Raw genomic sequence first — 72,089 nt, 5'->3', positions numbered from 1 at the left:
TTTTGGTTAAATGTGAATAAACTCTGTCTCAAGTCACCAATGACATTTTCTGTATTAAACCTGACTAAACAAAACATTTTAATAATGTTCTAGTCACTACAAGTGGATACTGGTCTGCAAGACTGGTTGTTTTGGTGAAAAACAAAAAAACATTAGTGAATACACTAACATTTCCTCATCACATTAATAGAAAAGGTAATCTGCTCGTAATTACGTTTCCTTCAAAACATATTTGCTGCTGTGTTCTGGTTATATATAAAAACGGTTTCTAGGAGACAGGGTTGTTTTCAGGGGAAGTATAATCTAATTGATGAGCCACAAGCTGTCAAAGTCTCCTGCTGTTCAAAGCCACCACTGAAATGACAGCACATTACCTTAAAACTCACACAGCATAAACCAAAGCAGTTGAGTAAGAGCTTCCAGCCTGATAAACTGGTAGCATGTCAGTTCATAGCCAGTGGTGTGTGTGAAAGCCAGTCGAAAGGGAGGAGATGTTGTTCCACCTGACACAGCTTCTCCTCCTCCCTGACAAATCACTAATTTGGGGAGCGGTTGTTCCTTTGTTTCCCAGAGGAACAGAGCCACCAGGTGGCTGCTGAACCTGTCTGCTGATGTCTCGTCACACAAAACACAACACAGACGCGCACATTAGAGCATCTGCAAAAACACACACACACAAAGAGACCTATCAGTGCGCTTAACACTTCTGCCATCACGGATACGTTGTTGGACATGCAAGCACGGACAAAAACACACGCACGCACGGCACACATGAGGCGCAAAAAGCAAAAAAAGGAGACGACACTTGTTCTAAAAAGACACTGATTTATATTCCAAAGTGCTCGTGTCAGATCCCGCCATGTAAAAAGGGTTCTATTACTAATAAATGAACATACGATAAAAAAGAAAAGATTTCCTTCAAATCTGACTGTGTTACGTGAATCTTTTATGCAAATGGAATTTCAAATGAGGTGGAGCTATCTTCAGAGACCTTGACTGTTTTTCCACAGCCCTCTATTAAAATTTATGCCACCGCTGATTTATAAATTTTATTAATAGCTCGCTGCCGAGGAAAGAGAAGCATAAGTGATGAAACAGCTTCACTTCTATCTTTCTTCTCCACGGTCCCTCTTTCCAGCTGCCGGTCCAGCAGGTCCCTTGTCACTCTCTGTCTCACTCTTTCATGCTTCCTCCCTCCCTCTGCTCCTCACTCTCACTCTCTCTTACACCTCTGTGGTGTCTCAGTGATTTTATAATTGGGCTCTGCTCATTGTTATTCAAAACCCTGTAGAACCAATTAGTGGCAGACCTCTCGACCTTCGGTTGCTATGTAATGGTGGTAACTAAAGACTCTAAGTGAGGCAGCTGAGAGCAAAGGTCTGAATTTTCTTTAGTTCCTGATTAATAATTCTGTCAACCCTATCACATGCAGACATTAAACAGAATTGCTAGTTTAAGGCCTCCTTCTTTTTTTAGAGCTTACTTTTCCCTTTTTTTGCTGCCTTTTATTAATCTTTAAAGATGGCCTGGATGCTCCCTCCCTGCTCTCTTGTCAGATAAATGTCGAGATAAAAGGATAATGAGACTTTGCAGGGAACCTGGTGCAGCCAGGGAGGGGGTGGCGAAGTGACCCCTGCCAACAAGTGGACAGTCAGAAACTGAGCTGATTTCCAGCGAGAGAGCCGAGGATACGAGGTTTTTATTATTGCTGGTATTTCTAAGACGCCTCGCTTTCCACCAGATGTTGACTTTAACCTATAACAACATACAGTTGTTGGCAGCAACAGATCTTCATGCTTTTATTATACAGCTGCATGACCATGAAAATGGGACTAGACTCAGAGTTGCAGATAGACCAGGGATTCAGATGCAATGCAAAAATCATACATGAAGCTGTGAGATTTTGTGTTATTACAACAGATTTTAAAAGATAATATAAAAGCAGTAATTTGTACCCTCAAGTTAATCATTTCTGCAAGACACACAAAATTGGCTCAAATTATGCTTATAAATTATTCTAGTAATAGGAACTGAATTTGGCCACACTGGGCTTCTAAGTGTGGACCTGCCACTTAGTACAAAATTAAAGGAAGACATACTGCAGGTTAGGATTGTTAAAGCTGCACTAATCAATATTTGCAAATTAAAATAGATTAAATGACTATATACAGTGTGAAAGATGTCTTGGCCCACAGATAATTATCATATGACTCTGCTGTTCCTCTCAGCTCTTTCACAGTGTCCACTCTTATAAACAAGTTACATTTAGTTTTTGAGACCTTTCTAAAACCACTTTAAATTAAATTTAATATCAAACTTATAGGCATTAGCAACAAAATATAGTTAAAGTATTAAAGTAAAAGTACAGAACTGAACTGTTTTATGTCTGACCTGCGATGCGTCAACCTGTATTTCGGAAACTTCATATCTTTAGATTGACTTAAGATCTCCAGAGCTGACAGAAAGTTTTCAAGTTTAACTTCCTGAATCAGTCCAGAACTTGAACTTTTACAATTACTAAACAGATAAGAAAGTGTTTCAGAGTCAGGTTTCGATGGCAGAGTTCCCTGATTCTTATCTCTGTAAGGAACTTCCTCAATTCCGACCCACTAAGCTGGTATTAAATGTTTGATATTGTACAGAAAAAGAAAGCAGGGGTATGATGGAGGAGGAAATGAGAAAGACAGTGAGGAGAACATAAAAATTCAACTTCACCTGAACATGTTCGGGAAGTTGTCCTGCAACATCCACAGGAAAATGTCCCTATCAGCCCAACCTAAACTAAGACAACCTGCCACAGTCTATCCATGTCTGACTGGGCCCTGGTCATGCTCCCAACAAACAGAAGATGAACTTTCTGCGACCTTGTCAACACCGAGTCACAATCAGGAAGAGAAGAGAAGTCTTTGTTTACCTACAACAGTAAATACTGACAAATGTCATCAGACAGTCCACAGTCATGACGGATAACTCAGATATAACATTAGGCTTAGTCAGATGTCACCCAGTAACAGTTAGGCAGCACCTGACAGCACACGGCATCGTAAGGAAACATCTAGCATGCAGAAAGAAAGCCTCAGGAAAACGCTATAAATACATCAGCAGAGAGACCAATAAACACACAGATGTAATGCTGACATATTGATGGACATGGAGACAGATAGAGGCCGACAGACCGAGAGGTATTACACAGAAGGAAGGTGTGCACAGGCCCTTTCTCTTTCTGTTTTTCCAAATTTAAAAGATTCTTGAGATCAACCAAAAACAGAGTAATGACACAAAATGAAAAACATTTACAAGCATGGGCAGAGTACAGAACACCCTCTGACAATGAGGGAGGCATGTCCCATGCAACAACAGCCATGTCAATACCACACAATCATTCATCCTGTGGAAGAAACTTTATTGAAAATCTTTTCAAAGAAGTTTGTAAAAATGCAAGGTTGTTGTTTTTTTGTTTTGTTTTATCTCCTGCCTGGGTCAAGGTTTGCAAACCTGTGCACACCCCACACCTGAAAAATTTATTAACAGAACAAACTTGTTAATGTAAGACTTGCAACCTGAAGTGACCCATAATCAGATGTGCTCCGAGCTGCACAGTACAGGAAACGGCTGCAGGAGCGCACTCAGACCTCTCCAAAATCACACATACTTAATGCACAGCTGACAGAGCATAAAAACCTTCATTAACTATTCAAATCCTCTGACAGAGCACCAAGATTTAATGACAACTGATCTTGTGTGCTACACCAGAGAGCCGTTCTACAAGATTAAAAGTTAATACTGTGACATCATTTGCAGAACTGTTTCTAAATTTAATGGCTGTTTTAAGAACTTTTCCCATTGGATAAATGAGGACTGATGTTTTACATTTGGGCTCATTTATGTGTATTCAACTTTAAAGACAGAGTACATTTTTGGAGCACAGAACCACAGAGATTGAGCCTATTTACTGTTTGAAAGACTATAACTGGCATCGGTATCCATGCCAGGAGCTGCGGCATTGGTATAGGCCTTCATTAGCAGCGTCTTCAGCCGCATTTTCAGTGTTGCTACTCCATTTTTTTTCCACCCATTTCTACAAATAAACTTCACATTATCAACAAAATTGAAAATAATCAGCTTAATGTTTCAGAAAACTCAAAATAGTGTTGCTGACATTTTCTGGGGGTCCCGGGTTAATTAGGGAGTTCAAGGTGAATGCACAAATTCTGCCAGAAATAAGTGAATGCATGTTTGGAGAAATGCATATGCAGTCAGGAGCACAGGGTACCAGAAAGTAAGTGGCCTTCATCAGTGTGAGATACCTGTCGAACGCCTGCGAGTCCTAATTGACATCTCATATCAAATTCTGATAGACAGCCAAATATGTTGTTGACCAGATTGGTCCTAGAATCTGAATTTTACCGCCGCGTGTACGGTAGACTGCAGGAGTAATTGGACCTCAAGCCAGATGGAAAATAAATGCTTTTATCGCCACCGGCATAATGTGCAATGACTGACATCGAAAAGCAAGGACTGCCATTTCAATAATCTCACTTTAATAAGAATTCATGAGGGCGGTTTGCCTGATTTTCCCCTCTATGGTTGTGTGTGTGTGTGTGTGTGTTTTTCAGAGAGGAAGAGAGTGTGTGGGTGCACATTTGTATATGTGTATGATTGAGATACAACATGTGAAAAAACTGATGGAGGAGTGGGTGCAGGAAAGACAGAGAGCAAAACAACATCAAATATCTTATTTTCACTCGTGGGCTGCCAGACGAAAAAAAAAAAAGCTGAAAAGGCCTATTTTCACTGCTCCCGTGTACAGACACCAAGAGCTCGTGTAAGAGGAACTAATGACACAGATGAGAAAACAGCCCTCTTTAGTCCCATTAGCTTTACTAATAATGAACTTTGAGACCTTTAACACCGCAGTCTAGAATTCCTTTAGCTAAGGGTTGCTAAGGGCCATTTCGCTGTGCATAACGCTAACCCATTAAGGGTCTACAGTTACCCTTAATCAGTACTGGTTCCCTCTCTTGTGTAATAAATACTTGATGCTTCCTCTTACCAAACTGGCAGTTAGCAAACCAATCCAGCCACAAATTCAAGTGGATTAATTGATTGGACACGTGAACGCGGGCAGGCACGAGCACAGACGCAAACGAACATGCTCCCACACATGCGCACAAGTCTCCTGCACAATTTCAAGACTGGAACTAATGAGCACCGGATCAACGCTACAAGCCGAGGCATGAGTCAGACACGGCTCCTCTTTACAGGATCAGTATGAAAAGACGTATTGATAATTGGTGGTGACTGTTAACAGTCTAACAGCAGTGGAGGCACCGTCTCCATCTAGAGACCGAGCTATATGTCAAGGTATCTGTACTTAAGATGCCATAAATTCTCTCTCTCAGGAAGCAATGTCTGAAGCAGCTCATGCCTGTCGCATTCCTAAATTGTTTACTCATATCTTTGCTGATATCAAACCACCCATCTCCTTTGGCTCTGCTTTTATTGTAACCCCATCTGTCACAGAGAGATAGACATCAACAATTCCCCTTTTATATATTGCAAAAATGCAGCTGTATCCCCCCCCTTGTTTACTCTCTTGTAACATCAGCCTTGTTTCAGTGTCTTCTTTTATTTAAATCTGGGTGCTTGTGAAGATAGGGGAGGACGGATGAGCAATTTTTTGGCAGGATAGGAAATGAAGCTTCCTGCTTTTTATTAGGATGTTGGTGGGATCACATGACACTGTCGTGGATGTGTGGCTTGTGGGGAGAAGAAGTAAACCCTGGTGGCTTCTTCTTTGTCTCAGACAACTCAGACAGTGAGCTGCATGTGAACACAAGGGCTAGATCAAACTAGATCGAATTCAAATTAACATGTAAATGCATTTAGATTATTTTAAAGGTGACCCACAAAGCCTATCCTAAAATACTTTGTAGAATTAATGCAGTGTTGTTCACTCGCTTAGCCTCCTCTGGCTCAGCGCAGTGACACGCTAACATTACTGTAAGGGGTTGCATTTTACAAAGGCGGCTAACAGGCTTCCCTTTACCCACAATTTTCCCATTTATGGCATCATACCCACTTCTTGTCTGATGGTTTTGGTGTCAGCTCCTCAAAGATTTTCTTTGTCTTCAGTGACAGTAAACTTAATTTCTTTGAGTTTAGGACTGTTGGACTGTCTGTCAACACAAGCGATTTAAAGAGGCCAGCTTGGGTTCTGGGAAATGGGCATTTTTGCTATTTTGAGACAAAACCCATTCCTGGATTATCAGTTGTTCACATGTTGACATACAATTAGTTAACATTAATACACATGAGAAAACTTGCATTAACTGCAGCCTCAGAGAAGTGGGCTCAATAAGACTAATCTTTTCTGCAGAAAGGCAGGCTGAGCACTGTTCATCATTTGATTTTTGTTAGTTTAAGTCAACAAAAACAGAAGACATTTCAGTATAGTTTTCATTAATTGCATCATTTTACATAACTATGTCAAGGAAGTGTAGAGTGTAAGGTTGTTGATGATGCTCTTAAAAAAGCTGCAAGCTGGATTAACGCAGACCAAGCAATCAGCCCCTATCGACAGTGAACATCTTTAACGGACACTGTGCTAGTAGTTTTCATAAGTGAAATTAATATAAAACACTTTAAATCACCTCCCATTTGCTGAGACGGTAACATCACTCACAACACGTGTAGTACTCATTCAGCTGCTGCAAAAGGATTTCATGACAGCCTTCAGAACTATCAGGATGGGGAAAATGTTTCTAGAATATGGCTCCACCCTGATCTTTACTTTGAAATTGCTATTATTTTGGTGTGGTGTGGAGACACCAATGACTCAAAGTTTTCGAAGGGAAATGGTGCTGTTGCAACGAACCTTGGTTATGTGGCCTAGAACTGCAGTGAAATGACACAGCAGTAGGCGAGTGAAAAAAAAAAGTAGAAAGGGGGAAGCTGAGGTTGCACAGAGACCTCTGGAAATAACTGAAAGTCCAGCATGAGAGAAAGAGAAATTATGGAGCAAGAAGACAAAGTGGGCTGACGGATCTAAACAAGGCTGACGAGGGGGAAAAGTTGAAGGAAACAAAAGGAGAAATGAGAAAGGGGAAGTAGAAAGATGTGGAGAAAAAAAGTAGGTGTGAAATGCAAGATGAAGTAGGCATTATGCTGGGTATTGGTTTAGGCATCATGTGGTTGTGGTGAGTGCACACGGGCATCCGTCCAGCTGAGTGGAAAGCAGGTTGTGAAAGACAAATATGCTGACCCAAAGCCATGATGTTCCGCAAAAGTTAAAAGTGGTTTCATGTTCACACAATAACACAAACGAGAGCTGAAAATTCAAGTTGACTACCTCCGGCATGTCATGTTCCTCTTTCTTTTTTCTTTTTTGTTTTTTTAGCCCCACAGAAAAGACACAGTGTGTACTGTAGTCAGTGCATGTATTCAGTAGTTTTCCTTCTTTTAAAATACGCATTTCTCTCAAAATGTACTCAGCTACAAAAGAGTTAACTCTTAAATTTTGAAGTTGACATAATGTTTTTGGTGTTGCATCCCAAACGCATCAGTATAATGTTAAAAGGATGTGACAACCCGTTGTCCTGAGGTTTTCCTTAAACTACTACACAGATGGCAATCCACAAAATTGTTTTCCTCACAGGAGTGAAAGCAATGTAGCACGGTGAAACTGGCCAACGCCATGACGCAACAACTCGGCAGGAATATTAAAACCTCCAAACAACACCAAACTTAATTACTTTCACACTGGTGGGGTGTGATGTTTGCATCAGTGAATCTTAACACTTCCGCTTCCCCACAACACCAGCACTGGCACTCTGAGGAGTCTGGAGTGCGACCCACTCCCACCCCCCACCCTCCGCCCCATGACCGCTGCTGCAGCCCACCATAAATCCTTAACGACAAACTCTATAAACTTCTCTGGGCTTGAATATTTATGGATGCCTGTGGTTCCCCAGAGTGCCGTTTTCTGTCTGGGGCTCAGCACATGACAGAAACTTCTCTGGAGCGGCTCTGGCCTGTTACAGCTCTCATGGTGAAAAGAGCTTGTGAATACAGACGTGGTGGTCTACTCGGCTTGGGCCGTAAACAAAATGGCCCCCTGCGGTATAAGAAGAGTAACATATCAGAGTTTATACAAATCCCTAACACGAGCATAAACCAACCTCTCCAGCTGCCTGCAGCTCAGACTCCCATGGCTCATGCTGCTCAGGCTTCCTGACTTTAATCAAACTTAAGTCTTTTAATCAAACAAAGAGTTGACAGGTAGTAAAAATCACTTCAGGCTGTATTTTCTCATCATCAGATCTTACTCGGAAGTCCGACTTCCTACATGGTTCAGTGCCAAAACAGCCATTTATGTCAAATTTCTAAGATGAAAAGTTGCCAGTATCTGTCTATGCTGACATGACAGTTTAAAATATAAATGCTGCTTAGCATTATCTTTAATATGCTTCTCATTTTATAAACACTGTTCAGTTTGAACCTCTCAGCAGTTCACATGCTTAAAGTTTAATACATATGAGAAAGGCTTGAATGGTGAAATGTTAAGTTGCACATACTGTGACCAATATTTCATGCTAACTTTGTAACTGCTGCTGCAACATCGACCATGATGAAAGAAGCCTCTTGTTGTTGATGTCCATATGTCTCTGGTATTCTCTTTATCTTGAGAAACAAGACCACAGGAACATATAGTCCAGACTGTAAGTATTTGGACACATCTCACACTTTTTTGTTCTTCAGATAGAACATACTGAATACTACATTAAAGTGCTAAGTCTCAGCTTTAATTTGAGTAAGTTTACATCAACACAGAAAGAAATGTGTGGTAGATATAGCCAATCTAACACATAGTGCCCAAAGTTTAGCAGTTCAAAAGTAATTGGACAGAGAGCATGAAGTCAAAATCATCATATTTAATACGCTGAGGAAATTCCTTTGCAGTCAATTGCTGTCTGAAGTCTTCACCCCAGAGACACCAGCTGACTCCGTGTATCTTTGCTGGTGATGCTCTCCCAGTCCGTCACTGCAGCCACCTTCAGCTTTTTCTTGTTGTGGTGTCTCTACCTTACGTCTGGTCTTTGCCAGTCTGACTGAGATGAGGTGAAAACTCTGTTGCTTTGGTCGTACGTTTAGTATCATTGTCTTGCTGAACAATGAACTGTCATCCAATGTGTTTTGATGTTTCATTGGCAGCTTCACATGCCCAAGCTATAACAGAACCTGAAACCTGTTTGACAGATGAGGTGGTGGTTTTGGGAAATGAGCTGTTCTTTTTTTTTTCCCTCTACACTTTCCATCATTTAGTCAGAGGTTGTTTTTTGTCTCATCAATCCACAGAACTTTGTGTGCCAGTACTCCACCAGTATCTTTTTGTATCTTTTTTTATTCTGTGGTTTGCCCTCTGAGGCTATAGTCACGAAGTCTTCTCTTCATCACTGAAAAGGAGACATGTCCGCCTACATCCTGGAGAGCATCCTTGACTTGCTGTGTAGTCCTAAAGGAGTTCTTCTTCACCACAAAGGATTTTCCACTCATCCACAAGACTTGTGCTCCTCAGTCTACCAGGTCATTTGCCATTTTCTAGTCTGTTTGTTTATTTTTTCTAAGCGCACCTTGCTTTCATGGAATGATTCTGGCAAACCGACTATCTCTCCGATATCTCTCTTGTCTCTTGTTCCCTTGAAAGGTCACCTTTTTATTCCTCATACTGAGATACAACTCCAACTCAATCTAAATGGCAAGTCTTACCTCTGAGTCAACTCGTGAGCTCTTTTGTGCGTGAACTAACTTTCAGTACCTATTACTATTGCTTCTGAACCCTTGCAATCTGGGCACTACTTGTTAAAAGGACAGTATCTCACACACAGTTCTTTCAAAACTGATGTAAACCCTCTAAAATTAAAGCTGAGACTTCATGCTGAATGTGCTGCAGCACAGAGCCCGAAGCACAAAACAGAGTCCAAATACTTAAGGTCTGGACTGTAGGAAGACAGCACAGTGGGAGTTCCAGACCTCTGACTGTAAATGTTATACAACATACATAATGCACAAAATGTTTTATGGTCAGTTTTGGATGTTTGGATTTGTTCTATCTTAAAACATTTCCCATGAAGTCAAAATGAAAAGTAAATAATTGTGTGAATGGGTAGAGTGCAAGACAACAATCATGTTTGCATCCCTGAAGCCAATATACAATATTACCCTCTGAGACCAAAGTTTGCATTGAGGTTATTAGAAATTGCTTTGTTATTGAACTCGGTTGTAACCCCCCATTATCTGTTTACAGGCAGTAAATTACTGCTAAATTGCTACAGAACATTCCCTCATAATTGAGAGGATGTGCTGAGAGAAACCAACTATTCCATGTCTCATATTTTATCCTGTTTTTATTTCCAGTTATTTTTGCCAGAAATAGATTTGCATCTGTAATTTACTTGTGGGTCACAACAGGGGTCAGGGCTTCCCCAGGCTTTTACTTGCCATGCAAATTCACTACAGGCGCAAGCACAGAAACAGAAACAGAGAGAGAGATTAAATACTGCATATAATAACGTTGCAGTGACAGACAAGCAAGATAGGATGTTATGATGGCATGAGGGCTGCAACTAACAACTATTTTCATTATTGATCAATGTCAATTTTTTTTTTGATTAATCAAGTAACTGCTTTTTTTATAAAATATTGAAAATGGTGAGAAGTGTCCATCACAGTTAGAGTCCAAGCTGACATCTTCATATGTCTTGTTTTGTTCAACCAACAGTGTAAAACCCCAAAATATTAAGTTTACAATTACTCAAAACACAGCGGCAAATCCTCACATGAAGAGGCTGAAATAAGAGAATATTTGTTTACATAACAGTAAACTGAACATCGCTGGGTTTTGGACTGTTGGGCACACACAACAAGGTCAGTCAGTGGGAAAATATATGGAGCATTTTTCACTATTTTCTGATATTTTATGAATCAGTTAATCAAGAAAATAAACGATAAACTAAAAACTGAAAATAATCGCTAGCTGCAGCCCTGAATCTCTCAGCCAAATTCCCTGAGATCAGACAGATTTATATTGTCTCACTGTTCGTGTACCTTTCAGAAAGAAACTACTTAACACTACTTTACATCTCTACAGTGCTTGTAGCAGTGTTCCTGGGGGCCTCAGCAGCCTCCACAGTGCCTTTGGATAATTTTTAGCACAGGAAGCAGAAACCTTGCCTCACCTCATGAAACTTTGACATAGGACAGAACCTACACTGAAACTTTATTGTGCTCTGTCCTGTGTTCACAGAGGTGTTAACATGTATTGTGGTGGAGGTGGCACGGCCCGCGCTACTGTCCAGGTTCTGCTGTTAAAAGCCTCTGACCTTGGTGAAAATGCTGAATAGTTTTTATAAGTCTCTTAGCGCCCCTCCTCAGCGGTAATGTTTCACTTTCACTTTTTGTTATAACTTTCACTCTTTCTAATAACAGTAATTCCCCCCTTTTTTTCCCTCTGATTCATAAGTAATATGTCTTTAAGGGGAAAACACGATTCATGGAGGTCTGCCAATACCCCACTGAAGAAAAATAACTTGCAAGTAATTTCCCCTTGGAGTTGGATGTATTAAACCAATCTGACTGCTCTGGAAGTTAATGTTGGTTAGATTTTAAGAGGTGGGTGGAGGACGCAGGTGGTGGAATTCCATGTATATATGTGTGTGTGTGTGTGTATGTGGGGTTGCTAATGATTACAATAACAATTAACTGGATGCCAACAGTACTCTGCATTCCCTCCCAACAAAATGCTGTTTTTCTTTCCCACCCTCAAACACGTGATTGGATGACTGAGCTAAACTGTATTTATTTACTTTTTTTTTTTTCATTTCCCATTTAAAATCTTGTGGTAAGCAGCAAAGAGTTCATCAACAGGCAGTGTGCCGGTGTTGGTGTGCAATTATGAAGACCTGCTTCACTAAGCATGTGATTTCCACTGACGAATCATCCACAGCCCAGACCTGCTATTTTTGAATTCTGGCCCACAGTGACATTAACCTTGTAATACTAACACCAAAATTCACAGTGTGAGAAAGCTTTGATTGTCCATTACAATCTCCTGTGGCAGTGTTCCCCAGGTTTTGAGTGACAGCACTGACAAGCACAGGAGGAAATAATTTCAAGAGAGACAGGTATAATGTTATCGCAGGCTTAGAAAAACATCTCAGTGAAATATAGTATTTCAGGCAGCCAACTCATAGGGAAAAGATTAACATGTGAATGCAGAATATATAGAGCTGATGTTGGGAGTCTAGGCCCTGACCTCGTAAATTCACTCCAAGCAAACACCACACTCAGCACAGCAGAGATTGGGGATTGACAATTATAACTTCTCCTCAAAAACCACATTAGATCCAGAGCCCAGTCCCAGCTATAAAGTGGTATTTACTATGTGCAGCAAACAAATGTGTCCCAAGAAATGAAGGAAACTGCTCTTTCCTATACCCAAGCCGTGGTCTCTGGGTGCGAACCCCGGTCTCTGGTGTGAATTTGTTCGCCCACCCTCCATCTCAATTCAGAAATGTAGCACTTCATTCATGTCTTATACAGAGTTTGGCACCTCGGATGTTTGGATTCTTATCCATCAGGCAGGCAGGCAGGCATCTGACTGGTCCCTAAGTCTTTCGGCAACACAACAACAAACCCCAAACATACAGCCACAGTAATGAGGAACTACTTTCAGTGAGAAGCACAACACTGGAGTCCTGCAACAGATGGTCTGGCCCCCACAGAGCCCTGATCTCAACATCATGGAGTCAGTCCGGGATTACATGAAGAGACAGAAGACACTGAGACAGTCTAAATCCAGAGAAGAACTGTGGCAAGTTCTCCGAAATGTTTGGAACAACCAACCTGCCAAGCAGCTTGAAAAAGTGTGCGCAAGTGAATCAAGGAGAACTGGCGGTGTGGACACACATTTCTGTTCACAGAATATAACAAACCACTGCCAAACCAACAACAACAACAAAAAAAAACATTATACACACTGCAAAATATCATATGGCCTGTGTACAGCGCTCCACATCACCTTACAAAGCTAATTAGACAGAGCATCATAAAAGCAAGAAAACACCTACCGGTACCTGAAGCTGAAGACTGTTGTTCTCCATGGTGCCAAAGCGTTCAACCACCACATCCGGATGTCTGTGTGATGTCTGCGCTTGTTTTTCCACAATAACTACATTCACGTGACATCCTGGTCCAGCCACTTCGCCTCACCTGTGCTCCCTCAGCTTCATCCCCGCTGCCACGTTTCCGGTTTTGCAGTATCCGCATCCCATCACATCGTATTTACACCTCACTGTCACTCTGTGAAAGCGTCTTTTCCGTTTATCACTGTTGGTCAATCCTTGCGAAGCTAACTTTCCCGGTTGCTCTGGTGCGGCTGTCATCTCTTCAGTTTCCTTACAGAGTCCTGAATATGAGCTATAAAACACACCTGCCCGGTGTTTTTGTTAAAGGGTGCAAACTTACTCGCCTTCTGGACCGGAATTAACTTCCACGTGTTTTGGAGGCAAAATGTAGACCAATCAGAGTCTAGAACCCGCCCATTCGTCGTAAAAGTAGCCATTGCTTTTATTTATTTATTTATTTTTATTTATTTTTATTTTCATTTTTATTTTTTATTTTTTTCTGCAACGCCTTTTGGGTAATGTTACCCTAAACTTTAAAACTCTTCGTTTCTATGAACACATGTAAACTTTTACAAGAAACTGGAAATGCAGTACTGGAAATGCATGGACTACAGTTTTTTTGCTTGTTTGTTTTTTAACTTTATATTTGTTTACATTATGGAAAAATTAAGTATGCCGAATTTGTTAGTGGTCCTGTTTGCTATCTACCTTTGACTATGTCAATTGTCAATGATTTGACACTGACACTGAAGAAAACTTTAAAAAGTAATGATTCTCTGGCAAGTTCTGGGGTTGGAATTTTTTTCTAGATTTCTAGTTTATGGATATAAATTATGGATGAATATATATCTGGAACTCTCCTTCTACCTATATATGCGTGTGTCGGGTGTGTGTGTTCATATTTAACTGAGTCATGACTTTGATTTTTGATAGACTGCAGAAATCAGATGCTAAGGGTGTACACCAGACCAACTTTAATAATTGGCTGAAATGTGAGCTCTTCATTTTATTCTACTGCGATAAAGTGTTTGCCACTCCATAATTAGTTTAATAATGACTAGGATCCATTTTGCAAAACTACTTCTAAAATCAGTATTTACAAGCACACACAATTTGTCAAACGTATATATTTACAGAATCATATCACAACGCTTTACTCATTCATCACTCATATCTGAAGGTTTTATTAACTCTACTTTCCAAACATGCACCACTTGCCTGTTACACATCAAATAAAAAGCAAATAAAGGTTCTGCTTTGAAATACAGCTCAGTCACAATCAGCTATTTTCAGCACGAAGGTACTGAGGAGATCAAACATTGCAGGAGTTTATTAGCATCCAGAATATCTCTGCGAACAACCAATGGATAAATAATTTATAGCTTTTACCCAGCTGCTGTCTGGCAAAGAACAAGAATGCAAAACAACTTGGCCTGTCTCTGCAAGCCTCTGGAGCAGAGAGTTTTTCACACACTACAGGAGAAAGAAATCACATTTGTTAGAGCGCAGAGACAATTTTAAGCATGTTGAGGGAAAGACTGTGCGTCAGAAACATATTTTTTAAAAATCTTGTGCTGGAAACACTTCCCCATGGCCATTTTAGGAACTTCCTAGGGCAGCATCAGCTCACAAACTGTTTACTTCCATCTTGGTCGACATATGGATGCTCTAATCCACAAGGCACTGCGCTGAGTATTTTTCACAATCATTTGAGCAGATGTTGTGGGACAGAAAGCTGAGGCATTGTGGACTGATTTTATGAAAAGGATTCCTTTTTTTGCCAAGACTGACGGAATTTTGTGCTGTTGAATCATCAGTCATCTAAAACCCGAAACAACGATTAGTATGTGACACTGAATTCTGCAAAAATTTGAGATGATTTTATTAGAGATAAGGTGTATCTGCCAATTGTAGGGCATTTTGTAGGTGCAGAGATTTTGTGGAGATGATCAAGATTTGACTATCAGAAATAATGAATAATTATGTTAAGTAATAGGATTTAATTTACATTAAATCAATCATGGGGCACCACCCTGAAAAAGGAAGGACAGCTAGTTTCAACCCTTTCCTGTTTTCCTGTGACTTGTTTTATACTGATGTTCAACAGACAGCTGATGTTGTCTTATTCCAAGATTAATTCAGTCTCTTGTCCAGGGTCTCTTCCCATCATATATGGTCAAACTACTGTTTCAAAGGTACTGTTTAATTCAATATGATGTAATATTAAATTAAGTCCAATATTCATACCACTTTTAGTTCTGTTTTGGTCTCCACCAACTCATGCATCAAACACCTAAAATGCCTAAAATGAGATTTATCGGGGCTTTTTCATAGCTGGGAAATAGTTAAGAGCAGTAAAATCAAACCAGAATAGTAAAGCTGCAGGCCAGAAAACCATAACATTGCGGTGAAAACTGCTGAGATGATTCATAGTTCTGAGGAGAATCAGAGTCTGGTGATAATTCTCTGTGGACTTGTTAGTATGAATGCTGCCTTTCACATAATGCCACGTGACACACTGTTAATATAAAATTTTGGATTATAAATGCTGTAATAAGACTTGCAAAAAGTTAAATGTGGAAAGTGAAGATGGTTTAAATGGTACAAAAATACCCAAATAGAAGTAAAAAAGACAGACATTTAAAAATACAAGAAAAAGCATCAGTGGTCACAAGACTTAGTCCAGGAACTGCAGTGGTTTTGCAGTAATTAGCTGCTTTCCAGCTCTGCACAGAAGACTTTAAACACAGAGGTATAACTTTAACAGTTAAGAGTTTAAATACAAATGAGGGATTAAAGCAGCTGAGAGACAATGGAGGTGAAAAAAAGAGAGCTAATCTAATTAAGATCTCAATCACTCAATTAGTCTTGAGCAGAAGAAACAAATGGCAAATAAATTCTTTCATCATAACAACCGGTTTAATTGCTCCAAGACGGAGCACTGACATCTGGCATGTCCCCTCCAGACTGCTGAGTGTGTAACTGTGTGTGTGCATGAAAGACACACACATACACACACACTCACACAGCACAAGAGAGAATTTGGTACAACAACATGAAGGGATTGGGAGGGCGGGAGTTCAACGATGAGTGTGCTTTCACTGAGCCCTGACTGCGTTTATGAGCGTGAAACTGCCCGAGTGCAATGGAGCAGCAGCCTGGTTTATCCATCTGCACTTCACCCACATGGTCAGTGGAGAGTGGCTGAATTAATGGGATTGGGGGCCATTTTTCTCATGAGAGTGCGGTGTTCTGACAGAGAATGAGGTCACTCGCTCTTAGGGAAAGAGGAGACGCGGTTCAGGCCGACACACAAACACGCAGCCCGATCATCAATAGACAATCCGAGAGAGTTTGTGAAGCACAGGAACCAGGGTGGTGGCCTGAGGTGCCGTGCCAAAAACAAAGACGCACTCAGAAGGAACATGCACTTCTCTCCCCTCAGCCTCAGTTTCTCTTTCTCTTGTTATGAGTCTGTCTAACCACTTCCTCATGCTGCTGGCAGAGAGAGGTCAGGGTTCAGTCAGGTCCTCTGACAGCCAGAACAGGCTGCAATAACAAGAGTGGTGGAAACGAGAATTCTCTTTTCACTTACTCTGCTCAGCTGCTACCTTTTTTCCTCTCCCCACAACCCCTTTCCTTCCCTTCCTCTGTCCAGAAATCATATTTTTCAGAGAATTTGTCTCAGAGGTGGCCTTGTTATTTACAGCCTACATGCACGTCAGTATCATCCTCACGCTCTGTCTGATCTTTGTCTTGAGTGAATAAAGGTCAAAAACAGGCATTATCTGGAAGCATTTTGAAATGCCCCAAACAGTCACAGATTTTGAAACAGCATTCATGCAAGAAGCAGGAGATGTTGCACAACAATGATGAAATGTATGAAAAACATCATAAATAAATAAAAGGGTTTAGTGCCTACAGCAGTACTGATGGTTGGTGGTTCTCTGAGCGCTACACATCCCACATCAAAACACAATCTTCTCTGAGGGGAAGGGCACTGCTAGTGAAGTCAGTTCTCTCATTTTGTTGCTGTAAAAGGGGATCTCACCTACGTCAAACACTGAACAGATGGGAATATGCTGTCCTCTGCTGGTTAAGATGGATGTTGCAGCCAAAAAAAGAACAGACCGAAGACTTTTAAAACCATTTGTACAAAAAATCTGGAATAAAACTACTTGAATTTGCTAAAATTTAGTTTTAAAGGTGTTAATGGACACTTAGATCTATTTGATCCTTTTTACCCTAGACGTATATTTACACCTGACAGTCTACTTTTCTACATGATTTATATAATGTGGATGTGGACATCATTGAATTGAAGCTGAAAGTTGCCACTTTGTTCTGATTGTCACCATTCATCTCAAATTCAAGGACAAAACTGTTCTCATATTTAAACGCTGCATTGTATTTCATGTAAACAAACCCTGACAGTGACATATATGAATGTATATATACATATATATGCATTAACCATTTCTAAGCACTTTACAAAATCCTGTGGCACATTTAAGAGTCCTGATTTGACAGTTATGCTGGCAGCTGATGTAATTTTTCAGCCATTTGTGCACCATTAACTGACAATGGTCCTCGAGCTAGTTATGAAAATGTGTTAGGAAGACACATTGCAGAGACTGCAGTTTGCTGTATTTCACACCACGTGGACTATTCAGGCTTTTCTCTGAACTTGTGCTGGTTGAACCATACTCACTGTGCTGACCCACATATTATATCAATGAATGTAATCAGAAGAGATTTACTCCACTATTTCAGAGTTGTTGCATTGAATGCATAAAATTACCACTCAAACAGGTCAAAGTCCACATACACAGCCATACACCCACAAGTACATAACAACTCCTCCCACATATGCAAATACACCAGTTTCCAAGGCACTACAGGTTATGTCCATACATCATTACCAGCTTATTTCCAGGAGAAATGACTGTCTTGCACAAAGAGGACTTCTAGAACACCATGCAGCTCGCTATAGTTACCCATCGTGCACAATATTGTCATCTTTTTTTAAATAACACCAAATACAAAAGAAACACAAATGACCATAAACACAAATCTTATAATATTACAACAAATGTTCTTTATCAAGATGAGTAGGATCTATTTCATAGACTGAAAGTCTGGATATGTTTTTTGTTTTTTCAAGATATTTTCAGTCTGTCTCTTGCAAGGCTGACAATGTTGTGGAAGGGGAATACAAAATCACTGAAGTACTTATACTTATAAAACTGGACTTACTTTCACTGTATGAAAAAGCTGAATATCCTTTTTTCAAAAATACAATTTTCTTAAACCTCTAAACAGTTATGGTTAAACCAAACTAACTTCTAAATTAATTGGAGGTTGACCTTCACACATCCATCTCTTAACGAATTTTCTTTTTTGAAAATCCCGATCTGAGTACAAATGCAGTTCAGGGGAGTAAAAGTCTAGTTCTTTACCTTATCCTTGATAGCTTAAAGTGCCCAATTTAAATGACTATGCCAATATCTTCCTCAAATTTAAAAGAAAAATACCTTCTTGATTGCAATATATTTAGAAAAAAACTAAAAAAAAAAACAAGGAAATAATGCCTCAGCTGCCATAACACAACAGATTTAGGGAAATGTATGTAATCAAAAGTGTGTCCAAGTTATTTCATTCCAATGTGAAGCATGATGTGATAATCAAATCAAATGGGTCTGATGGTAACAAGAACAACAGCAAAAAGCAGATGCAGTATGGTGAAGAGAGGCTGTTGCTGTTGAGGTTGGATGCTGGAAGTTGTTTTCATTGCTAAAGTACCAGATGTTTACATTTGATCTTCCAGCAAACAGCAGTTCGCAATCCCAGGGGCAGCATGTCGGTATTAATAGGTCCAAATGGTGTGTATGATATATAAGTCAGCTAAGTGGGTCAGAGATGTGGTTGCAGGGACGCTCTGGTGGGTCAGCAGGCGGACTTGGAGGTGTATTTGCACATTTCTGGCGAGGGTGTCCATCGAATGGCTTTGACCTCATGGGTTGGCTTCAATATTTGTTGTGCGGATGATTTATAAATATTTCCCTTTGGTCTCCCCAAGGGCAAGATATCTTGCCAAGGGAAAGCTCTCTCTGAAGTGAGGCCATGAAAGTCAGGTCTGTGAGATGCCTGCATGTGTACACACACACACACACACACACACACACACACACACACACACACACACACACACAAACTCACACACAATCGACTGTGAAGCTCTCTCTCACACACACATACACATACACTCCTCTCTGCAGCTCGTCAAAGCCAAATAACCCAGATCAGGTGAACAGGAGCACTTCCCATGAGATTACAAATTGGAATGCCAGAAACCTCCAGTCTCTGTGAATTTGCATCAGAGCTCTAAGACACAAAGAGGCAGTCATCATCACACCAGCCTGAGATCACACAAAAGCAAACACTTCAGTATCCTGCTATGAAAACAGACACTTTAGACAATCTGAAGACAACACTCCGTATTTAAACCCTCAACTTGTCCTCTAATGAGGAAAAAAGGGCAGCCATTAAATAAGGATACTGCGCAGCGGGGGTAGACGTTATGAGGTTGAAGTGACGAGGCACGTCTTTTTCTGAACTTCAAAAGGTTAGAGTCAGTGATTAAAAGAAGATTCCATTCACAGTGTGGCAACATCACAAAATCCAATTAGGATGTCATCATTTATTTATTTGTGTCGTCTTTTTTTTTTTTCTCAGATAGTCTCAACAGAAAAGTAGAAAAACCTATGTTGGACTGGTGGAATTTTTCAATTAAGCGAAGAAGAGTTCATTCTCCTAAGACACATTTGTTCAACTAGGTGTATAATCTCCACTGAAATCTTTTTTCCCCCAACTCATCTTACATAAACAAAGACAATAATGAGGATGTGTATTTTAAAGACATATTTGACACTAATCTAGTCTGTTACAGCCTGATCCAGCCGCTTTGAGCAATGTATCAACACCGAACTGAGATCTTGACGGTGTGAACAAAGTTTAAGTCACCTGGGAAGTACAATTCAAATGTAGTAACACTCGAACTGTTCACAAAGCAAACTGTTTTCAGCGTCTGTCAGCAGACCTGGCAACGTGGCAACCCTAAAGCTTTCACTAATAATGATGCATGACTGTTCTACAAAGCATCAATAAATAATTTCATGAATATTTTTAAAGCCATTAGTTATGAAGAATGTGACGTGCATTTTATAATTTCTATTTAAAGTTTTAATCCACAAAGTAACCATTAAATACAACTGTCAAATAAATGCAGTACAATTGAGTAAAAAGTATAATATTCTCCCTCAAAAACATACCTTAAATTTAAGTAAATGGATTTAGTTTTATATATTCCATTGGTGAAAATGTGATTCTTGATTCTGATCTGTGTTGAATAAAGTTTACCAAATGTGGAAGAAAGGAAAATAATGAACACAGATGTCTCAGTTTTACAGCCTGTTTACATCTTGTGAACTCCTGCGCAAAGAAAAGAGTTTCCTTTTATGTGTCTAATTAGATGGTGTGTGACAATATAGCCTTGTATAACTCGTTCAGCTCTCAACCACCAACCACTCTACCCAATAAAGTTGATTTGAAGCCAGGCTGAGTTAATATCTACGATCCAATGTGACAATAACTCAGCAACTGAAACCGCCACTGAGACAAGACAGATTTTGAGTGTTTGACCTTTTGACCTCCTTGCTACTGAAATCTCAGCTCTGTTGAGGAAATGAACCTCCTGAACCACTACATCACCATCAACCCACTACAAAGCAAAGCAAAACCAAATGCTAATTCATTTTGAGCAAGAGGCAGCAAATTAGCCAGAGACTTGTTAGAGACAGACTTTATAAGTTAGTATCAGTCTGATCTCTACTAAACGGAAATCAATCAGAGACTGTTGCTCGGTCAGTTCAATAACATAAAATATCTATATTGTGTATTCTACAAATACAGATCATCTTACAATGTGAGATGATGTGAAATAGTGATGAACCTTTAGAGAACTATCACCTGAATCTGCAGCTAAGCTCTGCTTTGCAGAGCTTTAAAGCAAGTTTCTGCTCATTGGTAAAGTTACTGTTTTGGTTCCCTCTTACAGATCTTGTAGCGTCGTTTTTGGCTGCAGCAGGCAGCTGTTTCTTATAAAAAAGTTCTAAAAACCCACTTTACACAGCGTGCCCAGCACCAGCCAGCAGACAGACACAGTTAGAGACACACTGGTGAACATAGTGAAGCATTTAGCAGCTAAACAGCCAGATATTTCCCTCCAGTGTTGGCAGAGACCAAAACCAGAACTAAAAGAGAGTGAATATGGGACTCATGTTTGCCAGGTGGACAGAAAAACAACTCCAGTGGTTGTGGCTTTGAGCACCTAGCTCTGTGTCAGATGTGATGTGCACATCACACTCAATAGTCATAGTTTGACACTTTGGGGGATTTGCTTATTTGCTTTCTTTAGATGGCAAAAACTGATGCCCCTCGCCTGTCTCTGTGTTTGGTACAGAGCTGGAGGAAGATGGTGATTAGCTTAGCTTAGCATGCAGACTGGATACAGGGGGAAACTGCTAACCTGGCTCTGTCTAAAATTAAAAAAAAAAAGAACACTGACTAGCACCTCTAAAAGCTTACTCATTAACATAATGTATCCCATTTGTTTAATCCATACACAAACAGATATGTGGTTTTACAGTGAGTTACATGTCCATGCATTTCCAAATATTCAGCTGCTGTAAATTGAGGGTCCTGGGCTTCGTACTGTTCCGAGTGAAAATGCAATTGATTCATTGAAATACTGTAACTTTTTCCAAATAGAGTAGTGCTGCAGAAAATCAAATCCCAAGCCACAGTATTCAGCTCTCTATCTGTGTCTTAAAGCTAAGTAAATGTAAGCTAAGAGTTATCCTGTTTACATGTAATGAGTCTTCACTGTAGCACGGCGGCACCTTTGCATCAGCGGTCTGTTTCAGCCGAACTGGCTACCCAACCAGCATGCCATACCAAGATACCACAAACTGAAAATGGAGCAGCTCCCAAACATCAACATCAAATCAGCGTCATGCAGTCCTCCAGATGCACAGCCCTCATCACGGAATCAAACGCAGCGTTTTCCAACCACACTAACAAGCTCGACCTAACACCCTCAGGCCTAACCCAAAGTCTTTAAGATGATTGAAGCAACCAGAGGTCGCCTCTGCCATGTTTCCAAGCACCAGCAACCCTAAAAGCCTTATCCTATTAAACCACATACACTGTCTCATATGTTGCGCCACGAGCAGACATGCAAAACTGGGCCGATTTTCCGTTTGAGAGCGAGAGATTATTGTAAAAGAAGTGGTGGGAAGGATGACAGTCAGAAGGGAGAGGGAGATGTGGTGGTTTGGGCCCATCTGTTTCTTGCTAAGTCAATGAAGGGAGGAAGAAAAGCTGAGCAGATACACTAAGCATTAGTGGTTAACCAACTACTAATGAGGGAAAAAGAAAAACATTGAACTCAGATGAAACCGTTTAGCATACAGTGGTGTACAGTGTCCTTACTGGTTTTCAGGGAAAGATAGCCAGCGCTTACGTAAGCCTCATGTGTAATAGCCAAGGGGATAAAAAGAAGTGGAGGAATGTGTATTTTAACCCATCCTCGGAGTATAGGAATCTGTTTTAAGGCATGTGTCCCATACATGTACTTCTACACCTTCGATGCGGCAAAAGTCCAGGGCACTCGGCTCTGGTGTAGCCTTGGCATGTAAAGCTTGACCTTGCACAAGGGTTCGGGCTTGAGGGTTTTCATTCCTGTGATCGCCTCTCTTCCCTCATCTACCCCCACCACCTTCCACCTCAAAGCTCTGGAATAAATCCTGGGAAATGAGAGGGCCTCCTGCCCCCTAGCTGCTACTCATTCCCAGGTGTGTAAATCCCAGGTCAACCCTGGATCAGACAGTTACACTGCCAAAGTGTTAGAAAGAAGAATAATAAATGACGGCGGATAAAGAGTGCAGGGGGATGTTAGGTGAGGAGCAGGAGAAAGGTGAGAAGTGGAAAAAGATAAAGAAACAAGATGAAATAGAAGACAGTGATGGAGAACAGGCAGAGAGACAAGAGAGCAGGTTTTGGGAATGTAAGCCATGCTGAAACCATTCAACTCAAATCAGTACCATATGTCCTCCAGAGCCTTATTATCCCATAAATGAACTTTATTGAGGCAACAAAGTGCTTTGGAGCTCTGCAAAAACATTAAAGGAGCCTCGCCTGTCTCGGCCTGGAGCCAAGAGTAGTCCAGTTCCTCAGGGGACTAATGAAAAAAGGGGCCCCTGGCCTTGTGCTTGCTGGCCTGAGTGTAGTCTCACAAGCTGTCTGGCCAGTCCTGCCTGAATAATGGCCTATTAGTGACAGTGAAATGGTTAGCAATTACACCAGAGAGACAAATATGGAACTGACCTATTGACTGAACTGACCTGTGGAATTAACTGGTAAGGAAGGATGGGAGACAAAAGGTAAAGAGAGCAGGAAGGAAGGAAGGAGGAAAGGAAATAGACAATACAACAGTGAGGCTGGATGACCACGAAAAACTCCAGGGGCCCAAAATGCCCCAATTTCACTGTGCCCCAGTTCCAATGTGTCCTTTTTTGGTAATTTGATTACTTCCAAATTCAGGAGGGGGGGGGGGTGCACCACTGCAGAGCAATAACACCTGGTAAATGGCCGCATTTAAATAGCACTTTGGGCTTTACATTTCGCCTCTCATTCACCCATTTTTTTACACACTAAAACACTGATGGCAGCAATCTACCACATAAAGTGATGGTGTGTACTGTTCAATGAGACTTTGACATGTGGACCAGAGGAGAACCACCAGTCCTGTGACCTACCTCCACCTGCTGAGCCACAGCCAGCCCAGTGGGCCCTGCATTACCACCTGTCTTGTACGGGGGCCCTTATGCTCATATGGTGCATTTTTGGAAATTATGTCGTGTAAATTACCACAAACTGATGCACAGAAACTCCGTAGCAGGTGGTTTTTCAGTGGAAGAGAACTGGTTGATCTATGCAAAATATAATGAAACTGCCATCTATAGTGTGCAGTGTGCGCTGTACTTTCCACTTTGAATTCCACTGACATTACACATCAAAGGCTGTTTACAGGTCTTACCAAACATGACTTTCTGTGTGGGAAAAAAAAGTTGTATGAAGCCTTTTGTAGCTCCAGAGAGAGCTGAGCGAAATCTGATAAATGTCCTCAAGTGATGTGAGCTGAGTCAGCGTTAGCTGGGTCTGAAGACTACAAGTTTGAAAATGATAAAATCTGTAGGTGTGGAGTTAGATGGGACTGAGCTTACTAGACCTCTGTAGCCTGCTCTGCATCCGTAGATGAGGCTTGTGGCTCAAGGCTATATTAGCCAGTAGCATAGCATGCCCAATCTCCAAACTGTCAGCGGTTGAGTTGCATTGTAGGTAATGTGGGCATCAGATTTTGACACAGAAGAAGATTGTGTGAAATAAAAAAAGATGTTAACTCTGGTTCTGCTGCACTGGTTTTTGTCATTGTCAGTCCAACAGTTTTGTAGGAGTGGAGTGAAATACTCTTTTAATGGGAGACAACAGGGGCCCCAAAACAGGTTAATCTGTCCAAGTAGGAGAGGAAGGATGGAAATAAAAACAGGTGGCAAATTAAAGAAAAAACATAAAGTGTCTTAGTGGGGTGTTGGGCCACCATGTGCAGCCAGATCAGCTTTGCTAAGTCTCTGGAGCTCTGCTGGAGGAATAGAACACCATTCTTCCACAAGATATTCCCTCATTTGGTGTGTTTTGATGATGGTGTTGGAGAGCGCTGTCCAACACGTAAATCCAAAATCTCCCATAGGTTTTCAATTGGGCTGAGATCTGGTGAATGTGAAGACCATAGCATATGATTCATCAATCATTTTTACAGTCATCAAATCATTCAGCGACCCTTCGTGCTCCATAGATGTGGGCACTCACATCCTGTTTCTCCACTCATGTTTCCATTTTTGTCCTTTAATTTGTCATCCGTCTGTAGGTGACGAAAGTGAGGGCAGGGGAGAAAAGAGGTTGAGAAAACAATTTCACATGTGGGGTAGTCACAACAAAAAGACAAGAACAAATGCTGTAAGACATGAGGAGAGGCCTCTGAGTTTCTGTATGGCTAATAAAGCACAGCAGTTCCTCCAGGGAACGAGTGCCGGGAGGACAGGGGAGCAGCTGCAGAGGTGGAAGACTGCTGCGTGAGATAACAAACGTTCGTGACAGCTCAGAGGACTGGAAGCAAAGATGTGGGCGTGTATCTGATGTGTATATAACCACCCGCCTGCTTCCTCAGCCAGTTTACCACTCATGAGGCATGCGGTGGATGGTCAGGGCTTATTCCAACATAAATAAAGTCTCTGATCCTTCTCAGGATGACGAATTTTATAAAGATGGGATTCTTTGCGGCCAGGGAAGGGGTTACAACGGTTAACCAAATGGCCGCAAGTGGATGTATGGAACTGATTAGGACCCTGGAAATGAGATTAAAGAGAGATCTACCAACAGACTGAATTGTATTTGCCATAATTGCTGAGAACAGCTTATTCAGTGCAGACCGCAAAAAAGGGAATCATAAAACCAAGGAAGAAGGAGGAGTATTAAGGAGGGAGGGCTGCCACTTGAAACCGGCAAGCTTTTCTCAAAGAAATCAAACCCAGGACAAGTCTTGTATCAATTAGAGGGTGTGTGTGTGTGTGTGTGTGTGTGTGTGTGTGTGTGTGTGTGTGTGTGTGTGAGAACAGAGGATGGGATGACGGATGGATTAGCTCTTACTCATAAACTTTGGGTTCTGCTTGAAGGTTGTATTACATTTTTTTGTAGTATTAGCAGTCTTGATTATTTTCAAAAGCAAAGGTCAATTCAGCTACATTGTCCTTTTTAAATGGAAAATTCCCCTGTGCTCAGTGACTGTGCATGCCATGAATTTATCTGAAATGAGATAACTGAAATAGCGCTGACCGCTGTTCTCAGCATCCTGTTGAAAAGAGCTTTAATGAAAAATAAATCTTGTGAGGAGAAAAAGAGCAACAGACAAATCAATAGAGGCACGGGTTCAAAGATAAAAGTGAGCGCTCTGTGCCAAAGAGCTACTCGCTCTCATTCCTGGGTTGATTGTACTTAAAGTGAAACCACATGAACTGAGCTGTTCTCACAAGAGAAGTAAGCACACACACACACATACTGTAAAACTCAAAGCCCCTGAAAAATTGGTATTTCTCTGTAACACTGAATATTTCTGAAGTTCAGGAAAAACAAACTCAGCTAATTTGCTCCATCAGATTGCGTGGGTGTCGTCTGATCACATTTGATTGTGATCTGGCAGCATTAGAAAACAATCCCACAACTGCTGTCCAATTTTGAGTTAAATGTTCCTGAATTCTGACTGGTTCACAGACATTAATGACATTTGATATTTCACAGCATAGGTGAAAATTTTGATCTGCTGGTGGTACTAGAGGAAAAGCCAAGAGATCATCAAAGACAGTAGGATTCATTCTCTGGGAACCATGAATGTGTGTACAAAATATCATGGCAATCCATCAAATAAAAGTAGAAATATTTCAGTCTGGACCATACCACTGGCTAAAACTTACAGAGAGCTCTTTACCCTAGTGATGATAAAATACACTGCACAAAAATGTAGTTTTCTATGTTAGGCACTTTTATTGATTTTGTATTATTGAGTCACAAACACAAATATTATTGCCAAAGAAAACAACCAATTTAAACAGTTTGGTATACAGTTTATGTATTTAGAGATTTAATTGGATTCTATGTTAACAGTAGAGGGAGAACAGTAAGAAATATCCCCCAAAAAATAAAATGAGTGTTAATCCTGAACATTTGCATGATAAAATGCAAGAGGTATGGTTTTCATTAACTACCTGTTGGTGTAAACAGAGCTTTTGGCCAAAGTATAAAAACAGAGAGCAATAAATTTTACTTGGTGTTTTAGCTGAGAGTTAAAGACGGGAGTGCTTCAAATAACTATTTGTGAAGGGGTTGGCTATCCACCGCTCTATTCCTCTCACATGGCATCCGACAGTAAATGTTACCATGAACGTGTTTTGTGCCGTTCTACTTCCAGACCTGCTGAATATCAGAATTGTCACACTGTAGTACAGTAATTAAAGTAGTACAAAGCTATGAAAAATATATCAGTGTAAAGGCACAAGAGACTCGCTCAACAATCACAACACCACTACACTACACCATCAAGAGTCACAAAGAGCTGGCTCAGGGGTAAGCAACCGTTGCTCTGGGAGAGCTGCAAAGTCCACTGCTGCATAAATTAGGTTCTACATAAAGTCAAGCTTTAGCTGGGACATGGTTTAAATGTATAATGCAAAGCAACAGATATTAGTAGTTAAGCTCTGTCAGTTTAGTTTTACATTCACATTTCATGCTTCATATTCTATCAGCTCTCTTTATGATTTATAATTAATTTCACTAGTGTTCAGAACAAGCATGCAGATATTACAGCCTCCAAAAACAACTACTGCCTACCCCTGGGCCGCACTGATTATTACAATTTCTATTAACTTGGCCTGCCAAGTCTCACCACTAGAGGACACTCTGGTTTCAACAAAAAGGACGACGTGCCACTGCAAACTGTAGGACACAGCAAGAGATCTCCACTCCACACCTCCATGACTCAAATCCAGCATAACCAATGCACGGACTCATGTAACCAGACTGTGTGAGAGGCACAACTGAGAGCTCTCCCAAATCTACCACAAACTGTCTACCATCTACCAAAATGGCAAGTAGTTTTTAGATTTGGATGAACTTCAGGTCTTTGGTATTTGGATTATTCTGAAAACAGCAGACAGTTTGGACCTCCAGCAGACGATAACTGTGCCACAAAATGAGTACAGTCCGAGTCAAACGTCTCAAGAAAGTAGATGAAGTGTTACAACTGGCAAGAACAAGGTTAAAGGAGAGGTTCACACGTTTTCAACTTTGTGTTAATACTGTACTCACAAGCTCATATCTCTTTGTTGTAATGGTTCCTCCTGTCCATACCAGCTGTGAGGAGAATCCTTTCTAATGCTATTCCAGTGTAAGAGATGGAAAAGAGATGGACAACTCCAAGGAAACTCTGAGACAGTTTAAGTATCCTCAGAAGTTAGTTATTTTAGTAAATAAAAAAAAGAAAAAAAATCCTTTTTGTTTATGTGCAGGGAAACACGGGCAGGGAAACCAAAGAAGAAATTTCAGACTAAAATGAGCCTTTCTCACAATGAAAATACAGATGTCACTGCAAGGAAGACTCAGCTGTGTCTCTACTGCATATGCAAATTAAACACCTTTAGGGCAGAAAGTATTGACGTTTTGTTTCTCTTACTGAAATGATTTTAACTTACTTATTTACTTGCTGGTCTACATCCTTTTGTCAACTAGAAAAAAGCATTTAAGATTATCAAAGACCCTACACATGTCCTACATGACTAATTCAATGCCAGCAGAAATGCGTTTTAGACATGTACATAAAATAAATATGACCACATTTTATCTTGTGTATACATTAATAAATCCACCTAAACTTTGAACATAGTATATTTTTGACATGTTTGACATTTTGACTTGTTGATATTAGATAGTTTACCAGATATGGATTAGCCACTGTCATTAATCCTGGCATACTTCAACTCAACACTGTACTGAAACCATGTTAGGAGGGGATCTCTTCTCTATCAGCGTGGACAGGAGGACTGATTATAGCATCAAATAACACATTCAATGTACATAATGCACAGGCATGCGAGAACTGTAATAAGGTCAACTTGGAAAAAATGTGAACGCATCCTTATAATGCTAGCAAAAAATTGCTTTTAAATACGAAAACATCATGTATGAGAGCTGACTGTCAGGTGGGAATGTGAAAAGTGGTCTTTGTGTCCATTTTACATTTCAGCTGAGCATTTCAAGTAATCTATGAAAGGGACCCATATTTCAAATAACTTCCAAATTGCTGAATATAATGGGTTAAACCCACAAAAAAATGCAGAGATTTGAATTATCATTTATAAAAGATTTAACAGAAAAGTGTTTGAATCGCATTTTCACACACTTTACCAGCAACTGAAAAACATTTCTGCCTAAAGAGTACACAGATGATTTTTCTGGTTATTTTGATACAGGACATTGGCTTTAAGTGATACAAAAGCAATTTAAATAAACAGAATTTTCATTTGCTGTGTTTCTATTGAAGATGAATTATCACATTTGCACCAATAAAACCCACCGTTATTCACCTGTACCCACAACACAGAGTTAGATATTTGGGAACCAAAGTACTTCCATGCTGCAACAAAGTGGATTTCAGAACGGCCTGTTTGGAGACATTTTGCCAAAAGACAAACACACAAACACACACTGAGCACCCACAGGGGCCACAGCAGGGACACTTTGCAGCAAGGGGATTTGAAAATGGTGAATCTGAGTCAGCAGGTAGCACTGTGGTTTGTCGGAGGAAGCTTTAACACACAAACCCCTGTCTCATGCGGATGATCTGTAGTAAGGCAGCTTGAACGTCCTCATCCATGTGGCCCTGTGAGACACACAGTCAGGCACGGGCTTCTGTTAATCCATTTAAGATATTTATCAATGTAAACTCTGTTGTCAGTTACTCACATAAAAGACCATTCTTTTTTTTTCATTCATTTTCTTTTTTTTTAAACAACTTGGGCTGAGGCCATGTTTTGCAGTACATTTTTTTTCATGTTTCCTGTTTTGATAAATGAATTTGTAGACTGCTCCCACAGGATTTCAAACCATGGAGCGGTTTTCTGAACTCCTGTTTGCACCTTCAGACCAAGTTGGACTTAGCCCATTTCTCCCAATTACTTTCTATTGACGGAAGAAATTATGACCAGCCAAAAACATTTGTCAAGGGAGGTTTTTAGAACAAGCTGCTGCTGGGAATGGACAATAACTGACACAGTACATGTTAAATAACCAAACACAGCTGTGTCTAGTCACACTTCATGAAATAAAGGGTCTGTCTTTTATGCAATGGGACAAACTTTCCTAGCAGTCTATGTGCAATTCAAGAGTTTAAGAAAGAAATCAAACAGCTATCATTTCAGTGGAGATTAATGAGAGGAACCTACCTGCGCTGCACTGAGAAGGTGAGTTCGATAAATTGAAACCACCTCCCTGTGTTGCCTCTCAGCATCCTTATTGAGCAGAAGGGAAGGAGAAAGACATGAAGATGACACGGTTACTGGTTCGATGTCTCCACCAGCTTGTAAATACAGATGCGGTTGAGTCAATGAATTATAGTTCCACATTATTATAAATCATCCAGCTGCACCTAAATGTTATAAGAACAGCACCCAATTTCTTCCATAAGTTACTTATAGTTTACATGAAAGGAGCAGAGGGTTTTTATATAAGGAACAATCACAGACCTACCACACAACCATTTGTAATGTAACACAAGCTAGTGCACAGCTTGACTACTGTGAGGAGATTCATGATTGTGTGGTTAAAATAATGCTGGATACACCCTTGTCAAGAAAATGTCTAACATCATTATATAAAACATATAAAACTGAAGAATTTATTTTTGGTCCTACAGTTGTTTTCCTGTCAGTCACCAACAGAAAGACAGTTACTGTGCAGTAAACCTAACAAAATATAAATCAGCATATGCACATGTTTACACAATTTCTTCTTCTGTGATACATATTTGAGTATGTAGTGTATGTCCACTCACAGCCAGCTGCTGCTGTAGGCTCTTGATCTGGGCTTGGAGTGTGTCAATGTGCTGCGTCTGTCTCTTATTGGGCGTGTTACTCGTGTATGCCAGCTGAGACAGACCGTTCAGTGCCTGCTTCAATCGCTCAACGTCTGTCAGCAACTCTGTGATCTGACACACACACACAGACACACAAAGACGCACACAAATATTAACGTTAATGTCCATATACTTTTCCTTACTTTATCAAACCATATGACAAAACCGAAATAAGCATTTTATCCCTAAAAATACACACAACACTTTTAAATGGTGGATTAACGCATTCTGAATCTATAGTTATGTTTAGCTATAGGTAATACTCATACTGCCTGTACAAAAAGTAGCTTAAATAATATAACCATGACTGAGGGCTGCAAAGTCTGTTAATAATTCAGTTATGATGTCTTTTTTCTTTTTACTACCTTCTTGTCTTTGGCTTCAGTCTGCTGAGCTGATGTCTGAATCCTCTTCTGAAGATCGCAGATGGTGCTGAGCGACTCATCATATCTCTCTTTGAGCTCTCTAATTTCTCTTTCAATGGCTTGTCCCTTCTCTTGAACAGCCTCCATCTCAGTCCTGACACTGCTCTCACCCTCCCTTGCTTGTTTAGCCTCCTGATGGGCATCTTCACACTCTTCAGCTAAACTCAGTAGTTTGTTGCTTAGGTTGGCGACCTCCTCCTCCAGCTGTTGCTTCTCCTTCTTCAGCTGGTTCATTTGGTCTTCCTTATAGCGAATCTCCTCGAGAGCCTGTGTGGCTTGAAGGAGCTCAGATTGCAGGGCAGACACATCTTCAGCCCTCTGGGCGCTGTTTTCCTCCTCTTCACGGAGAGCCATTTGAAGCTTAGCGACTTCAGCCTCCAGGGCTTCCTTTGCCTTGGCGTGTTGTTGCAGCAGAGAAGCCTGATCCCCACGGCGTTCCTGCAGTTCTTTCTGTAAGGCACAAACCCTTTGGGCCTCCTCCTGCTGAGCCTCTCTCGCTTTCTTGCAATCAGCCTGGGCTTGCTGCATGGCATCGTGGAGGGCTTTAAGCTCTGTGTCATATGTTGCTATTCGAGTCAACTCTGATTTCAGACGCTCCTGAAGGTTCTGGATCTGAGTGTCGCAGAGGGCATTCTGGTCTTGAAGATCAGAGTTCTGAAGTGTAACCTCCTTGTGCTGCTGCTCTAAGCTGACCAACTTCTGAGTCAACTCCTCAAGTTTACCCATGAACTCTTCCTCCACTTTCCTGTGCTTTTCACCAGTAACTACAGCAGTGTCTAGTCTTTGTTGAACAGATTCAATCTCGAGTTTTAGTTTCTCTTTCTCCTGTCTGTTGCTCTCTCCAGAAGACCTTTCTTTGTTATACTTCTCTTCCATTTCCAAAAGCTTGACTGTCAACTCCTCTACCTGGGCACTGTAAGAGTGCTCTTTCTCCTCAGCTGCTGTCAGTGGGACAAACTTAGACTGAATAGCCTCCTGTATGGTATCAAGTTCTCTCTTCTGGGCCTCTAATTCTTGGTTAAGCCTTACAGTTTCCTCCTGGGCCAAAACATACATTGCTGACACTTCTTTTGTTCTATTCTCTGCCTCAACCACAGCAGCATTCAGTTTGTCTGTGATAGCCTGGTGGTCTCCTGTGCTTATATAGTACTTCTTCATCTCCAACAGAACTTTTTCCAACTCTTCTTTCAACTTCTCATTTCTTTCTTTCACATTCTTCAATTCTTCCCCACTTTCTTTTTCCTTGGCCTCCATCTTCAACATCTCAGCCTTAACACTCTCTAACGTGGAACTTAACTCCATCTTCACTTGCTCGTGCTGCTGTCTGGGAACATACTCTCCCTCCAAGCTCTGTTTCAGAGTCTGACTCTGTGTGGTCAGCTGTACACACTCTTTATCTCTGTCTTCACATCTCTTCTGCAATAGTTCAAGTTTCTTCATCAGATCCGCATTCTGAGACCTCTGATCTATCATTTCACTCTGGTGTCTCTCACTGGTATTTTGGAGACTCCTGATATTCTCCTGCAGCGTTGCCCTCTCGGTCTGAAACTGCTGGACTTGTCCCTCTGCTTTTCCGTAACGTTCACTGGCTTCCACCAGTTTGTCCTCTAGCTCCTCCAAAGCTGCTACCATGTTACTCCGAGCTTCCTCGTGGTCCTTTATGGGTATAAAGTCAATCTCAATCCTGCTGTTGAGCTCATCCAGCTGTTCTCGTAGTATATCTCTCTCCTCCTCACTCTCCTCCACCTCCTGAATTAGAGCCTGGCTTTTGGCAGTCACATCCACCAGTTTCCTTTTCAGTGAAGCATTCTGCTCTTCGAGAGCTGCCCGTATCTTCTGTTGCTCCTCAGCAGATATTGCCCCTGATCCTCCCTGGGATGACGGACTGTCCAGCTTTCGATGAAGCTCTGCCACCTCCTCCAGCACACGGTCGTAGTCTTCCCTCAGCTCGGCGAGCTGTCGTTCCTTCTCATCAACCGCATTGGTCAGCAGGTTTTTCATGTTGTCAAATTTCTCCGCAGGTACCGTGTTGCCATGTTTAGTCTGGGTCTCCTTCAACTGGTTTTCCATTTCTAAAAGGGTTTCTGCAAGTTCATCTCGTTCTGCCGTCAGAGCTCCCACCTCTTGGTTCAGCCTTTCTGCCTCAGCTGCTAGCTGGCTTTCGCTGGACTTGTATTCCTCCAAGGCCTTCTCGCTCTGTTTGAGACGGTTACGAACGCGACCCACTTCAGCTGAAGCACCTTCATACTTGGCCTTGATATCCTGGAGCTGGATACGTAGGTCTTCTGTCGCCTGGCCTCCTAAGTGCTCCTTAACAGCGACTACATGGGCTTGCAGCTGTTTGACCTTACACTCAGAGTCCAGCATCCTCTTCTGGACATCTCCCAAGGCGTCCTCGAGTTCTTGAACCTGTTTGTCAGCCTGTCTCTGGATGGTGTCTCGGCTCTGAACCAGTTCTTGGCACTCTCGATTTTTACGGTTAAGGGCAGACTGAAGCCGCGCTGTCTCCTCCTCTGCTGCCTGCTGTCTTCTCTTAACCGTCTCAAGTTCATGTTGAAGTGCACCCAGTTCACGAGAGAGGTCCAAGCCTACAGCTGGCTGACTCTTCTCTGGAGGTCTGGACAGTGAACGTGACATGGCAGGATTCTGGAGCATCTGCAGAGAAAGAGGAAAAACATACTGATACCAATACACATCAAATGTGACAAAAGTATTACTTGCTATTTTTATGGACAGCCAGCAGCACTTCACTTAAATGTACAGAATAGTTGTTGATTGCTTTGTAATACATTCACAAAAGCTTCTGCAAGGTCAGTTTTTTCCCCCTTTATTTTTCAATACAGACTGATTAGGATGACGGCAAGGTGACGGCATGAAAGCCATCAGGATCTGAATACTGTATAAGCACCTGACACAGACTGGCTAGATGTAAATTACTGACACTATTCCTACATTTGGAGCTCATTTGAAACTGTTGCACAGATAAACATGTACCTGATCAGAATCCAGGCTGTGAGATTGTTTGACCAAAATGTTTTCTTTGCCTGCAAGACAACAGCGTACAAATGCAACATTCAAATCAACTCACACTTTATGACTATAAGTCCATAAATAATGGAATGAAATTTTTCTTTCTGATTCAGAAAATGTAGAGAAGCTAACCTTTGATAACAGACTGTCCAGAATAGTCCCCCTGTGAATACATATAGATACATAAACTAATTACAAAAGGCTTAACTCAGCATTTTTTTAAAAGCAGATACACACACATACATGTATATGCATTAATTTCCCAGAGGGTTACAGACTTAAAGTAGAAACCACACATATATAAAGACACTGACCAAAGTACTCCGGAGCTGGACCTTGACAGTCTCCAGGCCTCGAGCCCCTTCTTCTCTTTCTTTGGCACTGAGTAGCACCTTCAAATGCTCCTTCTGATCCAATGAAAAGAAAAGCGAAGAGTGACTCAAGCAAGATAAATATATGGCTGATTAAATAACGGCAACTGTTTACTGTGGGGGGTCTGAGTTCATGTCCAAGAACAGCTCAGTATTCATCTCATTTATCAAAGGGAATACAAACAGTCTGACTTCCATTTCACTGGAAGTCAGACTTTAAAAGAAATGAGTGCATTTGTTTTTGTTGGTCTTTCTTTCCCTACTTACAAAAGTCTAAGTCATAGGAGCAAACACTTTTTTTATTTATTACACTAAATTACAAAATTCTTAATTTCTACAGCACTTGACCTTGATTAGTGAATGTGAGCACCTGGTGGGATGTTATTCAGTGTTGCTAAGTCACAACAGGGGGCCTTTCCAACTCTTCCCACTCTTTCATTTCCACATCTGCAATTCTGTACTGATATAACACCAGCAACACCCTCCCAAGTATTTCCTAGTCTTTTGTTTGCCATTATATTTGGGAGGTGATAACTCACGACTGTTGCCCTTATTTGTGTCAGTATATAATAATGACAAATTGAATGCAGTATAAGATTCAGTTCAACAACTGAGATAATTTCTGTTTCATACCTCTCTCTGAGTATCTTCCGCAGTCATTTTTTCCTGCAGATGAAAGAAAAAAATCATATACACGGTCAGCTGAGGGATTAATAGTTGAAAATATATCACTAAAATTCATTTTAGTGAATTTCATTGCTCTACTGCAAATTAAAATTGCTTTGGCAGCTAATATTGAGCAATCAATTATGCTCACTGAATGGAGCATTTCAAAGTAAGTGATTAATCTTTTACATAAGCAATCAGTGTTAAAAGCCTGTTCTGACCCCTCTGAGAGAAACACCTGTGGTCAGAAAATTATTACACTTTTCCTATATCAAGTATTACCTTTATTATCTTGGCAGAACCTGAGATTATGATATTATGTAAAGAGAGCAATGCTCAGCCCGGTTTTTAATATTATATTCCCTTCTATTTGACATCCTCTAGAAGGACCCTCAGTAGTATATTGTTTACCTTTGTGAGCTGCTCCTGTAGCATGTTGACCTTATCTAACAGGGTTCTCTGCTCCTGGTGGTACTTCCTGAGACTTTCCTGCAAGGTATCGTTCTGCCTCTCCAGGTCCTATAACACACATTCACACTTAAAGCTTACAAATAAACTTGCAGGAACCGCCTGGGGGCAGCTGAAACAAGCTGTAAACACTGCATTGACATATCATTATCTTTTAAGCTCATGGCAAACTTGTTAGCAATTGTTTATTTATACATCCAATAGTTATGGAGCAACAATGGCTTTCATTTGAAATCATGCTTCTGTCTGTAACATGCTCTCCATTAACGTCTGAAGGAAATATCTGGCTCTTTAGCCGCTAAATGCTGTATTTTACCAGCTAGATACTAACTGTATCTGCTGTTTAGAGCTGAGCTGGTAGTGTACAGCCACTGAAAACAGCTGCCTTGTGTGACAGGACCGCAGAGCTAAACAATGAGCTGAAATTTGCTATAAAACTTTGTAAAGCACAGTGGAGCTGTAGATTCAAAGACAAATATTTTGTAAATTCATCCCATTAAGAATCTCCTTTCCTTTGCACTGTCACATTGTTTTAAAATTCCCCTTTGATAAAGGGTTAGAGTCAAATATTGCCTATACCTGCTTTAAATCAAAATCCAACTGCTGAATGTGAAAAAAAAAACTAATAATTCCTCACAGCTTTATGGACATAGATGCCTGGATTGGTCTTAAATTTGAATGCAGTGAATTCAAGCAAACAGCTTGAATTTCATGACTTGCTTATGAGAGTTAAGGAAGCTTAGTCATTGTGAGTTTGTGTGGAATAGGGAGGCTGGAGTTAAACAGCACTTACATGTATGATCTGATCCCTTCTGTTAGCCTCAGTTGCCTCTGATCTCTCCACTGAATGCTGAGGATGAGACAGGATCATTTTTTTTTACAACCATGGGCTTGGAAAGCCTATGGAACTACACTCACTTATCATCACTAGATGGCAGTCATGTACAACTGAGCGGCAGTGACTACCTTATAGGTACTGAATTCTGAAAAGGCTGTACACCACAACACAACACAACACAGCACAACATAAAAGAAAATGATTTGAAATGTGCAAAGAACGCAGATACTTGAGGTTGCTCTTTTTTTTTTTTTTTTAAACAAAGTGTCTTGGCATCTGAAAGCTGGAGAGGAAGGGTTCTCACTTATTACTGCCACCAATGGCCTTGGACTGGAAGCAACTTTGACCTTTGTCATCTTTAACAAAGGACTGAAGGAAACAAACTGCATACACAAATGTCATTTCATTGTTATTCCTGTCATTCTTCATGTACATGAAGGTCCTTCAAAAATATGTAAAGGATAGAGGAGAATAACAGCTTGTCCTCACTATAGCTGAGGTTTAATGGGTAATGTGAGCCAGTAAACTGAATGCTGCAGGTTTACCTGACGCTTCCACTGTTCCTTCTTTGCAGCCTCTTTATCTGCAACAGAACCAGAATAGAGCAAGTTCAGATTTCAAATTTCTCCCATGTGTTACCAAGATTCAACAAAAACTGGTATGTTTACAGAACAGTGCTGCTTGAAAACATGTTCAAGGAAAGGAATGCGTACAAGAAAGGCAAAAGCAAACAAAAATATATCAGAGAAGTGTGCCATCGTGAAACAATTGTGAAATTCAAGACTATAGCTAAAGATACTGCTATATTAAATCTGGGAAGTGTTGAAAAATACTTACCTATAAAGTATAGAAAATAAAAACCCATGCAGAATGGGACCACAATATTTACCTTGTGCAATGATAACAATTCTAGGTTGTGCAGTAAATCTAAAACTGTATAAATGGCATCAGAGTATCGGGGTATTAGATATTTTGCCTGCATGTATTATGGTTTTGACATATTGTTCCACATAACAAAAATATGCCACACTTAGTAAAAATGTATAAATGTGTTGCCCTTCATCTAAATCTCCGCTCACCTCTAAAAATTTTTGAAATAAGTGGGGGAGGTGATGTGATTCTTTGTGTGGTGGTGCTTTGTCATACCTCTGGTTGCTTTTTCCAGGTAACTTTTAACCATCGCGACAAGCTCTGGGTTTTTGCTGAGGCGAGCGTAGTGAAACGCATCATGACCCAAGCCGTCAACTGCCTTCACGTCAGCACCACTTTTCAGCAACACCTCCACTGCATCCTTACAGCCATACTCACAGCCCAGAATCAGCGCTGTCCTGGGGAGGCGGGTGTGCCAACAAAGATAGCTTATGAGCAACAACATGCACAACCTAGTTATGTAACAACTGTGTCACTGATAATGTTTGGTGTGAGGCTCTCAAAACAAAAACATTGCAAAAACAACAAGACACGCTGGCTCAGTATTTTCGACGCACTGTGCAAATGTACAGTGGAATCTTATTTCTGTTGTAATTTTAAATGTCTCCTGTTTCAAAATGATCCAGTTTTCTTCCATTTTCTGCTTCTACCGGTATCTATCATCTGCCTAATTCAGGTTTGGTTAAAAGGTTTGTATAGACCCTGTGGCAAGATAAGCAAGGTCAACTGTCTTTTTCCTACATAAATTTCTGATGAATGTTCATGGCAAGAATAGATTTATGTTTCAGTACTTTCAGTGTGTGATTTCATACAAAAGAAAGTCACTACAAGGAAATCAACAGAAATGCAAACAGCGTGAACTGTTTTAATGTTCAACATACACCATCTCCCAAAAGCTGCCTTTTGTAAGCAACACAGATTTTCAATTATTAAAATAGATATTTTCCAGCCCTACTAAAGACAAGCACCATGTGGGGTGATTCCTCTTACTTGTTTTGCTTGTCCCGTATGGTGATATCAGCCCCTCGCTCCAGCAGCAGCTGACAGATGCGTGAATGGCACATTTGGGTTGCAAGCACCAGAGGTGTCCTCCCATCCTGGAGAAAAACCAAAGACAGACACACATCTGTCACTCACCTCAAAGAAAAAAAGGTCCAGGGTAATCCAGAACATACACAGTGCTTATTCAAGTGGAGTAAGTTATGATTAAATGAATACTATTTTGTGTTGCTCTAACTGACCTTACATGCAGTTAAAAGACTGCCACTAACAGGGTAGCAACCTTTAAGGAACTAGCAGATTGATATGCAAAACGAAAAAATATCTTAGAAGAGACCATTTAAACACACTGTGTGAAATGAAGTGCAATAATAATTCTCACAAAATCAGTGGCATTCACAGAAGCCCCGCTGTCACAGAGAAGTTTCACGCTGGACGAGCAGCCTGCCATCACTGCGGAGAAAAAGAGTACAAACAACTGCAATCATTTCATCCCATTTAACACAGAGAAACACATGTACATCAACTTAGCTCAAGCACTGATGTGGACCTGAGTTTACATGTTGAAAAGTGTGCAGTAAAAACCTAAAAAACAACTGTTTTTAAAATCAAAGACAACGCTTTTTAATTATTTTACTGGATTTTGTGTAGCACATATAAAGTGGTAGAAATAAATATTCAGAGTGGAAGAGGGAAGAGTAAGGACTAGAGTAGAGCTGAGTAAAGTCCTTACAAAGGTAAAGTAGAATAAAGTAGAGTTGGAACTAGAGTAGTAATAAAGCCAGTGCTACAGTAGAGTATTGTCAGTTTTCGAGTAGATTAGAACCAGTACTATACTACAATATAGTAGAATCAGTGCTAGAGTAGAGTGGAGCAGAGCCAGTTTTAGAGTACACTGAGCACTATACCACAGTACAGTTGAGTCAGTACTTCAGTAGAGCTGAGTCTAGCAAGTACAAGAGTAGAATCAGTGCTAGAGTAGAGTCAGCACTGTACTACGATAGAGTACAGTCAGTACCACAGTAGAGTCAGTCCTAGAACAGGGTTGAGTAGAGTCAGTAGACTCAGTCAATACTACAGTAAAGTAGGTTCAATACTAGAGTCGATTCCACTCAGTACTAGAGTAGAGTCAGTACTAGAGTAAAGTCAGTCAGCACTATAGGAAAGCTGGTACTAGAGAAGAGTCTTACCAGCATCATGTAGAGCTGTTCTTCCTTGTAGGTCCACATTTCCAACTGGACAGTTGTGCTGTAAAGTAACATAAACACAGGTTGGTACATCAGGATCAAGCTAATTATTTTATTGGTGCTGAAATATCAATAATAAAAAATGAAATATATCTGTGAAATAATAAACTACAACATTTATTATGTTGCCTCTTAAGAGCCCTACTTAAGAGGGTTCCCCCAAGCAACACTGATTTCTCAGTAGCATTCACAGTCTACAGTAGCTTTGTAAACGATAATGAAAACAATTAGAAAAATATTCAACAAAGGTTGATAGTTTTAACAGATGGGAGGTGAGAGAACCTAAACCCTGCTGAACAAGGAGTGCAGTGATTTTCTTCAAACACCTATTTGAAGAAAATCAGTGACTGTAATCAGTAATCATTACAGTCTATCAACATGGAGCGATTTTCAAATAGCAGACTACAACGGCACAGAGCCATTCTGAAAAACACTAAAAGGCCTCAACCATAATTTTTGCAGTCCAAGTAAATAATGAAGTTAGTGGATCTCAGCATTGTGGCCTATGCAGCCAACTCAACTTTTTCTCTAAGTTGATAAAGAAGTTAGCTTGATTTGATGAGTATCGTTGAATTTAATTGTTGAGCATTCGACATGAGCCTGGATTTTTCAGTTATTCAAAGCTAGAAGAACTAAAAAGAATATGAATTAACAAATCCGTCCAGTTGGTAAAGGGAGGCAGTGGGTTTATATCCCCAGGATGTTAAATTTCAACAATTATTCCAAGAGAGGAAAGACCATTGATTGTCTCAAATATATTCCTATATGCAAAATTCTTTTTAAATAATGGTTTAATGATGTTTCAATGTTGTGTCTGTAAAAGAAAATGTCACAAAATCACTTTGCCTACACAGGTTCCACTGCCAAGTGGCAACAGCAGGCAGGTCATTTGCAGTGTTGATATGCTTGTGACATCTCTACACAGGCAGTCAGCTGGTTGGATACTAGTGACTGTACCACTGTGGTGATGAGGGCGTGCTATGAAAGCTTTGAGGACTTAATGCTAACAGGGGCCTGATGTTGCTGGGTAAGCTTGCCGGCAAGCTCTGGCCCCCCACTATAAAAACCCAGCTCTCTCTAGCAACAAGGGCCAAAAATTAGCTGCATGCTCAAATGACAAAGCTTAAGGGGGTGGAGGCGCTACCGCGGCAACGGGAGCTGATGGCAGAGCATGGAGGGGGGATACCCTATACCTTGAGGGTTCGGGCTGACGGAGGGAGATAGTGGAGGTGGCGGGGGTGGTGGGTACTGGCGTCCAGCTGCTATGTCTGGTGTGATGACGGCACCAAGAATGGACGGTAGGTTTGCAGGAGGGAAGGCTTGTCAACACCACTGACAACCCCCTGCCAACAGCCGCGACCTCCGTTAGATCATTGCCATGCGAGAGATGGGGGCAGGGGGAACTGCTACAGCGCTATGAGAGCACAATATTGGAGAGGTAGGCCCCTCATTGTAAACACATAAATCCTCAAGAGGGGGCATGGTGACTCAACAGGGCCTACTGTTGACCGATACAGAGTGGGCTCAGCTGCCAGACCTGTTTGGCAATAATTATTTAAAGGAGCTGAAAGGGAAACTGACTGGCCAGTGACTAAGAAGCTGCTCTGTTGATCATACATACATCAGAGTGTGTAGATACACAACACGCCAATGTGAGCAACAAAAACAAAAGATTGAAAAAAAAAAAAAAACCTAAATTGCAAAGAACAACCTACTAAGAGATGTTATCTTGTAATGTGGCATGTTTTCTCACAAGAGTAAATATCAGTCTGGTAAAAATAGTGTTAGAGGAACAAGGGGAGGACAACAGCTTTACCTGCAAGAGTTTCTGCACACACAGAGAATGTCCATTTCTTGAAGCCAGATGAAGAGCATTTTTCCCTGAAAGCAATTAATCAGAAAATTATTACATTCACACTCAAGAGCTTTCATGTATGTATTTTCAGAGCCAAATGCCACAATGTGCAATTGTGACTATACTATATGTATGATTCAGCTTCGGTGGAGTTTTGGGCAACTAGCGGCGCTATGTAGCTGTTTTTCTACTGGTGTGTCCTCGTTTTGTTTATAGTCCTACCAACGGTGTCACACTATTCCACTGATCAGCAGGTGGTGACAACATGCCAAGATATGCAGCAAAATGCCGGTATACACAGTGAAGAACGAGACCACTAGCAAGTAAATTTGGATGTAAACAATGTTGGAAGTAAAGACTTTTAAAAAAATTGACTTTGCAAATGTTTCACAAGGAAGGACATGCTCATGGCCTCAAAGATACACAGTTTTCGTGATTAACACTGAATGTAAACAATCTTTGCTTGTTTACAAGAAAACTCCATAGAGTGTGTCAAGGTATTAGTTTTCCCAATTCAGGATGACCAGTACCCCTTACAGTCCGGTCACCGCAGTGTGACAATAATATTTCTTAGTAATATCTCAGCCAGTAGTCCAGCAACAAGGAATAGGCTGGTATATTATGTCTTACTTTTGGGTACTGAAAAATGCATTTCTCTTTGAACAGCTATCGATTAAATACAAATCTTCCTCACAGTTTTTTTGTCCACTGTAGAATATATATCTCTATTTCGTGATGTTTAAAGTGAGAAACTACAGGAATATTGTTACTCATTAGCCTCACTCTCAGATGGAACAGAGCAGATTTTTCCCCAGTTGATTTTATAATTCTTAAAAACTTGCTGTACCTTGGACATAAATAAAACAAAATCACCTACAAAAAGTGAAATGTGATGATGATCAGAATTAATGCTTGAGTAAGGAGAATGAGGAGAATGAGTGAAGAGAAAGAGGGGGGAGTGGGGAAGAGAAAAAGACCGGGAACAGCTGTATATGCTGTTGTATGTATTCAAGCACTGTCAGATTGTAATGACGGCAGCATCAATTAAGAATAAGAATAATGCAACAAGCGTCAGTGTAATTTGCTGCTTCCATCTGCCTCGTTTCCCAACCCTTTGTCTACATTGTTTCTGAAAATAGGGATGGATAGGTTCATGCCTCTTGCTCACTATTTAGCCTAATTTCACATTCCTTTTATGCTGCTATAATGAAGAAAATGAATACATTTGCTGCTGAGCAACACACTGTGTAGTAGATTAACAGAAACAGACAACTAATAAAACCAGTTTTCTGCCTTCATCTCCTTCCTTGTGCTCTTGTGCAACAGGCTCTGGCACAAAATACCTGCCTTATTTGATAATTTGACAATGTGGCAATGACATCACACTGTATGTGAGACCAAGGTGCATAGTGTGCTTTATTTTTAATCACAGCAAAAGCAATACACAAACTCTAGACTAGAGACTCATTCTCTGGTTCTTTACCAAGTAAACTGACAGATGTTTGTGGTGTTGTGGAGTTGTATTAGATTATGGTACAAGGTGTTTTTAGTATGAAGTGTACCATCACTGATAAAATCTGCATGGACAAAACACATAAAAGTATATAAATACATCACTAGGTTCTGGTCCTGCCTGAACTAACCTGTGGCATCAGTTGCAGTGACATCAACATTATGTCCCAGGATGAGATTGAGACAGTCCAGGTGTCCTCGTGTTGCAGCCAAATGAAACCTGAAAAACAAGAAGACAGATGGAGAAATTTGGCAAGGGGACAGACAGGTCATGAAACAGAAGGAGATGGGTAAAGAGTAGACAGCACAGAGTAGTGAAGGGCAAGTAAAAAAGCGATAGGGTGTAAAGAGAAGGGGGTGAGAGTGAAACTTAAGGACAAGACAGAGACTGCAAACGGACTCCTGGCTCCTTGCTATCAGCAGGATCAGCATTCTCGAAGCAAATAACAAGAAACCTCAGGGCCTGTAATGACTCCAAGAAAACCACAAGCTACACATGATGATGTTACACAACACCAAAGAAGGTTGAAGGTTGCACTGTCTAGTTTGCATAATGTGATAAAACTAAATGGCATGAAACCACTTTTTATGAGAGATTAGTCAAATTACTGACCTTAATAATTTTTATTCATGAGTTTTAAAGTTTATTCTCAAACTTGGAAACAGCAGTTCAAACTCTGAGACAAAAAATTTAGAACAAACATGGACAAGAGGCCCCTAAAACGTAATATCTACGTAATAAATTATATTTTTCATTCTACATAACGACTAGGGAAACTCCATCTCCATCTGCTAATAAGGATAATGTGATTTGATTAAAAGCTCCAGAACAGCTCCTACACGAACCTTGAAATGTGATTGTTTTGTCAAGTTTGAATTCATGTTTAATTGCCACAAAATCTGCATATTCCCTTGTTAATTGCCTACCCAATTAAGCAGTTTCCCACCACATGTTTGACAGCATGTCTTTAATCATCACTTTTAAATGGAAACATTCCTGTTCCCCTTCTCTGATTTTAACCCGCAGCAGCACTGCCGCCACTAGCCCAGAAGGTCTGCAAAGCACTTGTGTGTAAACCTATCTCAGTCTGTCGCCCATCAAGCCACATGAACCTGTTTATACACTAACCCCGAGGTATCTGCCAAGGAGACAGCTAGGCTGTCACCTCAACACTGGTGCGGGTATTAAAAGCCGTGTTGATGGCCTAGAGATGCTGGTTCTCTGGGGAGCAGTGGAGGGTCCTGACCTCTCGAGACAAACAGCAGACAGGAAGCAGACCAGCCCTATCCAAGTTAGGGGGGCACAAGTGATGTGAATTGTCAAGTTCATGCCACGGCACTTTCCTGAAGGTAACCGAGGGAAATGTCTGACACTGCCCATACATAAAGACCCTGCTGGGTACATCTGTAAAATGGTTAGAGATGAATATGGGGAGACTAATGGTTCTGGCTTTAAGAGAGCACATTCAGCCATGTCATTTCATCTTCACACCTGCTCCTTGGGCAGCTTTCAGGTTGACAGCCTACAGGATATGGTTGCTATTTTTAGAAAGTTGGACAGGGAAGAGTAAACCAGAAACTATACGCTGGTTGCTGAACCATATATGATAATGTGTGTCTCTAAAGGCACAACAGTCAAAATACTATGGCTGCTGCAGTGTCAGATACTTCCTTGTTCTAACCCTGATAAGTATTTATGCTGCCTGACGGCTGGACTAAAGCATGCACTTTCCATTTAAACTGGGTCCTATCCCAGACTGAAAGAACAATCTCAGTTTTTTTTTATTCACGACAAATATTTTAGCTGTGAACTACCCACAAGAATCCTTGTTGTCACTACCTACAACTTGAAATATGTATATAATCATTCCATAATTATTTCTGTCAAATTTGCTCCATCATTACCGCACACTGTTTTAAGACGTCCTCTGGTGAATTTATGTGCCAGTGACAAGCCACAACTTCCATAACATGTGTATTGAGAAAGTGGTCACGCATGATGAGCCCACAGCTTCACTGAATTCTGCAGTGCTGTTTACAGAAAACAGGCTTTGAAAGAACCCACTGTCCCAATTTGTCTTGGAGTTTTTGGAGTTGCTAGAGAACAAACTGCAGAAAACAGGACAGTGAACTATGGATTTCAATTTGTCAAATGGTCAGAAACAGGATTTTAGACATGCTGAATGATTAAGTACAGTGTCTGTCATCCTGTTTTGAATCTTCAGTAAGATTTAAGTCTTAGTCAGCTGAATTTTCTTTGATAACAAAATTAATTTCAAGGACTTTAGGAAATACACATTCAAGACATGTAAGTCGACAGAGACAAAGACCGCATATCCTCAGTCTGTCATAAGATCAAACAGAACATCCCGCAGATCCAACTGTGAAACTCACAGCTTACTATTATTATTCTTAAAAGATACTTGAGCACAAAATTCATTGCTGCTAATCCTGACAAACAATGGGCACGCAGCAGTATCCTGTGCCAGTGCCAGTTTCATGCTGCAGGGCCAAGTGAGTGACTGTCTCGAGTGGTGTGCTGTCATGTGGACTTCTTTTGCTGCTAAGCCCTTGTCAGCTAGCTATCACAACTGCACAGAATGAGCAGGTGTGATGGGTGGGCTTACCTCAACGGGCGCCAGCTAATGCCACAGCAGAGATGCAAACTGTTTACTCAGCTGGAAGCTGTGCTAGAACAGTTAGAGCTGAATTCATTAGCTGAACACAGTGAGGTTAATCCAGGGCACACCAAATTATATATCGGGGGTAACAGTTTGTAATTATTTTCCTCACAGAGGTCCATGATTACAAGGGATCACCATTCAGCATTCCTTTGCTGGCTTTTGCAGAGGCTAGAATGCCACAGACACATGCTGGTCTGTGTGTGTGGCCCACTGAGCTATAAGCAGACTTGCTGAGTTGCGATTGTGGTTCACTTTTGTTTTGGGCAGACTTGGCAAAAGCATGACCTCTTTCCATAAATGCCCAGTTAAGGTGATGTGTTGATTTTATAGTTAACTAATTCTGGTTTGTCTGCCCTGGAGGGGAACACTAAATGATGAGTGTGACTGTGTTTAGGTACGACAACCTGTCCAACAGTCTGTCATTGCAAAATTGGCAGCCAAGGTTCTGGATTTAGTCCTGGCAAATTCTAGCACCTTATTATGAGACCAGGCATTTAACAGGTTGTGTGTATAATTCTGACGTGCATGCATGTATACAATCACTGGTCTGTGCAATGGTGCCACAAGAGAATTTCACACACTGCTGAAAATACTCAGCACCTTTGCTTCTGGGATCTGGTGCTCCATAGTTCTACGCTTTAACAAAGCCTTTGTCAAAATAAACCTGAAGCACGGGCCAGACACCAGTGACTTCTTCATATATCTCGGATTAAACTGAGGACGCCTGGACTCCCAAAATGCTGGTGTAGGAATCTGATTAAATTTAGGAAGAAAACAAAGTCCCTGCTTTTTTAAACAGCTCAATATATTGTTTTCCAAGGCTGGGCTGTTTTGATCATCAATAAGACCGAAATAAAGGTATGAGAAACCTGACATATCTGTGGTCTTGGGTGGTCAAGATGCAACATCAGCAAATTCCTTGTACATATTTCGGATTGCGCGACCCACTTTTTGACACCCCACTTTTTATTTCTTTCTATCTTTTCTGGTCACCCTCTTCTTCTTCTGACAACCTGGGAAGGGTGTAAATCCAGCTCTTTATGAAGCAAAACAAACTCACTCCCACTCAGTCCTACCATACAAGATATGGTCCTTCAAGATGTCAACTGATCCTGATAATGTTCTACAGCTGGTCCTAAATGTATTACTTGGTGTTGCAAACACCACAGTGAATCTGATCTGAATTTGCAGGGAGTCATTTCCTGTGTGGACTACATAAACAGCCTTTGGCCAGTGTGGTCAAGCCCTCAGTGGCCACAAACATTCTTTATACCAACTCCCACACTGACCTCCCATCAGATGGACACTAAAAGGGAAATTTCTGGATATAAAAATGGACGCATAATAATAAGCAACTACAGTGCCTTTCACAGGCAGTGCAGCTGGTGATGGTTTAATGTAGAAAAGTGCAACAGGGCCACCATAGCCACGGGAAACTTTGAGAGGGCAGGGCAGTTTTTTGAAGACTTGGCACTGATGTCATAAAAGGACGTGAGAGGTAAAACTATTTTGGGCAAGAAAGACCGAACTGTAAAGGAATTTACGTCTATGTATGCTTTATCTGAGAAGCAGGGTCAGGAGTATGTGCTGGGGAGATCACTACAATGTTTGGAATTTATGATGCTCTGCATTTTTAGATTTGCAAATATTCAAAAACCTGTGGTAGATTGTAACAACTCTTCACACCCCTCTGACTACTTAAGTCAGCATACTGGAAATGAATGTGTGTGTGTGTGTATTCAGATGTGTGTGTCTGTGTTTACTCACGCAGAGCGTCCTTCCACATCGAGCTTGGTGGGGATGATGCCCTTCTTGCTGAGAACAGCAGCCACCTTGTCCACCTCACTACGCTCCACGGCCTTCATCAGCCGGTCATCATACTTGTTCCAGTCTGTATTCTGACAATGATGACAGTGAACTATCAGACATAAAGTGTGTTTAACACTATTTCCCAAACCTAATAGGTAAACAAATATTTTAGCAAATACATATACATAATACCTATAATTTGCTTTCTAGTTCATTTAGTTGACTTATAAATGCATCAGTGACAAGCACACAAAAATAACAACAGGCATAAAGACAACGTAATTTTTCCTTTTGCAGTACAATAATAGACTTAGGTTAATGCAGAATGTGCCAAGAATGTGCTGTAATGCAGTTTCCCCCATGAGTGATGGCCACAAAACATGGGAACAGAGCACTTTTAAGGCTTCTGGGAAGCACACTTAATACACTAGAGGTATAAAAGAACAGAGACAACAAGCACAAGAAAGAAACCCTTAACTGAGATTCAAACATGTTTATATGTACATAAAAGCAATGAACTGAAAGTAAATAATAAAAGTTCATAAAGCCATATATATATATATAACCTTGACAGCATGTATATTATGCCGGAGCTATGAAACAGTTAATGAGTAACCAGACTGATCACCCAGAGATAAATGCCCCATTTGCCTCAAGAAGAATTTCTTCATTGCATTACTGCTTCCTTAAAACACAGCTCTCAGGTAATTCAGTTTGTGATGAAAAACACACATGAAAACACAAGTACAGAAGAAACAGCAATGACAAAAACAGCTTTTGGTAACAAGCTGAAATTACTGACAATGAATACCTACAAAGTGCATGGAGGTGCATTTCAGCCAGCGGCTCATCTTGGGTGAGTGGAGCTGGTCCTTGCACCGTGCTACTGAAAAGGTTGCCACTGTTCCGGTTTACAAAAGCACAAATTGAGAAAAACAAAGCGTATAAAAAAAATTCCCTCAGTTCCTCCGTGCACTCAACCAGTGAGTGCAACAAAAAAAACGGATGAGAAGACAAAACGATGACAGTTTATACTGCAGCGGAGGTCCTCTTATGGAAGGCTCAGCCTCTGGAGTTTCCCTCACTTGAGGCAGAGAAGTTTAGTTGGCAGGATTTTCTAAACATTCCTGTGTTGCTCATGGGCTCTGCCTGTAAGTTCATCACTGCACAGCAGTTTGGTTGACGATTAAAGTGAGGAGAAGGAGGAGTAAGAGAGGAGGAAGGAATGGAGGTGGAGAAGCAGAAGGGCCAGCCCTGCCAGCCCTGGGACCTGCCCTGGCCGGCAACTGCAACTCCTCCTCTGGGGTAAAAGTCAGCTCAGCCTGGCTACCTCTCACCTCCCCCAAGTATCTTCCCCTCTAATCTTGCCTTTATCCTCAAACCCTCTATTTAACTCAGTCTTCTTTTATTTTGATAATCTTCTTCCTCCCTTGACAGTTTTCTATCTGCAAAAGCTGCAAGCTACTCGTTTATCACGTAGTAACTGAAGAGCTTCTCTCTTTGCCTCCTCTCTCCTCTATCAGTGGTCTCCAGTGCCTTCACCCCACCAAATGGCAAGGTCAGTCAGGCTCAGTGGGGTAAATATGTGAGCTCTCCCGGGTTTAAAATATCACCCCCTCCCTGGTAAACAGCGGTGGTGCAGACAGCCCTGTAGACTGGTTACCTCTTTATTTTTTGACCCTCCAACCTTTCTGTAGTGACTGATAGGAAGACAGGGGCTAAGAATACATTCTGGACATGCCTGCACCATGAGTAATGGCGATAGTGTCTATCACCACTGCCAGCATGAAACAAGGCCAGCCAAAAAGTCCTTGCTTACATTGACACCCCCCCACCCCCTCCACCATGCACCCTGCTTGCCTCCATCTGAAAATATTAATGTCAGAGGGGGATTATGGTTTGCACATTTGAAGTGGTCTTGGCACTGACCCCCATAGGACACTACTGGGGCAAAAGCTGCTGTTAACCCATCCGTCTAAAGAGAGTGGTGTGGCTCTAAATCCCCCTGATCATAGCTGCACGGTGGCAAGGTTAGATGTCAGCCTTTTTACAACCAGCTGTCTGAGACTGCAGCCCCACCATAAACTACAACTACACTGCCTCTTCACTTACACTAATGCCCACGTGGTAAACACTGCAAAAGCACAACTTTCACATTCATCAGGTGAAACATCACAGGAAAACAGGTACAGACACAGCGATTAAAGGAAAGGAAGAAGAGGTACAGGGGGACTCGTTTAATTTACACACTGCATCAGCTCCTTGCGGGGTTGTGTTACTGTCCGCTGCCAGACTGGCGTTAACAGAGCGGCAAAAACATGCAAAAAGACCTCCTCCACATGACACGTCATATGAAGAAGTAGGTGTCAACTTACGAAAGCTGCTCACCCTTGCATGGAGACAAAGGCGCCAAAATGGCACCTAGCCACACAGCATACTGTACATGGGTCACGTAAATATCTCACATGGGTGTGCTGCTGTGTGTGTATGTGTGCGTATTTGTTTGGGAATCTGTTTATGTACTAGTTAATAATAGGGCTGTTAGCAAGCTAGAGTTGCCACTGCAGTAGTCACTCACTTTCAAGGGGAGCTGGTTGATACGGACACAATCAAGTATCATCACAGCAATATTGATTATTTGTGCCATCATAAAATACTGGGTCTAAACTTTGTGTGGGTGATATGGTCAGATGATCTAAACATGAATCACTTAACTGTACTGCAGCCTTTAAGACCAGGAAAGATGATGAAGATAACACATGATGATATCTTGTTTCATATCATGACCTTGACATCAGTGATGTCAATGTATCTCCCTGCTTTACTTTCATATGCTGGAACAAGGCCCTGCTGAAATAATTACACAGACATTCAAGCCGATTAATTTGTTTTAATTTTAAATAGCTGACCTACTAAACAACATTTAATCTGAGGTGTGTGTAGGGCTAAAAGATATTGGGGAAAAAACATTTAGATATTTTATTTTCCAAAACAACTTTCAAATATATTACAAATATTTACAGATTTTATTTTTTTAGTTTTAACTGCATAGAAAAAACACACACTCCATGTTGGTTTTTAAAATCAAAATATCATACAAACAAATACCAGATGCAGCATTTCTCTTCATCAATAATCTTTCTTTTTGACTGCCCCTGTTGTCTTATTACTCATTTCAAAGTTAGATGCAAAAATCTACAATAGGTGCATTTTAGTATATTTTTATTTTATTATATACTGAACAAACCATACACTGTGCAATTGGTCACTTGATGTAAATGTGATTACACACAGAATCAGTGGAAAAGTAGGAATACCTAACATCAGAAACAGAAAAAAAGACCACAAGTCTACAGCCATGTTAGCGGCTCTGTGAGGCTGTGCATCAGTACAGCTGAGGTCAACACTAACATATGCATTGAAACAAGGTCACCATGGAAACGCTTACATGCTTATGTAAGTGAAGCTGTGGCTGATGGGAATATTATTGATTTTGTATGTATCTGGTCACAAACCAAAGTATCGAGGACAATGCCTAAGTTATTGCAATTCATCCTGAGTGGGATATAAATGGCTTTACCAAATTTCATAGCAATCTATTCAATAGTTAACAGACACCACTCAAAACTAAAACATGTCAACTTCGTCACTGTGGTCAGGGTTCATCCTCTGGGAATCTAGAATATCTAGAACAAATTTGTGTTGATATTTCTGTCTCCACCAAGGCAATGGACTTTCTGACCAACCCTGACATCCATTGAGCCACATTGCTACAAAAAGGAGAGGATCCATTCAGTGCAAACAAAAACAATGGCCAAATCTGTGCACAAATGCACGTACTAAAAGGAAAAAGGAACACAAACTAGCAGCTTTTTCCTCATTAGACTGCATTCTCTGCCATGAGACTATTTATATTTTGATGCTGATGCTGGAACGATATTCAGCCCTAGCTGTGTGCAACTGAAACAAATACATTACCTAAAGTTTCTATTTTAACACAGTGACCTTTGGGACAAAACATCAGATGACAGTGGATGAGCTAGGTTAGGCCTCTACCTGTCCAAAGAGATTATTCTGGGTGTCTGGTAATACTTCAGTTACAGACTCTCTTCGGTTCAGGTTTTCCATCACCTTCTACAGGCTGTAGCTCTTTACAACACCTCGGTTTCCTGCCTCTCTAAGCCCCTGGCCAGACTAATGGGTCTCCAGTGTCCTCACAGATGAAATCACCAGCAGAAAATATCTAACTGGTCATCTGATAACGGACTGAAGCCAAGACCAAATCATAAAGCTATACACCAACGTGTTAAGTGATAGTCGTGTCCAATGCCAAAATGCAGTTACCGATGTGGTTTCATAAGACATAAGAACGATAGTAATCAGGAGACATCTGTAAAGAGACATTATCTCATGAAATGAAAACCACCGACATTTTATGGGAGAAGTAGATAGGGACCTGCAAGTACTGCCCTTTTGCAGCACTTAATTTTTTGTTATTTTTAGCCCTTTAAATGTGCTGAAAGTGTAAGACAGAGAAAAGGGGCACTTTCACATTCAAGTTCCTGCTGTTTATACATTTTTGCGTAGAACCAGGACAGTGGACTTTGCTCCCCTCTATCTTACACTGTGGTAGTACTTCAAAGAGATAATTTCATGGCCAGTATGGAAAGGAGGAATGACTTAATGATTCAAATGACCACTCTTGGTGGACTCACTCCACACTGTTCATATGAGCATAAGATTGTTATACTAAGACAGACATTAAGAATATGAACCTATCCACTAACGCGGCTGATTTAGTGAGATGACAGCACATGATGAACAGCAAATTGCTTGGTTTGGATTTTCATAACTACAAATGACAAAGCATGCTACTGCGATCTAATTTAAGACACGTCTTACATCAGACTTGTCACTTTTCAACACTAAGCACAAAATCTTTACCTCTTGTTTATGAAGAGGCCAAAACCTGACACCAATCATCTGTTTATATTTTTATCATTTATCCTCAGAGATACCTGTTAATGACATTAAGATAGTTGCATGCTGTGTGAATAGCTCAGTGACAAGTTGATTTATTGGTGCAACTTACCCTTCATTGGCAGTGAAAAGCCAAACTCTAGCTGAATCAGTGCTAATGAGAACCTTAAGAGAAACTCGAATACCAGAAACTGCGCCACAGAAATCTCTAGAAATTATGTGAGTCACAGCTGTTACCTAAGAAGGGGAATTAAATAAACAATACAGGAACAAATAGTGCTGGTCAGAGTGGCTATCCATTAAAAAAAACAACTGAAATCGAAAGAAAGAGGGGGGGTTCTGAGTTAGTAATTGAACATAAATATAATAATTTATCTCAGTCATCCCAAAAATAACTGCAGAGTAGTGGCCAGCAGCTACTACTAATTTAGTGGGAAATTGTTTTTTTGTTCTCAACTCCTTCCATTCTACTGCCACCTTCTCACGATTAGCAGTTTTCCTGAGACTGTTGTTAGCATAAGCAGTTTTATAACCCACTCATCCTAGTATGCACTCCGCTCTAATGTGCTACCATAGACCTGTGCATGATGTTGTCAACTATGCAACTGTCTGGGCATGTAGAGGGTAAGCGAAACCCCTCAGGGGCAAAGACTGGAAGAGTGGAGGAGAAGAGAAAGAGAGAGAATATATGAGATGAAAAAATGTGTAAAAGAACAAGTGGGGAGGTGAGAAAGTGACAAAACAGTGTGTTCGCAGTCAATCTGACACTATGGGACAGGTAAGTCAATGCCTCAGAATGAAAGACCCTTTTGAATCAGGACAAGCCCTCACTGATGGTTCGGGCCAGGTGTCCAGAGGAAAGAGGCACTCTGTTTTTGGTATGTACATGAGGCACTGGCGGCATATCTGGGCAGCTGCTAAACACAGGACCACTCTTGCTGGGCAGAGTGTGGACTAGATACAGGACAGACAGAAAGACACGCCCTCTGGTGGTCAACAGAAAAATGTCCAGTTGTAACCTGGGAAAGAGAGGAAAGGCGGGACCAGTGGTCATCTTGAGTGCAGATACTGTCCATACAGGAGAATCCCTCGTCTCTTCACATAAACAACACTTTAGTTGTCAAACTACTTCATGTTGTCTAGAGGTTTTGAAGTAAATGTATCTTACAAATTATTTTACAGGCTAAGTGCACATTTATAAGGATACATTAAAAATAGGGTTTAAAGGAACAGCATGGTCCCTGTGCAAAACCATGCTCCATCAACAGCAACAATTACAGTGCAAGTACTTGCAGGAGTTGCATACTCATCCTTGGAGAGGTGCCATAGCTCTGTGACACTGTAGTAACACTCAGGAATGCACCATTGTGTCATTAGTGACAAGTGCCAATACAAAACATTAAAGTCTGAGTCTTTTTCATGTTTTATTGTTTTCACAACAATAAATATTTAACTGGGCTTCCACAACCGTGACTAAAAGAAAACTAATCCCAAAGTAAAAATAAATCTCAACAAGCTGACCCAGATTGAGCACAAATATAAAACTCAAAGTTACTAAGAATGCACCCACTATAACACACCTAAATGATTACTAGTGCAGCCACTTGTTTAAAGCAGTCACGTAATAAGAATCATAAAGACAAGTCTGTTGAAAAGCACCCATTAGAGAACAACACAAGAAAATTTCTAAGGCAATGAATATGCCCAAAAACCGATAATATAAGCCTGAGTCTGTTGTTGAAAACACTATACAACACAATAAATCGAGGTAAAGTGGATTACAGAGAGTAACCCTCTCAGGATATGGTCATTTGTGCTGCCCATTGATTAAAAATGGAGACTAGTCAGTCCATCTGCTGGGTCACACCATTTTAGATGAGTTACGACCCAGAGGGCAAAGCTTGTCCTTGCTATTTTCTTCTACTTCCGACACCCGCTGCCAGGGCGAGAGATCAGTTGCCCTGTGAACTTTGTTCCTGCTAATATCCCCAGTAAAGACTCTTGGCATGATTATGAAAAACATGAAGGCCGCAATATAGTTTCTGAGAGAAAGCTCTAGAAAGACTATGGTGTCAAACCACTCCACTATCAGTTGTTGAAATCTGCAAAAACTATTATTGAATCTTAGAAAAACCTTTCTTATGGTAATGCTCCCTTATCTCCACTGCCCTTATTGCAAAACAATTTGGAGGATTATAAGGACTTAGATGCATTTATCAGACATTTAAAGTTTATTTAAGAATTGTATGAAGTTGCTATAAAAGACCTGTTATATCTCAAAAATGAGGAACCTACTTGTCTTCAAAGAGGACTCCAAGGAAAAAACTTCTAAAAAAATTATTCTAAAGTCATGGTTAGTGCACAACATGTTTCTGAAATCCGAATCATTAAGACAAAAGTTATTAACATCCATTTAAATTCAAGCAAGCCTGTGATCTATTGCTGTATGTAGTGGAAATGTAAGTTACATGAAGGCACTGGTAGAAAGAAAAAGCCCTGAAGATGCTATTTAAATTAAGAAACCAAAACAAACCACGGTCAATTTTCCATTCTCAAATTTTCAGCCATGCTTGTGGTATGGCTCTAGGGATGTTGGTCAGTCTTTGGTTCCAACTGAAATTTCTCAATATCTGCTTGATGGATTGGTGCTCGTGGTTCCCAGACAATGAAACCAAATGACTTTGGTTTATGTCCAAATAGATACAAAACTACTGACATTCCCATCAGCCACCACTGCATTTTGTGTTTAGTGATAATTAGCACATATTAGCATGCAAAAACAATAAAACAAAATGGTGACCTTTAGACCTGTCACTGAGAGCATGGTAACAGCACTTACCTCGAAGCACAGCCTCTCAGAGCCGCTATTGTGGATACAGACTACTCGTCTTCTTCATACAATTCCTGAATGAGCTTTCAAGATGCTTTTTACAGACAAAACAGCTCGTTTCAGAGAATCTTGGCCACATGTGTTCATATCAGAAATTCTGTTGCCATCTTAGAAGAAATAAATAAACATCAAAACAATTCAGAGCAAAAATTCCAGGAATTATTATGAAAGATCCAGTTCTGTAGTTTTTGTATAAAGATAAAATATCAATTTCCTGAAAAATGTCAGCAGCTTAGCTGACACATTTTAATAGCCAACACTGAAATAACAATGTCCCCCCAGCAGGGAGATTAAACACAAGCAGGGATATGGGTTTTGGCTGTAGACTGCTGCTGGTAATGCTGATATTATTCCAGCTGGTCTGATGATGTGGAGATAAAAGAAAAGAACACAGCAGACAGAGAGAAGTGAGGCTATGAAATGATCTCCAGTCAGCTATTGAGGAAATATTTAGGTGTCTAATGCAAAAATACCTTATAAATACCATTAACAAGGTACTGATATTCTTAGAGAGCTACAATAGTTCAACGCACCATTAGTATCAGCATTGTCAGTGCCATGAGAAATCATAAGGGAACACACACTAAAAAGAAGGAGAAACAGAGACACAGACTGAAAAATTGGAGTTCCTACCACTCGAGTTTTTACATGTGACAGTGATATTTTAATGTTATGTGCTCAAGGGAGTATTGTGAAGAATGAAGGCTGTTGTTTTGATCTCACCTCAGGAAAATTATGACGCAATAATAGGGAAAACACAGCAAGAGACTTTTGTCTTGCATGCCCATATCTGGTTAAATGAGGGAGTCTTGGGGCATGCTGCTACTTGGGCACAAATCCTGGTGATGATGCTTGTTCGGCCAGCACTCACAAGTCACCACACACACAGGCAGGGCGAGGAATGTGACTGGAGGCTTGGTTAAATGGACCAGACTTCATAAAAACATTCTATTTTTTCTTAGTGTTATGGAATGTATTAAACAATGATTGCTCAATGCCACAATTTTCATTTGCTATGTGGTAAAAAGCCACTTTAATCAGAGGTTACAAAATTTCCACAGCCACTAAAATGCCACCAGTTATGCAACACTCAGTGATATCAGTAAACAAATTCCATATGTAAATCACATCTGCCAAATTTTACATGTAACAACCTCTGATGAGCAATCTAAAACTTAAAGAAATAAATAAAAAAGGAATTTAGAAATGTAGAAAATGACATTTGAGCTGCTGTAGAGATTCTAGGAAAGCAAACCAATTGCTGAAAACAACACCTGACTCCCATGGTGTAAGATAAAGGTAGATAGAAAGCAGGTAGCAACTTGCCCGTTCGACAAGTCAAATGCTCCACCTATGCTTTGCTATGACCAAGCTCTGAGTAAGCACGTCTTCCTGGAAAAGTCTCCTTCCATATCTCAAAATGCCTTTAATATGTGTGGACCTTTAGAGAAAGCAGCAGACCAAAAGTCACATTACCCTCTTTCTAACCAGCAGCAAGAACATTCAGGCAACCCACGCACGAACACAAAGCCAAGGCAGCCATCACATCTGCTTTCCATATGTACAATTTGAATTCAATGCAACATTCATAAAAGAAAGCAAAGACGACTGATTAATAAAAACACAGGAATAAACATAAATAAAATACAGGATAAATCTAAATGAATTTTTTTAATCTTTGCATCTTTTGCTCAACACTTAAAAAAACTGTTTTCGTCCTCAATGTGTTGTAATGAATTTCCACCACAACAACACAATATCTGTGGTAAATAAAATTTAGTCGCTGTTTTTTTTGCTTTCCTTTTCACATCATGCGGTAGTGTGTAGGTCTGTGCAAAATGTCATATTCATAAATATCTGCCGAGAAGTTCTTAAAGACATACCAGTACTTACCAGACAATTTAGGTTGTCAAAGCTAGAAAGCATAGTGTACAGTATAAGAAGAACTGGGCATTTGTGTTCCTGCTTAATGTGACTGGCTTTACAGCATTTCTTTGACTCATACTGTAAGGCAGCACAATCCATGCAATAAATTAGTGGCATTCTTTTTGATAAAAGTGAATCTTGGTTTATGCAAACTACACAATCAAAAAAAAAAAATAGTTCAAAGACAATAGTGATCCGTATTAACGCAGCCCGCTGTTTTTAGGTCAGTGTGTTCTGAGTGACAAAGTGTTACTGTTGGGAGATGAATGTTGTCAGTGTTCTGGTACAGGAGCTGATCCTGAGATGTGTATGAAGTGTTGTGGTAGCATTAGCGTACTTTGGATGTGAGATTAACTGTTGTGCTGAGCTGCATGTCGGCAGAGAGAACTGCATAAAGAGTTTTGAAAGAGTGAACTCAGTATAGAGAAATGTGGGTTATCTATTGTAAAAAAAAAAAAAAAAAAAAAAAAAAAACCACATAGGACTATGTTTTAAGCTGTGGTTAGCAAAAAGTCTTAAAGAGTGAAAATACTGAGAAATGTCAGATAAGATTTGTCTAGTTGTCAGGTGATGATCTTTAGCCTGTTGACCACACTGAAGCCAGCAGTGGTACTGACAACATACGCACTAATTGGCTCCACCACCGTTTATTTTTCCTGATGAAGAAGAGACACTTGTCTAACCTGCAGAAAGAAACAAACGCACACAGAGAACAGCTTGATGAGGCTTAGCCTGAGCCATTTCACAGCAGTTTGCCTCTCATCAGCAGAATCTTTGTGCTCCTGTTGCTCAGCATGCCTCACTGTATTTGTGTGTGTGTGAGTGTTGGTGTGCCAGCTGTAGCCCACCCAAAGTAAGCTCAATAAGCTTAGCCCCCTCTCACATGCCAGCCTCCCCCAACACTGGTAATCTCTCCATCACTAACCCAACACACACACACACACACACACACACACACACACACACACACACACACACACACACACACACACACACACACACACACACACACACACACACACAGAGTTCATATTACCCATATACAGTCCAGCCGAACACATGATTACTCTACCTCTGACATGACAAACAAAAAGGACACAAACAAAAGCACACACACACACACACTTGTATGCTCCGTGTTGGTTATTACAGAGTGAGCTCTCTGCTCCTCGCAGGCCGTTGCTGAGGGGAGCAGCATGGGAACACAGACGGGTAACACTGCTGAGATGACCTCATGGCTGCCCCCATGGAGCCAGACGATAATCCTAAAAACACAGACCGTCACGCTACCACCTACTATACAGCCAACACAACATCCAGCCTAAAACAAACTTCTGCTGATCCTGTCTGACGGTTTGCCCCCCTACAGTGAATATAAATGTCTACATGAACAAATGCGTAATAAACTACTGTTTAATAATAAGAAAAAAATGCAGATCTAAAGAAAAATAAACAGAAATTGAAACGAGTGTGGAGATCTCGATTGTTCATTTGGTCCAAGAAAAATATTGACAAGTACTGGCCAGACTGCCATGAAAACTGATATGTTCATAATCCCCGAATGACTTTGCGGACTACAAACAGTTTTACACCATCTGGCAAATTTCCACTTGCTCTAAAGACTGAAAATTAAACAGCAGCATAATTGATTTACTGTTTTAGTCACTTTTTAAATTCTCAAAGCTTCTCAAATGTGAGGATTTGTGAAGTTCAGGCTCCAGAGGTGAGAAACCCCTTTGGTTTCAATTATTTTTCAATCATATATTGGGGTTTAATCAACAATGTGGCCTCTGTGGGGACAGTGGCAAGGCTTTAAACTATTAGTCTTCCTCATGTTGGTAGTTTCGCTTCCATTTACCTGAAGTGTTATGTTTACAGGTTTACTTGCACTGACAGCTGTCATTTCTGTCATGCAATTCAAGCTCAACTGAAAGTGAGTGACTAAACCATTATTTCTGCAGATGTACAGATACATAGGTGTAGAAATTCATCTCAGAAAATAATATGAAAAGGCCAAAGGACAAAGGATGAACCATTCTGTTGTGTTATTTCAGAGATGAAATCTTTAGATTCTGTTCCATGAAGAAAGAAACAACCCAACAATTTAATGACTGTACAGTTCACTGTTTTGGATGAATGGTAAAATGTTTTTGAATGACAAAAAATGGGTTCTGTGAGATCCATTGTATTCATGTGTGACAGCAGTCTTTGCTCCATTGTATAGCATGAACATCTTCCTGACAGGGCAGCAAGCAGACCAGTAATTTAGTCTGACAGTCGCTTGTCAGAGGACATTTGAACAGCCTTGCAGTTTGACCTAGGATTAACTCAAATGAAACATCGAGTCTATACCAACTCAAACCCAAAAAGCAAACAGAATGCACACTTTGAAAATTAGGGAGGGGAGGAGGGAGGAAAAGAGGATTTTTCAAATCCCAAACCTTCTCCCCCCCACCAGCTGAAGGGTAAGAACGCCTGCTGGGTGTCTCCAAGTTGGAGCCAAAAACCTATTTAAGTAAGCTTCTACTTGATAACATTCAGTGCGGCCTTAAAGGCTGCTCAACAGCTTGAGTGCGATTCCCCAGGGGTTCAGGAGGCTGCAAAACATACAAGTTCCCATATCAGGGTAATGTTTATTATTATAAAGCAACAAACCTCTCATCTTCCTGTAACAGAATTTTTGAAAACAGTGATTCTACTTCAGCAGATATTTCAGATGTTATTTCTCTGACTGTGAGATGCAGCAGAAATCAGCTACTTCTACTGTTGTCTTTGGCTAAGACACGTTACAATATCCATGTTTAAAAAGTAATTCTCAATTTTAAAACATCTCACAAAGATGAGCTTTTCTGTGAATCTTTGCATCACAGACACTGACGCAACCAGACACAACAAACAGATCTGCTTACTGATAAAATATACGGTATATCCTTTACTGTACTGCTGTACTTTTTTAACTGGATTTGCGGCAAAACTGGAACCAAGTCCTATACACTCCTGGGGTTGATATCGCAGCAGTAAACCATTACAGACCTCTCCAAAGAGCTGTAGTGGCTCAAAAAATTTTAAAAGCCTCAGCGTGTGATAGCAGGAGGGTGGGAGATGAAACAAATTCATATTTCATAATGGCTTCAGTTCTGATTACACACAAAAAAACTGTGGCAGTCGGGGTTGGAGCCAGCATGTAAGCACTACATTTGTATTTTTTTTGTACAATACAACAAATGTAGCTACAAAAGACACATTAACAACAGATTTTCCAACTTGCTGTCTCATTACATCCATTTATTTGGTTCAAGGTGTTGACTGAAGGTTTATGGTTTGTTTAGGTTACTGGGATGTGAACACTAGGCTAATAGTAGTGGTAGTGGTGTGTGTGTGTGTGTGTGTATAAAGGCAAAATAAATAAAATCTCAGCTCATTCTATAACTTAACTATTATAAAATACCGATCAAAGCTCAAAAGGCTTCAAAGGGTTAATGTGCCATTTAATAAAAAAAGCTACTGCATCAAAATCAAGTTCATTTCGTTTTTTGTTCTATCAGTACAACTTGAGACAAACACCCGCTGATTATGCTAAGCTCTTGCTGTGGTCTGATTACACTATTGAACAAAAATGTGACTGGAAGGACAGTAAATCTAAACTTCACTTCAAAAAGAACTGGTAAATGAAATGAAAAAGCAAAAGCATGTTTTCTGCTGAAATCAGTTTTTATAAAACTGAAATCAGGACCAATTCAGAAGTAGTTCTTGATATATAACGTGTTTTGGGAGCATCACAAAATGTTAACTTTCCAGGAAACGCAACTTTCGCTGCCTACAACACGACATTAATGTCATTATTCTGCTACACTTCAGCAGTCAAACACTGACAGAGCAAATTTCTAATGAACTCATCTAAGAGATATTTCAGCAACTTCATAATCTTATCTCTAAATTCAAAGACATAGCTAAAACAGCAGATTATGATCTCCACCATAGAGGCCTCTCCCTTCACCCATCCCTACCCTGCTTTTGTTAAAAAGCAACCTTGAAATCAGAGTTGTTTCAACTGCATCCTGCTCCTCTATCCTACTTACTATGCCACCGTCAACACCTTCCAGTTCTGCTCTCTATTTTGTAAAATAACACCACCTTAATGGGAGGGGAGGCTCTTATATTTCATCCTTAAGGCGCATGCTTACTGGGGGAGATGACAGAAGAAAGGCTGGGTGTGATCGGGAGGACAAAGAAGCAGAAAAAACATGCAGACTGCCAACTCCCCTTGCAAATGAAAGGAAACTCCAAGTCCAAAATCTTTAGTCCTAAAATATTTACCAGTGGATGTTTAAACAGCCTTAAGAGAGGTGATGATGCACCATGTGCAGGCAGAGATAATGATAAGCCTCACACAAATGGACTGATATTAGCATGTGGCCTGCTGACCCCTGAGCAGCAGCAAAAAACATTTGCTGTTTAAAGCTGTTATCTAATAAGCGCTTGAGAACGAGGCTGGCTATACTGGTGAGGCAGAAAAACCTGAATGAATGCTTTATCCTTGGTTTACCCCACTATGCTCTGTCGCTTTGCTTCTCAATGACTGAGTGTTCAACTCATCACTGATGAGTGACACACAAGTTTTATAATGTACCAAAGTGCAAAGGTATTAATCATAATAACAAACATGTCTGTAACCAATACTCTTATGGATCTAATTAAGGCTGCAAGTAATGATTGTTTTCATTAGCAATTAATCTTCAAGTTATGTTATTGATTAATCAATAGATTGTCTATAAAAAGTCTATACAATGCCAGAAAACAATCAGAAATTCTGTTTTAAAATGATGAACTCAGATAGAGAAAAGAAGCAAATCCTTGCCACTGAGAAGCTGGAACCAGACATGGTTGGATATTTTTTGCCTAAAAAATGACTTAAATGATAATGAAATATAATTGTGACAGTATATAAGAATAGAACCAAGGCACTCAACAAGAAGCAAAAGTCTGCCAAGTTGGACTTGGTGGCTTTTAGGTGTCTCCTACTTTGACAATAACTTAAGTTTTATGATTCCATTTATTTAAGTAACAATTATGCTGACATGTGAAAATGTCAGTTTTGCCACTCTAAATTGCCACCTCAACAGCACCACAATGACAGTTAAGTTACAATTCAAGTATAGTCATGTACAAAAATATTGAGCAGTCAAAGAAGAGGGATGACAGGACATTAAAAAAAATAGAACACATTTATTAGATACTACAGTTGATTTTATGAAATAAAAAGCAGTATGTTACAATACACAAAGTGTAAGGGAGAAGCAGAAGGGAGGACAACTTATCTCTTTTAAACTTATCTTAACACCAAACTGAAATTTTTTTCTCAAGAAAAGACACTGTTCTTTGCTTGGATTATCTGGGTTCAAAGGTGTGCTGATGAGCCCCGTAAGCAAGATACTAAAGCAAGACTATGTAACTTTTGCTGAGAAGCAGCAACAGTCACGCCTGAAGCTACAAGTGGTACTTGTGTTTGTTTGGAGGCAAAATACTATAATGTTGCATAATACTGTTTTAAATCACTATTACTTTAGTGGTAGTGTGGGCAATGGTCAGCAGTGGTGTTCTCCAATAAAGCTAATCCATTATGCTGTAGTTCCTGGAGGTATGAAACGAAAGCCATAAACAAAAAAAAACTGGAGTTACAGATCCCCGCAGCGCTTTCTGTTCGTTTAAAAATGACCTCAGGAAGAGCTCCAGGTGAGCTGTGCTGAGGAAACAGACATGACATTTACACAGGTCTGAGTGATGATATCAGAACATTCCCACAGCATTCCTACAATTATAATCTACAATTATAATGTAGACCAGGCAGAAATGAGAGTAAAGTGAAACCATGGAAACACCACACTTATTATCACAGTAAAGTGATGGTAAATTTATGACAACAAATTCTTTTGGAAACTTCAATCTGCTCTCAACATCTTTTGTTGTCTTTTCAACTTAAATATGATGAGAAGTGGGACGAGGAAGAACCACAATCTTAACTGATACAGTTGAAACAATAGACAATTGTTGACACATGGTAAAATCTTAATGTTGGCACAACCCAATACGGAAACCATACCTTTCTCTGACTGATGGCCAGCATCAGATTATTGTGTCTGAGCGAGTGATCACCGATCTTTATCGTCAGCTGATATAAATGAGGGGCTTTGTGCCACAGTGAGTGCTGCACACCATGCCTTTGATGATTATCCCAAATACCAGCGGTCCATATGGGGTGTGGCACTGAATAACTTTCATTTCAGCCAACACCAACTTCTTATAATCCACCACACACACACACACACCTAACCTACTTTCTTCACTCCAAGCCCAAAGCGTAACCACTTCCATCACATTCCAAACTGTTTCCCAAACACAGAACAAGCACCAACAGCACTAAGGGCTCAATAAATAAAATACACCATAAATCACTTTTATGCAAAAAAAATAAAATAAAATAAATTGGAATGTTTGAAGGCATGGACATCACAGTTAAAAAAAAAAATGACGGGAGACAAATTTATATATTTACATTGTCTTGCAGTATGTATTGTCATATCACACACCTCTATTTGCCAACATTCTTGCTACCCTGAACCTCGAGCATATCCCAGACCAGTCTGTCCACTGAACATGCAGACCAAATGAACATCAGCCCTCCATCAAACTCCCAGTAATACTGTGAACAAGCCGACCCCCAAATGTCAAGTCAAGGCAAATTTTATTTGTATAGCCCAATATCACAAACCACAAATTTGCCTCAAGGGGCTTAACACTCACACAACAGCACACAACGCTCTCTGTCCTTTGATCCTCAGATCTGATGGTAAAACTCTCCCACAAAAAACCCTTCAAAAGGAAAAAAAATGGAAGAAACATCAGGAAGAGCAACCAGGGAGGGATCCCTCTTCCAGGACAGACAGACCGGCAACAGATATTGTGTATAATATAGAAAAACAAAGTAGATTTACAGTATTGACAAAATAATAGATTGTAAACATTACTTGTTTACATTATAATGTTAATATTCAATAATATATATACAATAAAGTTCAATAGTACTAAACATAAAATTGTAATCCTCTATGCTACCCAATACTGAATCACATTACTATAACATGTTACTGAGTAATGAGTTACTGGCCAACACTGGGCCTGTGTGCGTTCATGCGCAAAATGCTAGCAAAACTCACTTGTGAAAACACTGTTTTGTATACACAGTGGTCCCTCCAGCAGAGAGTGTTGCTTACAATACTTTACAGCTTATAAGAAGACAGAGTATCACAACTAAGCAGGCAGTGGTACAAAGTGTATTATCCTGAGCATCCACTGGGCACAGCTGTGTCACGCTCCAGCAGTGTTACGGCTACCAGGGCCAATCATAGCAATGTCCACCAGAAAGAAGTATGAGCACTGCTACTTTCCAACATACATTTAGACTTTTTTATTATCTTATTATTATCAAAGGAGGTCATCATCTCGCAATGTTAAGAAATCCTTTCAAACATTCGTGGATCCACAGCTGCAGCAAAAATGAATCACCTGTTCCTTGACCATGGCCTAAATTCAAGTAAATCAGTGTTATATAAGACCTGACATCCAAAAAAATTGGATGTCCACCACAATATGCACAAAAACAGCAAATCAATACACCACAAGGAATCAATAAAGAACATTTCAGGACAGAACTGCCTATTCATGTTCCGTTGAACAGAATGCATCCAAAAGCTCGTGGGAGCTGAATCTTAAGAACGAGAAAAAATGATGTGAAAACATCTAAGCCATTGTAAAGCTTTTAAAGCAATTTTCCCCATTCTCATTGTAGTCTGGCAAAGACATGGATCAATCTGCCTCAGAAAGACCTCATTTCATGTAGACTGAAGAACAGATGAATGACAGGTACCGGCTAGAAAGACTTTTCTCTCCCTTATCTCCCTCTCTGACACAATAAGAACAAGCTCATTTGTGCAAAAGAGTGGTTTTAGTGTCTTCTGGCTGCACACACAAGACACAGTTGCGCTCCCCAGCTGACAGCAAAGGTGTCTGTTGTGACAGCAGGCAGTGACTGGCCGTGTGGGACTTAGCTTAGACTAATCTCAAAACTAACCAGGAAATTCAGTTTCTCTTATTCTCCTTCAGGAGCTAAACTCGCTGCTCCTGTCTCTGTAGATACAACAGCCAATTTCTGCTGAAGCTGAAACATTTTCAACATACTTGCTTTGGAAATCTGAGTTTGAGGCCAACTAAGGTTTTTGGAGAATGTTAGTCCAACCAGATTTAGACATTTGATCTCTATCTCCCAGAGGACATTCTTATCTAGTCATATTCTATTGCTTTGTTTTCTATTTGTTTTTATGTTGATAAGAATCTGCTTGTCATGAGCCAATTTTCTTTTCAGCAATAAAATGATTGTTACTTTCATCTACTACCAAAATCTACGACAAAACTAAGTTAAACTAACTTTTATGTGCATTTTACAGCTGAGGAAGAATGATCATAGTATCTTCTACTGTCATACTCAGAGCTATAATGATTTGTCAATTAATCGATTAGTCAGTCAACCTAAAATTAATGTGAAACTTCTTTGATAACTAATTAATCATTGTGAGTCCTTTCTTAAGAGGAAACATGCAAAAACCCAGGTGCTGTCTCTCCAATGTGGGGATTTATTGCTTTTCTCTGTTTTGCATCATTCTAAACTAAATATCTTTGGAGTGTTTGTAAGAAAAAAAAAACAAACAAGATATCTGAAGACGTCAGCTTTGCCTGTGGGAAAGTTTTCAATTATTTCTTAGTAATTTCTTTTTTGTTTGGCAATTATACACAAGAATGCTTGTCATGAGAAGCCTTGTAATTAATTACTCTTAACAGAAAGACATCCTCCTCCTACATAGAAAAAAACTCCTACACAAAAGAAAAACAGAAACTGGAGCCCTGTGTGATACAAACCTGAGCCAAACCTACAGACCTCATGCTGCCTTTAATATACAGCTGGTATTAAGGGAATGTGTTGGCATTTTGAATCCTGGTCACTGTGTTTTCAGTTTTGCTTTCCAGCTACTTTAAGTGGTTTGGCTGCATAGCTAGCATTCCTTGGCTGAAATAAGTTCTTGTCAATACTTGACAGGCACAACCTAATAGGGGAACAATGACAAATTACAATAAAGCAAAGCAAGCATGCCTGGAAAATAAAGTCCACTACAGACCGAAGGGGAAGTTTACGGCTCCTTTGTTTAAAAACACTAAAAGCAAATTCCAGAATAGTTAATAAATTGACACAATAAGGAAGGGGTGATAGAGGATACTGTTTCCTCAACTGATGTGTTTTCTCTGGCCAGAATTCAGTTACTGTTTGTTGTTCACATGCTAAAAGCAAGCTTCCTTCGAATTCCCCCTCGCCTCTCCCACTCGGAAAACGTCAATGTATTTTTCTTAATTATTAGTCACCCGACAAGAGAAAGAGCGAGTGAGTTCACCTCCCAAGCATTGTGTAGGAATGACAGAAGCAGGCATCTGAAACATTTACAACAAAGCTTGATGCTGTTAATCAAATGTCTTGTTGACAGATATGATTTATTTATGTCTTATGAGCATCAAAGGTTTCAGGATGAAACTGCATCAGGTGGTGATGGTCTGATATGAAATGAATGATAACTAAGCCTTTACCTTTGGCAGCACACAAATCAGAACTAAGGTACAGTATCTGTCTGTATGGGTACCTCCATCTCTCTGTTTTTCCTGCACAGAGGAATGCAGTGGGAATGTTCTGAAATCATCACTCAGACCTGTGTAAATGTCATGTCTGTTTCCTCAACACAGCTTACCTGGAGCTCTTCCTGAGGTTGTTTTTAAACTAATGGTACAGAAAACGCTGCGGGGCAAAAACTAGCTTTTTTGTGCTTGAATTTTAAATGGATGCTTCTCTGCTTCTGACTGAAGGAGTGAGACGGTTATCAGTGTGGATACAATACCGTTTAATTCCTGAAAGGCTTTTTCTTTTCCTCTTCCATTAAAAGGGCCACAGCTCTGGCTTTGTGTCTCTCATTGTGATTGCTGGGAGCTGAACACAGAGTGGAGTTCCAAACACCCACTGCATGTTGAACAGTGCAGAATTGTAACGACTGTCTATTAAGTGAAGTTCATAGACCACAGCTGGACTTTGGAGAAATGGGAGGCTTCAGAGTAATATTTTTATATAACCATAGTGGAGGCCTATCATTTTCTTTGTTTTAGGTAAGGTTAGACACTCAGTTGTCAGTTCATTTGGTACACTTAGCTGAAACTAATGGAGTCTAGCACAACAACCCTGCAATAAATGTGACCTTCAGGAAGGTTATAATGTTCAGTTCTTGTTGAAAGAGAGCTGTTGATTCAACTTTGTGGTCATAAATTGAGGCTGTTGTTTGTGGGAGAGCTAAAATGATTAGTCCAGTAACAGAGAACAGAATCGATCAGCAAGTATTTTAATAATTGATCTATCATTTTAGTCATTTGTGAAGCCAAAAAAAAAAACATTTCCTGGTTTCTGCTTCTCAAATGTGATACCTTGCTGCTTTTTAAGTATAACTATACTTGAACTATGTGTTACACAAATACATACAAATTAATTATTTTGTATTGTATGAGTAAGTATTACTTACTCATACAATAATATATAAGCAGCATTTTCCTGCAGTATTTGGATCATGCTAGAGCTCATTCTAAACTGTTTTACATAGGAGTAAAACTAAAGATCATTTTCATTGTGGAATAATCTACTGATCTACCGACTGATTGATTGCTTGGCTTGTAAAAATTATTTCAGTTTTACCTGTGTATGCTGTTGGGTAGTTTACTTTAGAGCAAAGCATTATGTTTTATAAGCACTTCATATGTTTTGTATGGAAAAATCTTAAAGCTGCAACGTAAATAAATCTATTAAATAAATATAGTGCAGTACTTGTAGTACAGTACAATATTCCCCCGATATATAGTGGGGTAGAAGTATAAAGTACCAAGAAAAGGAAATACTCCATCAAAGTACAAGTAGCTCGACTTCGTGCATAAGTACTTGAGTAAATGTACTCAGTTACATGCCATCCCCTGCCTACAGAAGACCAAACATCTCACATCTATTGGTGTCAAACTTTGAAACCCGACTAGTTTTCAGTGGTCACGAGGTTATTCCCTCTAGTGTCTGGACAGGACACAAAAGAAACCTATGAAAAAAAAAAAATCACCACAGCGCTCTTTGAGACAATGAGGGTCCTCCCTGATAACCACCAGGAGAACTGGCACTTTGGCGCACTGATTTGCGGACCTCTCTTCCCCGCCGCGCTTTGTGAACAACAACAGCAACAACAACTCAGTCAGCTGGTATCGATTTAGGCCAAGTCATAAAAAAAACAAAGCTGAATCTGAATGCGTGAAGTGTAGGAAAACGATGACAGGCCACATCCACCAGAGGTGCAGGTGCTTAAACTTGCTGGCGGTGTATTTTCCAACCAGAGCCACCGTGGGAACATGCCCGGGGTTAACATGGTTGTTGAGGACTGGCAAGGGGGGGGGGGGGGGGGGGTTAGGGTTACAAACAATAACCCCCACCCGCCCCGTGTTAAAACACAACGTCTGGCATTAGCATCTTTTGCAAACACACAGCTAATCAAACAGTAAAAGACGGAGACATTAGCAAAACAAAGTCAATACAGAAAAAACAACAGTGTTCAACTTACTGTGATTGTAACTTCGTGCTTTTTCAATCGATACTTTAGACTCTTCATCTTGTAACGTGTTGGTTCCTGGTGCTAGAAGTTTCCTTTGGTGAACGTGTACATAAATACTGCAGAAAACTTTCCAGAAAGTTCAGACGAAGTTACTTTCATCTGTCCCCTTTTCCTCACAGAGCGAGTTTCACCTGACGCCTAACCGCAAACTGATCGCGCGTTGATTGACAACCTCTTGAGCCAATCAACTTGGAACATGCGCGGTGTGGTTTGACTTTGATCCAATCAGCAACGCTGGAGGGCGGGACTTCCTAGTAATCGTCGTTGAGCGAAGTTGAAGACATCATGGGACAAGACAGGAAAACCTGGCGTGACGTCAGGCTTACCTGAAGACCGAAACACCTGGAAGAGGTGCCTGTAAAACTTTGAACAACCTAGGGTAAAAAAAAAAAAAAAAAAAAAAAAAAAAAAAAAAAAAAGACGTACTATCTGTTATTTAATATAAATATCTCATTACGAACTGTTAACCTACCTGGCCGCTACCTGGATTTAAAATCATGAGAATTACCTCCCAAATAACGTGAAGTTAACAAATATGTTATTATGGGATTTGTTCAGTTACTTTAGTATAAAGTAGTAGTTTACAGTCTCCCACTACAGACAACAAAAACAATCCCCTCCTAAAACAAAACTCAAGTCTCTTATAATCAACAGCAACACTTTACTCGGGCTGTAGCCAGGATTTTAGAAATTCTGAGGTCTCCCTAACACAGGGTCCAGAGAACCAGAAGAAAACTCCGAAGCAGTACACATACGTACATACATACATAAGACTTGCATATTCAGTGGTGTATAATGTAATCACATATTCTTTACTTTGACTTTATTCAGTACTTGCCTGCTGTATAATTGAAAGACTGAAACCTCAGATCCTCATCCAAGCCGGTATTTGGCATCACAAAATTTACAAGTAACTGCTTTCCTATATGAGTTATGTTTTGACGTATGTTTTAACATTTTTATTAGAGACAATGTATATTATAATATTTCTTTACTTGTAGTGTTACCTAAAAGGTTAAATTCAGGACATTAAATGATTTGTTTTCAAATCACACTGTGGTACTGATAGTTTTACGTCAGTGAAGCAGATGAATTATTCATTCACCATTCGCTGTCTGGAATAGATGAGTATCTGTCTACAACCTCCAATAAACCCCAAGAATAAAGTGACTGTTCTGTTTACAGCAGGAAATTATTAATTATAGCTCATCCTTGAGCTAGTACCAGAACAGAAACTGTTCATTCATCTGCTGATGTGAGATGCTCTGAAGTTTATTTAAGAATAGTTAAAATATTAATAGGACAGACAATTTTAGACATCAGATAGAATTTTATATTAATGAAAATATGGAATCTTGGTTCAGGCTTATTTAATATGTTTGGCAGTCTTTTGTCACAAGCCCATCTCAAAATACTTGACAGCAGTGGTGGAATGAAACTCAGATCATATCTTAATAGCTCCAAGTTCAGAATGGCTGATGGATTCAGTATTATACTGACTTACTGTTCAACATAGAGACATTGAGTTAAGGTATGTAAATGCTGAAATAATATGGCAGGAAAACATAGTCTGCCACTGGACATACCCAGACCAACATAAGAAACCCACACTGTACCCTGTTGTTCTCATTTTACTAATATTTGTTTTATGCTTTGCGACCTTCTGCTATGCTAATATAAATATATTAGTCAAAGTGCGTCACAGGTAGGGCCTAAAGTTTCATAAGCTTCAAATACAAATCAGCAGGGAAGTAGGTTAAAACAACAGGTGGACATCAAGTTTTTGGGAGAAAAAGCTGCCCCCTTGTGGTCTTTAATTACGAGACAGAACTCCCTCTGCAAATGACACCAGTGGTGGAAAGTAACTAGTTTGTACTTCTTCTCCACCACATTTAAGAAGGAAATCTGGGATTTTTTTCATTACTTTGCAGATTCGGATTAATAATAAAAAATATAATTAAGAAATAAATTTGATAAACCTTTATTGATCGGGGGGGGGGGGGGGGGGGGGGGGGGTTCGTAACATGTCCAGCTGTATATGAAGTACTTACATGGTTAAATCACCATCAAACGTTTGGGTCAATCAGTAAACTGGAAATTGCTCTTGTTGTTTCCCTCTAACCCGCAGTCTCCTACTGTCCTCTATTATGTTACATTGTTTACTTTGAGGAAATATTTAACTAAATGCTACTGGCCATTAAAAGTATCTCTGTCCTTGTCTATGACTCCATGGCAACAGCGTTACCATGGAGTTACCATGGAGCTGCCACTACTGTCCGGTCCGTCCAGGCTGGAGGCACAAACATGCTGGCTTTGTGATACTAATGGGACTATAAATCACAGACCACAGCCCAGAGGTTACTGTCCAGGTCCAAACAATTACTGAATGCCAAAGAGTATTTTCTTATTATACCCACAGTGTGTCCATGTTCAGTTTAACATGTTTGAAACATAATTAATCTGAATGGATCCCTGTTTATATCATGTCAGAGAAAATGAACTGACCTAATTTTTTAATACTGTGTGAAAGTAAAAGGCTTCATAAAAGAAACATGCCTTAATTAGTCTAATTGACTTAGTAGGATGACCAAACTGTTGTACATGCCATTAGTTTTTTAAGTTCATAAAATACACT

General features: G+C 40.3%; 1 protein-coding gene across 1 annotated transcript; it reads right to left on the bottom strand.

Moving 5' to 3' along the window:
- Nucleotides 1–26,886: 26,886 nt before the first annotated feature.
- On the bottom strand, nucleotides 26,887–69,583 carry uacab (uveal autoantigen with coiled-coil domains and ankyrin repeats b). Its single transcript, XM_041044073.1, has 19 exons — nucleotides 69,404–69,583; nucleotides 47,834–47,964; nucleotides 43,514–43,602; nucleotides 41,832–41,896; nucleotides 39,959–40,016; nucleotides 39,151–39,221; nucleotides 38,760–38,866; nucleotides 37,986–38,167; nucleotides 37,385–37,422; nucleotides 36,795–36,851; nucleotides 35,945–36,052; nucleotides 35,501–35,533; nucleotides 34,811–34,903; nucleotides 34,629–34,659; nucleotides 34,461–34,510; nucleotides 31,407–34,121; nucleotides 30,961–31,113; nucleotides 30,353–30,418; nucleotides 26,887–29,790 (listed from the first exon to the last, which is right to left on the bottom strand). The coding sequence occupies exons 1-19, from the start codon at nucleotides 69,449–69,451 to the stop codon at nucleotides 29,719–29,721; spliced, it is 4,167 nt and encodes a 1,388-aa protein (XP_040900007.1). The 5' UTR covers nucleotides 69,452–69,583; the 3' UTR covers nucleotides 26,887–29,718.
- Nucleotides 69,584–72,089: the final 2,506 nt, after the last annotated feature.

The sequence above is a fragment of the Toxotes jaculatrix genome, chromosome 1, assembly GCF_017976425.1.
Source record: "Toxotes jaculatrix isolate fToxJac2 chromosome 1, fToxJac2.pri, whole genome shotgun sequence".
Taxonomy (NCBI): Eukaryota; Metazoa; Chordata; class Actinopteri; family Toxotidae; genus Toxotes; species Toxotes jaculatrix.
Note: the sequence above shows the minus strand (reverse complement) of the source record. Positions and strands in the feature narration are given on the sequence as shown.

Coding starts and splice junctions, on each gene's coding strand:
- uacab (XM_041044073.1), bottom strand. CDS start 69,451: ATGAAGAGTCTAAAGTATCGATTGAAAAAGCACGAAGTTACAATCACA. Junction 43,603..47,833: donor GATGTGGAAGGACGCTCTGC/GTGAGTAAACAC, acceptor CTTGTTTTTCAG/GTTTCATTTGGCTGCAACAC. Junction 34,122..34,460: donor ACAGCCTGGATTCTGATCAG/GTACATGTTTAT, acceptor CTTTCTCTGCAG/ATGCTCCAGAATCCTGCCAT.